The 68,323-nt window shown below is 48.5% G+C and overlaps 5 protein-coding genes across 5 annotated transcripts; 3 read left to right on the forward strand and 2 right to left on the reverse strand.

Moving 5' to 3' along the window:
• Nucleotides 1-5,657: 5,657 nt before the first annotated feature.
• MYL2 (myosin light chain 2) lies at nt 5,658-7,923 on the forward strand. The gene is made up of 6 exons (XM_032199207.1): nt 5,658-5,741; nt 5,922-5,997; nt 6,511-6,615; nt 7,192-7,267; nt 7,350-7,398; nt 7,825-7,923. The coding sequence occupies exons 1-6, from the start codon at nt 5,706-5,708 to the stop codon at nt 7,921-7,923; spliced, it is 441 nt and encodes a 146-aa protein (XP_032055098.1). The 5' UTR covers nt 5,658-5,705.
• Nucleotides 7,924-8,852: 929 nt separating this feature from the next.
• Nucleotides 8,853-14,895, reverse strand: CCDC63 (coiled-coil domain containing 63). The gene is made up of 11 exons (XM_032199063.1): nt 14,830-14,895; nt 14,032-14,195; nt 13,701-13,890; nt 12,521-12,640; nt 11,888-12,069; nt 11,366-11,547; nt 10,687-10,907; nt 10,189-10,263; nt 9,680-9,872; nt 9,161-9,358; nt 8,853-8,968 (listed from the first exon to the last, which is right to left on the reverse strand). Exons 1-11 carry the CDS (start codon nt 14,893-14,895, stop codon nt 8,853-8,855), a joined length of 1,707 nt encoding a protein of 568 aa, XP_032054954.1.
• Nucleotides 14,896-29,281: 14,386 nt separating this feature from the next.
• On the forward strand, nt 29,282-45,271 carry PPP1CC (protein phosphatase 1 catalytic subunit gamma). Its single transcript, XM_032198763.1, has 7 exons — nt 29,282-29,600; nt 38,976-39,107; nt 40,226-40,456; nt 42,062-42,166; nt 42,836-43,059; nt 43,530-43,664; nt 44,076-45,271. The coding sequence occupies exons 1-7, from the start codon at nt 29,546-29,548 to the stop codon at nt 44,163-44,165; spliced, it is 972 nt and encodes a 323-aa protein (XP_032054654.1). The 5' UTR covers nt 29,282-29,545; the 3' UTR covers nt 44,166-45,271.
• A 3,124-nt stretch (nt 45,272-48,395) lies between these two features.
• Nucleotides 48,396-53,193, forward strand: HVCN1 (hydrogen voltage gated channel 1). Its single transcript, XM_032198764.1, has 6 exons — nt 48,396-48,433; nt 49,940-50,172; nt 50,490-50,594; nt 50,751-50,982; nt 52,510-52,622; nt 52,965-53,193. Exons 2-6 carry the CDS (start codon nt 49,975-49,977, stop codon nt 53,028-53,030), a joined length of 714 nt encoding a protein of 237 aa, XP_032054655.1. The 5' UTR covers nt 48,396-48,433; nt 49,940-49,974; the 3' UTR covers nt 53,031-53,193.
• Nucleotides 53,194-53,996: 803 nt separating this feature from the next.
• Nucleotides 53,997-67,311, reverse strand: TCTN1 (tectonic family member 1). Its single transcript, XM_032198762.1, has 15 exons — nt 67,126-67,311; nt 65,734-65,854; nt 63,738-63,868; nt 62,982-63,148; nt 62,498-62,585; nt 61,574-61,683; nt 58,926-58,946; nt 58,331-58,456; nt 57,362-57,487; nt 56,896-56,978; nt 56,460-56,600; nt 56,030-56,186; nt 55,184-55,309; nt 54,695-54,839; nt 53,997-54,057 (listed from the first exon to the last, which is right to left on the reverse strand). Exons 1-14 carry the CDS (start codon nt 67,292-67,294, stop codon nt 54,696-54,698), a joined length of 1,710 nt encoding a protein of 569 aa, XP_032054653.1. The 5' UTR covers nt 67,295-67,311; the 3' UTR covers nt 53,997-54,057; nt 54,695.
• Nucleotides 67,312-68,323: the final 1,012 nt, after the last annotated feature.

Raw genomic sequence — 68,323 nt, forward strand, 5'->3', positions numbered from 1 at the left:
AGCGTGTCCCCAGCCACCTCGGGCACCCCGGGGACAGCGAGGGGACCCGGCCCTGCCGCCCCCCTGCCTCTCCTGGCCCCCCCGGCCCGGGCAGCGCCGCGGGGCGCAGGTTAATAAATCAGTTTGTCTCCAGAACGGCTCGCTTTGTGCGCCTGACAATAGCCCGTTGTAAATGGCAGCCCCTCGCCTCCTCTTCTGAAAGGCTTTTAATTAAAATATGGCAGGAGATTTTCTGCGTACTTAAAAATAATAAAAAAAATGTTGGATTTCAGCACGCTCCCATTTCAGGCGTTAATTTATTCTCGCCTTCCTGTCATTTGTGATCCCCCCGATAAGTCCTTTGTGCGGCGATCCAGCCCCATCAGGCGACGGGGGCAGCGAGTGCTTCATCCCCAGGGCGGGCAGGGGGACGTGGGGACCCGCACCGAGCCAAACCAGTGCTCCCAGTGCTCCCAGTGCCACGTCAAATGATTTAAGCTGTTGCTTGACGGCGTGGCAGCCCGCTGCTGGAGGTGATTCCCTCCGCTTCGTGGCCAGCTGCCCTCTCCCTGCAGCCTGCCCCTCTCCTTCTTACCCCCTTTCCTCCCTACCTCTCCCCTTACTCCCCTCCCTGCCCTTCCCCTTACCGCTCTCCTCCTCATCCTCTCCCTGCCCCTCTCCCTCTCCCTGCCCCTCTCCCTTCCTCCTTGCCTTCTCGCCGTCCCTCTCCTCCTCATCCTCTCCCTGCCCCTCTCCCTTCCTCCCCCCTGTCCCTACCCCTCTCCTTTCCTCCTCACCCTCTCCCTGCCCTTCTCCTCTCCCTCTCCCCATCCCTCTCCCTTCCTCCTCCCCCTCTCCCCATCCCTCTTCCTTCCTCCCCCTCTCCCTGCCCCTCTCCTCTCCCTCTCCCCGTCCCTCTCCCTCCCTCCCTCCCCCGTCCCTGCCCTCTCCCCGTCCCCTCCCCTCCCTCTCCCCGCAGCCCCCTCCCCGCTCCCGTTACACCGGCGACACCTGGCGGCCACCGCGCCCCGCAGCGCGGACAGGGACCGGGACACGGGGAGGGGGACAAGGGGGGGGGACACACGGGGGGGGAGGACACACAGGGGACAGCGGGGGGGACACGGCTGCACAGATTGGGGGTGAGAAGCGACACAGGTAAAGGGTGAAGCTGTGACACCGCTGGGGACACGGGGGGCACGGGGATGGGGACATGGGGGGGACACCAGGGACATGGGGGGGGACACCAGGGACACGGTGGGGGCACTGTGTGGCATGCACTGAGCTGTGCCCGGCCTCAGCCCTCGGTGTCACCGGAGCTCCCATGCCCGGACCCCTCCGCCGCAGCGGGGCCGGCCGCCTTTCAGCCAAGTCTCCTTATTTCCAGGCGCGTTCCCGCTACAATTAGCACATGCTCTTTAATTAATTTCCCTCTTTTATTGCTTCGCCCGAAATTATCTCGACCGTGGCGCCATTCGGCGTGTGCGCGGCGTGTGGTGCTGCTATTTATGGCTTTCCCCTGCCTGTGCCACGGCTTTTGGGGCCGGGGCTGCTGCCTCCTCTTGGGGCCGCATCCTGCTCTCAGAGCAGGGCACATCCCCAAAGAGGGCCAGCAGCAGCGTCCGCCCTTGGCCCCCTCACCTTTGGCTGCTTGGCCCTGCTCCAAAACACGCAGGGAGGTGGCCAAGGGCATGGGGACACTTTGAGGCACACCAACTTGGCTCTGTCACCAGCCAGAACCGGGACACGCAGCCCATTCTCCCCGTCCCCTTTGGTGGCCAGCACCAGGCAAGCGGTGGCCACCACCGTGCTGCAGCACTGGGCTGCACAAAACCCCATCTTTCTACCTTTAATAAGCTCTCCGCCTTTAAAAACAATCATTACCAATAAACAAATATGCCGGGCGGTGTATATAAGCATCAAATTAAGTAGCTACAAGCATTCGTTATATTTGATATAGCCTTGTTAACTGGAAAATCCTGGGTTTGGAATATGTATTGATTTCGGCGAGCATATATTATTTTACTGTAAGTACCAACAGCCATTGTAGTTAATATACAACAGTTTAATTTAAAATGCATTAGTTTAATAAAAATGCATAAAATAGAAGAGAATTGCATTAGCTCCAATGAAAAATTCAATTTCATAAATATTATCCAGTGTTAAAATGCATTGATTTCCCAGGAAAACGTATTGGTCAGAGGTAATTTACATTGGTTTGAATGGGAATGTACCGGTGTGTATACATATGTATTAGGTTAGTCAAATCTATCCGATGGCAGGAACAAAACAGCGCTTGGAGCAAAAGATAGCCACAAGGGAACCGAGATGGCAGGGCATGGGCTGGCTCCGGGGTGCCCTCACCCTTTGGGCACCCCCAAATTGGCTCCCCCGGTGTCGGGGGCTCCCCGTTATCGGCCGCGGGCAGGACTTGGCCGGGGCGCAGGCACCCGTCTCGCTCAGGAGGAGCTCGCACCGTGCGAGGAGCGGGGGTTAATCAAATCCTTTTGACTCCATTTTTTATCGAGCTCAAGAGGGGCCGTCCTGTTAATTAGCAAGGCTTTTTCATGTCAAACACAGGCTCCTTTGCAGATAAGCAGGGACGATGCTTGATTTTGCCATGGCACAGATAGGTGCATTATTCCCCGACACCCATTCGCAGGCTGCAACCACTTTCCCGTAGCTCTTTTGTTCGCTACACCGCTCCGTATGTATAAATGCATGTACATATATATTTAAAAGACTCATTTTTTTCATGGTAAATCCCCCAATACCCACAGCAGGGGAAGGAACAGAGGTGCCCGGAGCCGGCTCCATCCCCAGGCAGGACCCTGCTCCCTGCTGGAGGGGCAGGATGCGGCCCGTGCAGCGCAGAGGAGGACGCTTGGCAGTGAGAAGTGAGCAGCGGAGCAGATGCACCGTCTTACAAATCATGGCAGAAGCATGCCCAGCCATCTGCACCCCGTCCCCAGCCAGGGTTTTTGTGCTGTGCTCAGCCCCTGTGCCTGCAGCATCCCTTCGAAGCCCCCTGCCACCCTTTGGTACCCCCCCCTAGCATGTCCCTTATCTGTCCCAATCAGGTCTGGCCTCTTCCAGGCTGGGCAGGTACAAAAGGTGCTTCCCCCACACACCCCAAATATATTTTGGGATCTCTCCACGGCTCTGGGGCTGACCAGGGATGCCCCAGCAGGGGACAGGGAGCACCCAAGCGGTGCTGGAGGCTCCGCAGGCGAGCAGTCCCATTACACCACTGCGCATCACTTCCCTGATGCTTATGGATTTTTCCTTAATGCCACAAATTAAGGTAATTGGGCTCGGCTGGCCGATGGATTCAGCTCAAGTTGGCAGGGGAGGGAGCGCCTGTGCCGGGATTGATCCCGCTCGTCCCAGCTGTGCCTGCATGCCCTGGGATGCTCCTCACCCAGCTCTGCCCCTCTCCACTCTCTCCTCTGCCTTTTGGTTCAGACAGACCCCAAAAACCCGCCCTGAAATCCATTTCAGCCTCAGCTGAAGCCTCATCCAGCCCAGATGATCGCTGCTGGAGCGGATCGGAAGGGTGAGTGCCAGGGATCAGCGGTGGCATTCACACCCTCTGGGGAACAAGGGCAGCGTCTGGGCAGAGCCCGCAGCTCTGGGATCCTCTTTCACAGTCCCTTTTGTTCCCAGCCATGTCCCAGCCCTCCCACGAGCCTCAGCATGCCTAAAAATACCGAAAGCAAAACATCCCTGCCACCCGGCAAGGCCCCGAGCTGCCAGCGGCTGGGATGGGGAAAGTTAATGGGTTGTGGGATCGGGGCTGAGCAAGTGTTTGGCTTCAGCAAGGGACAGGTGCCCTGGTGGGGAGGACACAGCCAGGAGCCCTGCGCTCCTCCTGCCTGGCTCTGTGGGAGCTCAGCATCCTCCACCAGCCTCATCCTGACCCTTTTGGGATGGGCGCTGCGTCTCGGCTGGCAGGGTGTCAGGGTGATAGGGTCACAGGGTGATAGGGTGGCAGGGTGACAAGGTGGCAGGGTGGCAGGGATGGTCCCCTCCAGCTGGAGACATCGGGTGGCCGGGCAGCTGTTCTTGCTGCTTTTGGGCATCACAAATGATTCGGGCCCCGTTGTTCCTTCTTTAGCTGCCAAGCAGGGTCAGGTTTTGCCATGCAGATGCATTAACGAGGCACAAAACCTCCAATTCTGGCAGAAATATCCCCATCCCATAAGCATGGGGGGGCTGTAGCCAAGGTGGTCCTGCAATTGTGAGCAGCAAGGGGACCTCAGCAGCTTTCCACCCCAAAACAAATGTCCCTCGGAGGGAAGACACAACAACAGGGCACGGGAGCACAGCGCTGAGCCTCGTTCCCTGGGCCAAATCCCCCAAAAGAGCCCAGCAGAGGGGAAAAGCAGAGCCCCTGCCCTCCCCAAATGACAAACACAAGTGGGACAAGTCCCCGTGTGAGCTCCAGCGGGTCAGCATCCCAGGGTGGGAGCTGCTGGGGCCTCCCGGCACCCCGCTAACCTTGAGAGCCTCCGTGTCTTGCATGTCACGCCAGGCAGTGACAACAACAAGCTGCTATTCCAGATTAGAGAAGGAGGCAGAGAGAAAAAGTCAGCGGCAAGAGGGTTGGGGGCGGCTGGTTTACCTATTACAGCCAAAAGTGGGCAGGGGGCTATTTTTAGCCCGGAGCGAGCCGTATTTATTGTTTCGGCCCTGGGGGGAGAGGAGGGACTGCCTCTGAGGTTCCTCCTGCGGCACCGCCAGCGCCCGAAGCGAAGCCATGGTGAGCAGGGGCAAAAACCGCGGTGTTGGCTCAGCACCGGGATGGCCCCAAGGGGCAGGGAGAGGTGGAGGCGGTGGGGATCCGAGGATCCTTTCTGCCCCGTCGAGGGGATGAGCATCGGCAGCATCCTGCGGGGATCAGCGGGGAGAGGAGAGGGCCAAGGGGTGCTTCCCACATCAGCTGCAGCCAGCAGAGTTTTCTCACTGGGGCGGGCTCCTTTGGGGTGCAGCCGACAGCTTTTCTCCTTCCCTTCCTCTAGGCAGCGAGGGGAAGGGCAGCTCTGCCCCCCGAAACCCTCCTGCTCTGTTCCCTCTTGGCAGGGAGGAAATTTGGGGAGGGGGAAAGCCGCAGGGGTGTGCGTGACCACAGGGAGGGGATGCTCGGCAGGCCAGCAGGGTCGGGCAGGGAGCGACTCTGTCCTCATCTCCCTAAAAGACCAGCCAAGGCATTTCTGGTTGTCTCAAACCCCTGCAAAGGAGGAGGTCGATTTTTTTAATAAGCAAACATGTTAATGAGTGCTTTCTTCTTAATGAAAGGCCCAGAGCAGTCAGGAGGCACCTAAAAATTACAGCATGCTCCTGACCCCGCACCTGGGCAGATCCTGGCCAGTTCACCCACTGCTGCCTTTCCTGGGAAAGTGATTTCATCCCAGCTCCTCTTTTCTCTGACCTATTTGGCAAAACTCATCAGGAAAGCAAAGAGGGAGTTGTGCTTGAAGCAGGACTCTTACAGCTCTGCAGCATCTCAAGGCCCCCCAGCTCCTGAGCAATGCAGGGCGAAAAACACCGAGCACCCAGGGATTAAAGCCCGGAGCTACCGTGAAGGATTTGTGGCTAAGCACCGGGTAGTTTCAGGCTTTTACTCCACACCATAAAAAGGCAGCGAGTTCCTGAGACGTGCTTGAACCCCGCAGGCACCCAAGAAAGCCAAGAAGAGGATCGAGGGTGCTAATTCCAACGTCTTCTCCATGTTTGAGCAGGCCCAGATCCAGGAATTCAAAGAGGTAGGTGGATTTGGTGGCAGTGACCGAGGGCCCTCGATGCGATGTGACCTTCAGCTCCTTCCTGCGTGCTCTCAGCTCGGTGACAGCTGGTCCGCAACGAGAGCCATCACCCCAGGGGGCAGGGGACAGGATTGTTCCCTGGCTGGGTGATGACCCCCAGCCCTCCTCCTCTGCTCCCAGGCCTTCACCATCATGGACCAGAACCGGGACGGCTTCATCGATAAGGCAGATCTGAGAGACACGTTTGCTGCGCTCGGTGAGCCCCCTTTAGGAACATCCCCTCCCCAGCAGCTCCAGCAGGAGACCTGAAAAGTGAGAAACCAGCCAGGAGCCCCCATTCAGCCCCCATTAACTGAGAGAACCTGGTCCTGGATGATCCCCAGCCAAATGTTCCCTTTGTTCCCCACTGCCAAGCAGCACCTGGGTGTTGTCAGCCGGCAGCACCCCTGGGTTTTTGGGCATGCGGGGGATTTGCAGAACCTGTGGGGAATCCCAAAGATCACCAGAATCAGGTAAAGGGATGTGGGCTTTCAGTCCCCTTCATTCCCGACAATCAGAGCTGTCTGGGTACAGCTCCCTCTGGCTTGATCATGACACCAGTGACAGGGTCAGCAGGGCCAGGAGGACCCATAGAAACGGTGGCTTTGACCAAAAACCTCTGATGAGGACCCAGACTGATCCGTGGGGCAGTGGGGCGGGGGAATGCCCCGCTTTTTCCCCCAGAAAAAGTCTCCCGTGGGTGTCCTTCACCAGCACCGCTCTCCCCTAGGGCGCCTGAATGTGAAAAACGAGGAGATCGACGAGATGATAAAGGAGGCGCCCGGCCCCATCAACTTCACCGTGTTCCTCACCATGTTCGGGGAGAAACTCAAGGGTGAGAGGGTGCCCAGGGAGCCAGGGGTGGGCTCACACTCAATGTCCTGTCCCACCTGGCACTCTCCGTGCCTCAGTTTCCCTGTCCATTTACAACAAGCACGCAGCTGTGATGTCCTTGTCCCCACAGAAAGAGGGGACAGGTCCTGCAGTGCCTGCAGCACCAAAGGTGGCACCCTGCCCGGCTGCAGCCCCTATAATTTACACCAGCTGAGGCATGCAGCCTTCCCCCAGATCTCCTGGAGGCTCTGCGGCCCCAAGGGCCTCCTCCTGGAGCTCTATAAATACACCCAAAAGATTAGATAAATGCCGGATGCCGGGGCGGAGGCGACGCAGCCTGCTTGGTGGGCACACCGTGACCACGCGTCTGTCTGCTCCTCGCCGTGTCAGGGGATCCTGGCCAACACAAGAGGGCTGGAGGGATTTAGGGGGGCAGGATGTCAGCTTTCCAGCAGAGCTCCCCCGGTTCCCGAATCCCACAGCGTTTCCCAGGGGAAAGCAGGGATTTGGGAAGCAGGAGGCTCCACCTGGCTGCTTCTTCCACTGCTTCCAATGGTCACGGCCGTGTCACCCTCAGGTGCCGACCCGGAGGAGACGATCCTGAACGCATTCAAGGTGTTTGATCCGGAGGGCAAAGGGCTGAAATCCGCCTAGTGAGTGCAGGGGTGCTCAGGGGAGGAATGGAGGGCTCACCCCAAAACCTGCCCAGTGCTCACCTCAATCTCTCATTTGCAGCATCAAAGAAATGCTGATGACGCAGGGTGAGAGGTTTTCCCAGGAAGAGGTACGTGTCCCTGCCACCCCTCTGCCAGCCCCACACACCAAAAAATCCCTGCCTGTTCCCAGGGGGTTGAATTGAGCTGGGCTGGTGCTGGGTCTTCTTCCCTTTCCCTCCTGGGTCCCACTGCCCAATTCGGGATCTGCTCACACCTCAGTTTCCCGTGTGAGAGGTACACGGCTGAAGGGCAGGGCAGGCAAAGTCAAATTTCCATGAAATCCCATTAAAGCAAGCAATGACATCCTGCCAGAAGCCACCTCTCACCCCACAGCAGGGCACGAGAGAGCTGGGGCTTCTTTCCCCCTCTCATCCCCTTGGTCAGCACAGCTGTGGGATGGAGACCGGCCCTGAAGCCACACCACAGCTTGTGCAAACCATCAGCCCCAGCCACAAACCCCTCTCGTGCCGCCTCTCCACCCTTTTTCTTGGCAGGTTGACCAGATGTTCGCTGCCTTCCCTCCAGACGTCTCTGGCAACCTCGATTACAAAAACCTCGTCCATGTCATTACACACGGGGAGGAGAAGGACTAAGCCGTGCTCATGGCCAGTGCTGGGGTCGGCTCTGCGGGATCACCTCTCTCCAGGTCACACCGGGGGTCCCTTCGCCCCTCTCCCTGGTCCTCTCCATGATGGAGATTTGCTCATTGTGGGGAAAAGAGCGCTGAACAGCACCCACAATAAAGTGCGTTTTGGGGTTTGCCTGGATGTACGGTGTGTCTGTGCGGTGTGGCGGGGGTGTGGAGAGAGCTGTAAGGATGCTGTGCCCTCCCAGGACACCCAGCAAGTGGGATCATCCCCCAAGCCCCCTGTACCCTCCCCAGGCTCCTCGGAGCGTGCATGGTGCAGGATAAAGAGCTGCTCTAAGCTCCCCTCTCCTCCCCATGCTCCTGGAATGTCTTGAGTTGGAAAGGACTCACAAGGATCATTGAATCCAACTCCTGGCTCCACACAGGACCACCCAAAAAACAGCCCATTTGTCTGAGAGCATTGTCCAAACACTTCTTGAACCTGGGGAGCCTGTCGAGCACCCGACCACCCTCTTGCTGAAGAACCTTCTCCTAAGATCCACCCTGCCCCTGTCCTTCACAGCTTCACACCGTTCCCTCAGGTCCTATCGCTGGTCACCAGAGATGTCCCTCACCCTTCTAGGAGCCACACGGTGACCCAGAACCCCCCCATGACCGAACCATGTCGGGTTTTGCAGTGAGGAGAACCAGACCCAGCCTCTGCTCCCCCTCAGCACACAATGCCCGCCCTGCCCTGATGCTGCCAGAGCAGTGGGCTGCAGGACAGCAGCTGCTCCCACCCCCAGCCGCGGGTGAAACAGTGCTGAAATATCACCCGCAGAGCTTTGGGAACCCATGGGAGGCATTGGGTTCCTTCCAGAGGGGAAGACAGACACTGCACAGGCACAGAGTTTGGGGACAAGACTCTTTATTTACTCCAGCACCACCGGGCTCTCACGCCTGGAGGTCGTTTCTCGCCCTCTTGCCCGTGCTGCTGGCACTGCCCCGCTTCCTCTCGCAGCTCTGGAGAACCAGCTCGCGCAGCTGCGCGTGGTCCAGCGGCGCCTCAACTGCCCGAGAAAATGGCCGCCACCCTCACGCACCGCCCCGCGGCGCTTATATACCTGCCGGGGCGGAGCGGGCTGGCTGCGATTGGTCAGGCGGCAGAGGCGCCAGCTGGGATTGGCTGGGCCGCCAGGAGGACGTTGCGGATTGGCTAATGGCAAGGCTGTAGTCCCTCCTCCTCTGCCCCGCATACTCACAGGCGTCAGTGGCGTCGGCGGCGCCCTCCATGGTGGGGGGCTGTGGGCAGATGCGGGCTGGGTCCATGCCCTGCAGCAGCTCGGTGCCGCCCAGCAGCGGGTTGGTGAAGGTCTGGGACGTCAGCGAGCCGTCAGCCTCAAGATAAATCAGGATGGACTCCTTCAGCAGGAGCTCGTTGGTCTTCTTCTCCACAAGAGCTGGGAGGGAGTATAGGGAGATGAAGGAGAGTGCCAAGAAATGGGGTTCCCCCATCAAGATTTCCCTCAGGTGGTGTCATCAAATCCCAAGGCTGGATCCCATACCCAGAGACTAGACAAGGTCTTGGGGACCCCTGGCTGCCTTTATGCAGCCAGGTTGGCCCCTGAATTGGCAGGGAATTTGACATCCCAAATTCACCCTCAGCAGGGGACACGCACACGTGAGAGGTCGGGGGGGAAAAAACAGCTGAAAATTGAAAAAAATCAAGGAAAAGTGGACATACAAGGCACACACTGCATGGCGGGGCAGCCCCAACCCACCGAAAAACTGCATCAGGTTCAGGTCCGTGATCTGCCCGTTATCGCCAAGCTGCTCCTTGATCTTCGTGTCATCGCAGTCGATTTCTTTGAACAGGATCTCCATGGCAGATTTGAGCCGGCCCAGGACCTTGCTGCTCTCTTTGCATCTCTCTTCGTACTCGTTGGCTTTCTCGGTCGTGTGGCTTAGCTTGTCCTACCAGCAAAGGCTCTGCTAGGTGTCACGAGAGCCCCCTCCTCTCTCCCACAACCCCAGTATGGACACTGGAGACATCCCAGGAGGGGCTGTGGGATGCTCCATCACTGTAGGGGAAAGGCCCCGTGAAGGGGATCCCAAGCTCCCTATGCCACAGATGAGGCCCCAGGCTTTGAAAGACCGGGTCTGACAGGAGCCCTTTTCTTCCTATGCTTCTCCAGCCGTTTCCCAGAGCAGCATTGACAGGACCAGTCCCCCTAGGACATGTGCCAGGACAGCCTGCTGTCCTCGCAGGGGCAAAACCCAACCGTCCTACCTCCAGCTCCTTCAGGACATGAAGGCTGCTGCTCTCTGCAGTGTCCTGGTCGGTTGTGAAGAGCGTGATTTCGTCCTGTATAAACACAAGCACACGGAGAGGGTAGGGTTAGTGGCCAACTGCCCAACATACTGCACAACAGGGACTGGAGACCATCCTGTGCCCTGGGAGCAGGGACATCCCACAACAAGCAGAATTTCTTGTTCCAGCCAGCCCTGCACACAGCCAAGGCAGCTCTTGGCTCTCCTGGAGCTCTTTTCTTTTGCAATATTTTTGCTGGGTGCACGGTGGCAGCATTGAGACAGTTTTAGCTCCGAGCAGGCAGGTTTCAGCCTGCTGGAGTTGTATTTTTGGCTGCCCTTTGCTTTCTCCTGAGCACACCCTTGTGAGCCAGGCCCTGGTGTGATGCTGGACAAGTAGAGGATGACAAAACCCACCCCAGCCCCAAGTGTTTTCCAAAGCAGCCATGAAGGGCCTCGGAGCAGGACTGGAACAGACCTGCAGGTCCTTGATCCTCTGCTGCAGCTTCTCCATCTCATTGTTCAGCTCGGTGGCGTAGCTGAAGTAGGCAAAGTTCTTCCCTTCCTTTTCAGTGAACCCGTTCACCAGCTGGTCAATGTCCCCGTTCTCTGCCAGCTCCAGCAGCCGCTTGTAAGCCACCTCCCGGCTCTCGAAGCTCTCTCCTTGCCTCTTCTTTGCCTTCTGGGCTGCCTTCAAGGCTGAGGAGGAGACAGAGACGCCGAGCCATGCATGACCCCACCGGCAGGGTTTTTGCCTATGAGTCTGGAGTGGTTTGGCTGGGAGCTTGGGACAAAGGGGGAGCAGTGCTGGAGGGGAACGAGCTCTTCAAATTTCTAATTTCCCCAGGAAATTAAGCAGGGAGCTCACAGTCTGCAAAGGAATGGGGCAAACACAGCACGAACACCCTCTAGGAGGAAAAAAAAAGACCTAAAGCTGGGGAAACCAAGACACACAGTGCTCATATATCACTCTTCATCCTTTTTACCTCGTTTGGGGCTGGGAGCATTCCCCTGAACTTCCCTGCCCTGAGGATGGTGAAGAAGGAGGGGAGATGCCTTTGGGCTGCAGCGCTATGAGCTGCTGCAAGCAGCCCCCTTCCACCCTGCAGACCCCTGGTTTGTGGTTTCAGTCACAGGTGGCTTCTCTCCTGTGCTACCTTCTTTCTTTTTGGCCTCTTCCTCCAGTTCAGAGCGATCCGTGAACTTGGCAAGCACGAAGGTCTTCAGCTTGTTCTCCTGGTCACGGATGCGCTCCCGCTCCTGCATCTCGATGTTGTACTGGACGGTGTCTTTGCTGTGCCTTTCGTTCATGGCTGAAATCCTCGCCAGAGCCTCCACCCTGCACGTGGAGAGCAGCAAGTTACACCGTGAACAGGTGGAAATCACCTGTAAAAGCAGGGGTACAAGGATTTGTATTCCTGACCCAACTTATTGCAGCCAGGTCACTCAGACCGCAGCTGATCGACCTCTGGTTCCCAAGCAGGGGCAGTGCCCCCATCCCAAAAAATGTCTGGCATAGATGGAATAAACAACACCCTGGCAGTAAGAATCTCCCTTCACAGAGACCCCTAGCCCTTAGACAGCTCCCAGTCCTAGAGAAGAGCAGCTGTAACCCGTCTCCTCCCTGACACCAGTCACAGAAATTGCCCGGGCCGCAGAGGGCTCGCGAGGCCGCGCACCGCTGCTCGTATGCCTGCGTGGACTGCTCCACGGCGGCGTCCATCCTGTTCTTCTGCTGGTCCAGATGCTTACGGAGCTTGGCGTAGAAGTTGTCCAGGATGGCTTTCTGGATCCGAAGGTTTTCGATCTCTTCTCGGAGCCTGTTATTGACGGTCAGGATGGTATCAAAACGGACGGTGACCTGGGGAGAGGGAAGAAAAAGGTTTGCGGCTTGCGCAGGGCTGGGTCTGTGCTGAAAGACCTTGACCAGGGCTAGGACAGACAGGGCACAAGAGATCTGAAGCAGGCGCTGCATTGTTCTGCTCCCAAGGATAATCTCAGCAGAGAGCTGGAGCTGGCATTGTCCAAGGCAAAGTGGCTCCGGGCAGCTCGGTTTTATCACTAAACAGGTGCAGACCTTTGGGCTTCTTGGCTGGGAACACGTGCTACATTTGGGTCACCGAGCTTGAAGAAGCCTTTGAGATATTCTGGGATTATTCAGGCCAGGGGAAGGAGCCGAGTCCTTCATATAGTTCATATGAACCAAATGCATCTGTACCATTACCCTTTGTCCTGATCAAGAAGCTTTTTGCACGCAGGCCCCAGCACAGCCCCACACGTCATGTCCAAAGCTTTGCAAAATGTTTGCTTACATTGTTCAGACGCATCTCCAGGGTCTGGATCTGGTTTTGCAGCCACTTGCTACTGTTTGCTTGCTTCACCTTCGTTGCTATCACGTTTTGCCTCACAATCTTTTTTTGCAGCTCCAGGATCTGCACACACACAGAGAAAATAAATCCATAATCTCCACCCCTGCATTCTGGATTCTTGTCAGGACGCTCAGCCAAAGAAAATACCCTCTGCTGACCTGAGCTACAGCAACCATGTCATTAATGAGCTCACAGTTATGGAAGCAGCTACAGTCCCAAAGGATCCCACTCTGCACATGCAGAAACACAGACTGTGACTAGGAACCACTTTCTTCTCATGTCACCAAGGAAATGAAGCTGCCTCCAGAGGGAAATTCAGCGGGTGCTGAACAAGGCACAGCAACACCCCTTGCAGGGTGGAAGAGGCAATGAGGAGAGATTTTTGGTAGTAGTTCCCTTGCTGGTCACGCAGCGATCTGTGCAGTCCTCCCTGGGGAGGAGCGGAGGAAAATGTTTGCCAGAACTGGAGAGCTGCCAGCAGAAATAAATCCCCACGGCGAACGAAGGAGCTGGAGAACAATGAAGCCGGGGACAGGTGGGAGAGCTGTGACTCAGCCACAAAATCCTGAAGTCCCGAACTGAAAGCTAACCCCGTTGTGGAAAGCTCTGCAGCATCTCCAGCAGCTGTAAATCCCCTGAGCGCGTTCCCTGGCTTCTGCCACAGGGAACATGCTCGGGGCAGGGGGCTGCAGCAACCTGTCACTTCTGTAGCACTGTATTTTTCCCTTGCCCCCTACCCAGTGTTGACCAAGCCAAAGCAGGCTGTGCTTCGGAGAAGCTGTAGGGCTTCCCAGATTTTGCTCAACCAACCCATTTTTTTTTTGCCTCTTTTTCAGGGTCAGAAAAAGTCAAGGGCAAAGCACAGGGGTGTTGTGTGACCATCAGAGGGGAGCTGCAGACACCAGAGGGACACCAAGGACTGGAGCTGGACCTCAGCCTCCCACCAGTGCCACTGACTTGAACGGAGCCTGGCTGTATCCACTCGTCCTGTCCTGTCTCCTTTGTGCAGGGGCAGCTTTATATTCCAGGGCCTGAATTAAATGCTTTGTACAGACTGGAGTAAATTCATTCCATGGCTCTGCTCTGCTGTATCGTGCTCGGCCAGGGAGCCATTCACTCTTACCTGGCTGTCCTGCTCGGCTAGCAGGGCTTTTCTGTCTCTGATCAGGCAGTCATACTGATCCTTGGTCTGCAAGAGGCACTTGAGCTCCGTACGATTTCTGTTATCCTGCATCACGTTTCTCAGGGAGTTGATCTGGCTCAGTATTAGCGACATCCCTCTGTGTTCTTCCTTCAGCGACTCTATTTCTTTCCTGCAGAAAAAGGGCGACAAAAGGCATGAAGCACGTCCCTCCTGCAGTGCTGGGGCAGGTCCTCACCCCTCTCAGCCCAGCACCGGGGCCTCCCGGAGATCCCAGCATGAACCCCACGGAGCCCGGTGGGGTTGTGCTCACTCCTGGGCGTGTATTTGCTGCCTCATGTTGGCACCGAAACATTTCCTCTTCTCCGCTGAGATCCGAAACTGCTTCTGCAGTCTGCCGAAGTCTGCCTCGACGCGACATTCCCTCTCCTTCACAGTGAAGTCCGAGAGCGTGTGCCTCAACCCAGACCCCCTCAGCTGTTACAGAAAAAGAAAAAAGAAAAATAAAAATAAAATAAAAAAAAATAAATCTTGGCCACTGCAGCTTGTCTGGACACAGATTAATGCCACCACACCTCCAGCAGTGTGGCACACCCCTGCTGTTTCCTCCTGATGTATTCGTTGCCACCCAGAGCCCTGAGCCAGGCGGGCTGTGTGAGTATTTCTGATCGTCTTCAGGGCTAAGTCCACTGTGCTTCAGTTTTTACCTTTGAGCTCTTCATTTTTCCCGTCTAACTCCACCGTTCACCCTGCAGATTCCTCGGCACGGGACGAGGGAGCCTTCCTGGGGACCAGCCTGGTTTCAAAGGGGGGAAATGAAATCTGGGGACAGGGATGGTTAGGGTTAGGGTCAGGGTTAGGGTTAGGGTTAGGGTTAGGGTTAGGGCTGCAGCAAAGGAGGGCACAAGGTCTCATCCTGCATCCCTCACCCCCTGGCTGTGGCAGACACCCATGGGTGCTCCCCTGTCCCCCCTGATGCTCCACCCGGAGCGGTCGCTGCTCACCGTGCCGCAGGGCTCTGCGGTTCCTCTCCGGGGCTGAGGCAGCAGTTGGGGTTTTCCTGGGGAAAATCCCTCGTTCCCAGTGGGAAGGATGAGACCCAGCACGGAGCGGGGAGGGCCAGCAGCAGGTCCTGGGCCTCCTGGAACCGGTGCTGGCCTGGTTGCCGCGGCGGCATCGCCGTACCGGAGCATGGCTGGGGACCGCACGGGGACCCCAGCAAGGTGGATGGTTTGGAAACCATCCCTGAAAGCAGCCCTGAGGCATGTGCTCTGCTGTCTTCTTGATTATATGACCACAGCAGGCAGAAACTTTCCTTCACCTGTTCTGCTCCCCTCTGCAGCATTTGATTTTGTCCCATAACCTGGGACTTCGAAGCCTTTCGCTTGGACCAGAGAGCAGCACCTGGAGCCTGGCCATCCCCAGCAGTTCCCTGGGCTTTCCTCCTGATTTTCTTTTCCAGTTTTGCTTGGAGAGGCAGCAGCCACCACCTTACCAAGGCAGAGGTACCCCCTGCCAAAAGAGCCCAACAGCTCCCACTGCCAACACACCTGGGGAAGGACCCCGGGGACAGAGCCTTGGGGACAGCCCATGCAGGGGACAAATTCAGTATTCACGCCTGCTCCTCTCCCTTCTGTGGAGGGAAGCACACAGCCTGACTCACAAGAGCCATAAAAATCCCTTCCCTATAAGCTGGAGAGCGTGGTCAGCTCCTTCCCAGGGTGGTTGGGTTGCTTGGTGAGGCTCAGGTCCCCGGGCAGCAGCATGAGATGGCACCGGAGGCTGCAGCCAGGCATTTCTGCCCTTGATCCTGGAAAATTCGATAAGCTAATGAGCCAGCCACCAAGTTCTGGGCTAATTCACCAGCAGGTAGGCTCTGAGGATGCGTTTAACTGGAAATTATTTTTACAGAAGAGAGCAAAACGTGGCATTGGGTAACAAAAATCACTTCCAAGGGCAGAGCAGCCCTGGGAAGGCACCCGAGCCTGCGTAGCCACCCTGGGTCCAGGGAAAGCTCGCTGAGCTTTTTGTGCTGTTTCTACATGACAGACACCTCTGAAGGATGACAAGGACAACCTCTCGGGGATCAGATCCTCACTCACGTGGTCTCGGTGGCTTGGACCACGTAGTACTGCAGCTCCCTTCTCTCCAGCTGGCTTCCCTTCACCCTCAGCAGAGCCAAACCTCTGGTTCAGCACAAAGGCAGAGCTGCAGGGGTAGGCATTATTTTCCCAGAAACAACACCTCTGAGTGCCTCAAAAGCTGTCCTAGAGAGCCTGGTTTCCCTTGGCGTGGCCTTCTCCAGCCTCAAAACACAGCCCCAAAACATCATCCATCCTCGTGGTCCTTCTCGATGGACCACTTCTCAATTGTTTAGCCACGAGCGAGTCAGTAAATTAAACTACCGAGGAGGAATCTGATTTGGTAGAGTCTGTATCTGTCACACTGCTTGCAGAAGTGTTAATTTTACTAAAGGGAACTGTTTTCACCCAAACAATGCTCGCTGTCAGACTCCTCTGAAGGAGCGTGACTTCGTTGTCTGGCCGGACCTCCAGGCTGTGGCTGAGAAGAATGATAATTAGAGCAGGACGAGATCAGCTGTAGCTTCTGAACTCAACGAACCTCTGTCTTCTGGAAGAAGCCAAAGAAAAGTAACTTTTGGAGCAATTTTCCTTTTAACCCACCTTCCCTGACTTAATAGTTGCATTTAGCATTAACTGACGTGGAGAAATTATTCCTTCAGCTGCAGATTTGGTGTCTAATTAAGCCTGCTGGAGCTGTTTCTGGGGCCGTATTCTCACCTGTGCAGCCAGCGTGAATCCTTCCTGATTTCGGTGATATTTACACAGATTTCCCCGTTTCACACGGTCCGGGGAAATGGGGGCTGTGGGGGCTGCCGGGCTGGGTTGGTTCTGGTCTGAGCCCACCTGCCTGCGGGCAGCCCTACAAGGCCAGGGAAAATCTCTGGGGTGAGCTGCAGGATCAGGCCCACATTTTCATGCAAATGTAATATATTCGTGTTACTTAATCCCTATTTATAACAAATCCAGAACTTAATTCTACTTAACCCATCTTCAGTGTTTGACACATGAGATCTGTGAGTCAGAGGGTTATATATGGAACTGTCAAAACTTTCTTATCCCCCCCCCCAAAAAAAAAAGCCTGTATTAAATCATAAACTCCCAGCAGCAGCACTGGGAGGACCAGGAGGATGCTGGCATTGCTAAAGCTGCACGGGATCTTGGCCAGAAGCCCCATGACAAAACCAGGCTGAAAAAGTCCCGAATTCATTCACACAAGGTGAATCCTGCCCAAATGTCACGTAGGTAGCAGGACGGGAGGGAGAGGTCCCTGCGCGGGCACACGGCCCCAGGTTTGGAGAGGAATTGGTGTGAAGTGAGGGGAGAGGAGGCTGCACAGCTGGCATCCCTCTCCGCTCAGAGGAAACGGTCACCAGCATTTCCTGCAGATGGGCTTCTTCCGAAGTGCTGACACCAGGCGAAACGCGGCTTCCAGCAGCGAGCCGACTCCCTCGTGACATTCCTCCGTGCTCTTATAGGGTGGTTTTAGGAGCGATTTCCCCGAGACTTGACTTTGGAAAAGCAAAGCTCTCTCCCCCCCCGCAGGCTCAGCCCCTCCACGAAGCCTAACAGCAGGGATTTGCTTTCGGCGGCCGTGCTGAATTACAGATGTCTCCGGCTGCAGGGGCTGCCGAGCCAAATTGCTGCGCAGGGGCTGCTGCCGCAGGTGGGCAAACACAGAATAAAAACAGCAGTGGACACGCTGCCTGAGCCACCTCTGAAAGCCGTGAAAGCCCTCTGAAAATTTCACTGCCCTTGGGTCAAACCGGCAGCACAGCAAGCGCTCAAACGCTGCAGGAAATTTTAGCTGCAGCAATGGGAGAGGAGAGGCATCAGGGGGCCAAGCACAGGGCGGTTTGCAGAAGCTGCTGTCGCTTGGGATCCTGCCTGCCCAGGCCCCAGGCTCTCTCTGTAGGGATTTTTTTTTTGCTGTGATGTAGGCGAAGCTGTACCAAGCAAGGTTCTCAGCAGGGCTGCTGCTCCCTTAACCGCTTTGGAGGGCCACAGCCGTTTTTGCAGCACAAAACCCAAGCAGGAGGCAGTGCTGCTCGGGGGTGGGATGCTCACTGCAAGAGCTCGGAAATGCCGGTGGGACATTCGGCTACGGCAAACCCTCAGCCTCATAAATTCCCCCCGTGACCTCGCAGGTCTCCCCAGAGAAGTCCATCAGCAGATTTGGAAATCGTCGATGCCAGAACCAGCTGGAGAGCACCAGGAAGATGGGCAGGGCATCGCTGCGGGGTCAGAAAGGGAAGCCCCTTCCCTGCCCGTCCCCGTGGCTCTGTGTCAGCTCAGGGCCAAGCCGGGCAGCCTGGGAGCAGGCAGCGGGTACAGCCTGGTTTAGAAGAGCTATTTCCAATTAATCACTGCTGATTACCATCCCGTGCAGTGCTCCGGATCAGGACTAAGAACACATTATTAGTTGAGCGTGCTCTGGAAGTGGCTTAAGGCGACTGAGGATTGGCCTATATAAGATCACTCAGGGAAACTATTTTGAATTAACATTTAAAGGCAATTAATTAAACTGCTGCTTGGGTGTTCCGCACCATCTGCATTCGGTTTCTCTTATTTTATTGTATTGTATTTTCAAAATCAAATGACGACTGCTCCATTGCTGGGTAGGGTATGGGCATGGGAGGAAAGGATCTTGGGGGACCCCCAAACCCCAGGAAAAGCAGGACACCAGGGTGAACCTGCCTGGAGGAACCACAGCCCTGCTCCTGCCTGGCATGTTTTTTTTTTTGGGACAGTCCCAGACCTTTTTGTCTCCCAGACCTCGGCTTTACGGGAGAGGTTTGAGCATCCCAGGGGGCACTGACTGCTCTCCTTCTGGCTCGGTGACGTTAAAGCCCATGTAAATAGGTGACAGTACGAGGCATTAGCATGGCCAAAAGGTGGCAAATGACAGCCACGGATTACCAGGGCAGCCCCTGCTCAAGCATGGCACGGTGGCTGCATGGCAGGAGCAGAAAACCACAGTAAGAGCAGCAGCAGGTCAGTGCTGGGGCCAGGCAGGGCTCCTTCAGCACGAGCCTGGCTGGAGAGAAACCATCCCGGCAGAGCCTCCTGCAGCCTTCTGCTTTGATTTAGGACGTGTCTCCTAGTAATTACCCTGCCTCGGCCCTGCCATTTTTCTGAGGCGATATTTCAGAGCAGTGCACGCTGCGAATAGCCGCTTCCCCAGCCTGCCGCCGGCACCTCAGCCCTTCCCCGAAGGAGGAACAGATTGTTCTGAACAGTCTGGTCCATTTGCCATTTATACGAGCTGGCTGGGCTTGCTGTTTATTGCCGCTCACTCAGCAGCTGATCTTTTGCAAGACGGGAGCCGTCGGCTGCCTCCCCTCCTGCCAGCCCTTGCTCCGCGCCCCCTGTCGCAAGCCCAAGGCTTTTTGAGGGACATGGGCTGGTTTTGGGAACAGGCGGTTGTTACTTAAGAGCTGGTCTAAATTAAAGCTTTATTAAGCAAATCCCAAGGGGTCGGGCTGAATATTTCTCTTAGTGCAAGTCTGGAGTGGCTCCCAAGGAAATGCAGAGGTGATGCTAATGGAATTTGGGTTACGAGGAGCCCGACTGGGTTCTGCTCTGTTAGCGCACATCGGTGGGGCTGGTTCAGAAGGAACCTGCACAGCTTGGAGTCGGGTTGGAAGACAGGGATGGTTTTTCATCCTGCTGCTGTCAGGTTGGAAGACAGAGCCGGTTTCTCACCCTGCTGCTGACAGGGACCTGCCCACGCCTGTGCTGGGTGTGTGGGACCCTCCAGCCCCGTGTGCACAGGGACACAGGGATGCAGGGACACAGGGACACAGGGACACAAGGACACATTCACCCCAAGCCTGCTCGGGTGGGAGGAGAGGAGCAGGAGGCAGCAGAGCTGCACCAGTTGCTTGGCAACTCCCCTGCAGATCCATCCTGCCAAAAAACCTTTTTTCCATCACCGATGCCCCATCCTTCAGCCGTCCTTCCAGCTGCACCCGGCTTCCTCGAGCCTCCAAAGTCCCTGGTTAAACCTGGCCTGAAAATCCTCCTCGCTCTGCTGGCACTGCCCAGCACCTGCAGTCTTTGAGGGAAGGCTCCACCACCAGGCTTCTCCTTCTTCACATCAGAGCTTCCACTTTCCAAAAAACCTCAGTGCTCCATCAGTGGCCACACAGCTCCATCAGTGGCCACATGGCTCCATCAGGGGCTGAGAACAAGGGAGAAATGGCAACAGGACAAGTGCAGCCCTCAGAAATAGGGGTGTGCAGCATTTCACCCCCCTCTCCCGACCCAAGAGGTGCTGATGCTGGCTCAGGACCTGCCCGCACTGACGCTGGATTTGGGGCTGCTGCACCAGTGCTGGTGTGGAACTGGGGGACCAGGATTTGTTCCTGCTTCTGCTCAGCTTGCCTGTGTGCAGAGAGGAGGAAGAAAGAAGACGGGTCCGGGTGGCCCCTGGCATTTCACAGCCCCAGGAGGCAGCACCCCTCTCGCAGAGCAGGACCACCGGGGTCTGTGCTGGGCAGGATGAGTCTCCCCCAGGAGATGCTCCCGGTTTTATCATCCGTGAGCAGCAGGAGCCACGGTGGCAGCAGGTCCTGCAGGAGCCCAGGGTCACCGTCACCACCAGGGCAGGCTGAGGCATCCAAAAATCTCATCACCCCCCCCACGCCTCGGCGTTAGCTGTCTCGTGTGGGAGCCGATCCTTCTGCTCACAGCTAATGAAAGGATGAGGTTCCTCGAGGAAAACAAAGCGGTCTCAGCCTGACAAAGCTTTGCTCTCCTGGATTTTTTTATTTTATTTTATTTTTTTCCAGTGGCTGGAATTTTCCTCTTGGCAGCGCTGCCACCAGCCCTTCTCCTCCGGGGCGGGAGGGGAACGCGGCCCGCTGATTTTACACGCCGAGTTTAGCTGGGGCTAATGATATGCTGTTTGGGTTTCTATAGATTCGCAGGTCATTTCGCAAACAGGAATTAATCCTGACAACGCAGCTGCAAGGAAAACGGCGATTTTATTGTTCCCGGTTCAGAGAGGGGGAAACCGAGACGCGGGGCGTGAACGCATTTCACAGGGGTGCAGAGAAAGCAGGCGATGAAGGCAGGGAGCAAACCAGGGTGCCGAAAGCCTTTCCGCTTCTCGCAGCACCGCAGAGCATCCTTCCCACACAAAGCCGCTCGCTTGCATCATTTTACACCAGCCCGGAATGTAAGTGGCTTTTTATATTTAGCTACCGGCTCCTGCAAAGGGACATTATATAACAGCCCTCGAGTGTGGCGTTTTATAATTTACCAGCTCAGCTTGTGCTGCTTCTAGAAACCTGCCTGTGCTCCCTGGCTCCGTGCAGAGCCCTCTCCTGCCTCCCTCGGAGCCAAAAAAATGTTCCAGCAGGCTCTCACCTGCGGCTGTAAGGCCACATGGGACACCAGCCCCCAGCCCCACGAGGCTCGTCGTCTCTCCAGCAATTAGCGCTGTCGCCAGCTCCATTTTCATCACCGAATTCTTGCTCCTGCATGGGGAAGAAGGGAGGTAGCTGGATGTATCCGTGCTGGTGGAAAATCCTCTCCGGGTTGCAAAACCGTCTAATGGGCTCTGAAATCCCCAGGGGGGGAGGTTGAGAGCATCCCTACGGGCTCCGCAAGGCATCCTGCAGAGTGCTATGGGAAAAATCAGTGTCCCCAAAGCTGGGCATGTGGGGGTGACCTCCCGGGAAGGAGAGCATCTCCTGTGAGCCCTAGGAAACAGCAGGAAGGGGCTGGCGTGTGACTCAGGGAGGGACGAGGAAATGTCCAGAATGATCAAATCCTGAGCTGGAAACACCTTATTGCTAAAAATACACATCCAGCCGGTTACGGTGCACGGGGCTGCCTCCAGCCCGGGAGGTTAAGTTTCAGTCACATCACTGAGGATCATCGTCAAGCAGGTGAAAAAGAAGAGCATTAATTAATCACACGCCCAATGGTACGGGCTTGAGAGGACCCAGATGCAGCGAGCGAAGGATTTAAGGCTTCACTCCATGCTCCCACAGCCTGAAAGATCCCAGAGCAGGACCACGAAAAGCAGGGAGATGCGTGAGGGACCAGACCCACGGGACAAAACCCACATTAACCAAAGGGCTATAAAAAGAAGAGGAAGAAGAGAAGCAAAGCTTTTTGGCCCGGCGCATGTGGCACACGAGGACCGGCTGCGTTCCCCTCACCCTGGCCGCTTGCACCCCTGCTCTTTCCAATCCTTCCCGGTGCTGCAGGCAGCTCAGCAGAGCCATTTCCCCGAGTGACTCACGGTGCTTCGCCTTTGCACTGGATTTCCTCCCCGTTTCCTCGTGCACGTCTGTGTCTGAGGGGCTGGGGCAGCTCGCTCCGCTGCCTGTGCCTGGGAGGAGGCTGCGGCGCACACCCTGGGTTGTAAACACGCCTAATAAAGATAAATGCACCCCGATGAGGAATGCCAGTGCATTTTCTTTCTGGGAGGCGAGCTCCAGGTGAGCATCTCTTCCCCCGTGGACCGACCCCGAGGACAAGGACATCCAGGGGAGCGCAGGAATGGGGTGGTGGATTTAAGGCTGTGCCTTCGCCTCCTGCTTGGCACCTGCTTCAAGGCACAAAAGGCAGCAGGGGCAGGGCTGTGCATCCTGGTGGTGTGGGGACAGGAGTGAAGATCTTCCACTGAGAAGCTGAAATCCTCCTCCACTGGCTGCCCAGTTTGGCACAAAGCAAATAAATGTGCAAAAAGGGGACAAGGAGGGTGAGCAGCAAGAAGCTTCTTCCTCCATGCACTCCACCAGTGGGGACACGGAGCGGGGCCACCAAGCAGCGTGGCTCACGAGGGAGGAGGACACCCAGGTTGGGAGACGTTCACCTGAGCAACCCGAATTTAAAAGGTCATGGAAAAAAGGAGAACAGAGGGAATGGTGGCTGCCTGCCTTGCTTGAGCCCAAAACACGTGGGGAAAGCTCTCCGGGTCGCCACGTGCTGCGGCTTTCCTTCCTCGGCCGGGGAAGGGCAGTGACCTTGCCGCTGGCTGCGCCTCCGGTGTGCCAAACTGCGGCCACAAAAGGGAGAAAAGTCTGGCTGAGAAACGCGGCTTACCTTTTTAGAGAAGAATAGAATCTGCTATGTTTTAGCTGAAACCCTTCCAAAGGGCCAGGTGGGACTTTTTCTAGAGATACCTAAATAAAACTGCTTATTTCAAGAAAAAAAGAAAAAGAAAGAAAGAAAGGGGAAAAAAAAGCTCTGGCATGAATCCCACACTGAGCAAGACATCTCACTGCAGTCGCACCACAAAAGGCAGTCGGTCCCACCAGCACTGCCCTTCGATTGCCTCCAGAAGGCAGGGATGCGAAGCAAAGGGTGAATTTCAGCTGCCCCGAGGCTCTCCTCTGGCCGATATCTTACCAAGGGACAAACCCTCAGGAGAAGCAACGTTGGAGGCTGCAGCGTGCGGGTGCGTGGGTTTGGCTGACCCCACGAGGGTTTCTCCACCTCTGTTCTTCTCCAGGAGCTCGCCCAGTAGGCCCACAGAAGCTGTGGTGGTTTGAGTGCCTCCCCCGGATGAAACCTGCAGCCCCCATGTGGAATAAACCCAAACCAACCAAACTCAGAGCCCCGGAGAGCATCCCCTGGAGGGATGTGACTTTGGGAACAGGACGCGATGATGCATTTGAACCCTAAATGCGTCCTCAATCAACCAAAGCTGTTCTGGCTGCAGGGTGGGCACTTTTTTCTGCTTTTTTTCCTTCTTTTCAATGCAGGAAACAAACTGCCCATGTCCAGAGCCATTTGTTGTGGGGCAGAAGCAGACCTCCAGCCTTAAGCCTCACCTCACTACAGCCTCAACCTGGCCTTGAGCGCAGCGCTGAGCTCCTGCTGCTCACACACACACAGCATGCCCCTAGTGCAAACAAGGCGTCTATTTTTAAAAGGCAAAAACCACGTGGAGTGTAAAGCACGGAGGGAAAGAAGGGGAAAAGTGAGCTCCTGAAGGGACTGGAACAACAGTGGCAACTTTCCAAGTCCCCCCTTTCTCCACGCATTAATTTTTCCGACTCCCCGGTCTCGCTTGCCGCCCCGCAGCCGACGTCTGCATGGAGGCATTTGCGTAAAAGCCCGATTTATTGGCTAACAACCACCATTGTGTACACGACTGTTCACAGCCCTTGGGTTTATCACCTCACCTGAACCCAAACTCGGGTGATTTAGCACCGGAGGAGCCCGGGGGAGATCCTGGTTCCACCGCTTTGGGTTTGCGCAGCAGTTTGGTGATGGGATCGCAGCTCCCTAGGCTGCAAAGAGAGGTCAAAAATAAGACCATGGCTCAGCTCTACTCCAGTTGAAGATTTCATATGAATGAAATCAGATGAATATCTACTCCCTCAGCCGGATAATTACCATTAATTACCCAGGCTTGAACTGCCCAGGGGTGGGAGATGCTGTGTGGCACCCCAGCGGTCCCCAGGGATTTTGGCAGCAGAAAGGAAGCCCTAGGACGAGGCAGCCGCTTGCAGCGGTGTGTCCGAGTGGTGTGGACAGACCAGAAGGGCATCCAGGGATCAAAGTTGGCTCCAGCCACGCTTTCCTCCAAATCCTTTTGTGCAGGTTTTAGCGCAACCTTACGTAAGAGCAGCCCGGCTCCTGAAAATCTGCCAGCCTCGCTCAAAGCGAGCAGAAAGGAGGAGGTGAGAAGAGAAACAAATAAATAAGCACACGTGGCAGCTGCCTCCCCAGCAGACTCCGCACGTAAGCAGAAAGGCCAGGTGCAGGGCAGCGGGCAGCGGGACTGCTCGGGATGTTCGGGACCGTCGGGGGAAACAAAAATCAGGGCAGAAAATGAAGTCAGGTACCCCGGCTGCCCTCTGAATGACTGTCATTTGTCCTGGGCCTGGGGAGGTTTTGGAGAACCAGCCATTGGGAAGCCTGCAGGCACCTGTCCCGTGTTTTATCTGCATTTCTAAAGCCCCAGGGCAGTCGGGGTACCCGACACAAGAGGTCTCTTCCTTGCTCCTGCCTCTCGTGTTCAGCGATGCGTCGCCCACAGAGGCAAAGCATTTGACCAAGAACAAATCAGCAAAGCCTCTTCTCATTTCCACTTTCCCGCTCCCCTGGCAGCTCTCCTGGTCCTCCTTTCTCATCGGTTTTAATTAGAGAAGCAGCTCATCCATGAAGCCGAGTTCTGCCGGGGTAAAAGCAGGGGAAGCGAAGAGAAAAAGCAAACCGTGCTCACCCCACCACGGACCAGCTGACAAAGGGCTGGGAACCCTTTGCGGGCTGTGCAGCTGGCTGCCACGTACGTTTTTCCCTTTCCCCCTCCACGAACGGCTCAGCTGAACCCCACGGAGACCTGCGAGGGTTTCCCAGCAGCTTATGAAACTCAGGCTCTGGTGGAGCGTGGCGGTTCCTGGCCAGTGAGGGAAGAAGACAGAGGCTCTGCTCCTTGCCAAAGCAGCGTCAAGCGAGCTGCTGCGGCTGCTCTTCGCTAAAAGTAGGACAAATCCTCCTTCAGCCCCGTTTCGGCTCTTTTTCTGAGCGATGGATGGAGCAGACACCTGCCCAGGGGTGCTCAGTGCGGGTAGGACACGCCGATCGGCTGCTTCCCCCAAGTGGTTTTTGTGCCTGGCCCAGGCTGAAATCCAGATTCAGACACAAAACCCCCAGACAGGGTGCGACGTGCTGCGTTGGCTCAATCCAAATGGCTACAGCAGGGAAAATCCTACCGTGGTCTCTGCTACATCAGAATAAAAAGTGACTTAGGACATTTTTATAAGAAAGGGACTTTACTGGCAGCATTTTTGCCACTACGAACCTTCCCAAACTCCCCAGCTGAAGATTTCTCCATCCAACAATGCCTTTCAGCAGAAACCCATGAAGTATGTCAACTTTGACCAAAAAAAAAAAAAAAAAAAAAAGAGACGTAGGAGGGGAAGAATGGCAAATCACATTTTTCTCGTGTCAAAATAGCCTGTCTCGAGATTTTCTGAGCAGAATCCTTTAACATATTTTAACCAAAAAAAAAAGTGATTTTGACGAACTTGCGATGGACTTGTCATTGTTGCTGACAGGTTCCCTGGGTGGGAGGTGCAGATGGAAACCAGCTGTTGGGAGCATGAAACGTTTGGCTGGGTGGAAATCAAGGCCTGGGTCCCACGTGCAGGGTGTAGAGGTGATGAGAAGAGAGCGTGAGGAGCTCTCTGGAAGGCATCCTGCTGCTGCCCCTCCGGGCATGGGGCTTTGCACGTGGTGGAGTCCTTGGAGGAGCAGCAGAAAGCCCCGAGCTCCTCACCACGTCCCGCACGGCGGAGCTGCCTGCCGGCGGTCTGCATGTTTTGGTGCTCAAGGGAGATGGCAGCACTGCATGTTTGGTAAATAAAACATGACACTAAGAAAACACCTGACTCTGCGTCATCGGCTCCCTGCCGAACAGGGCACGTACCCCTGCGTCTCCAGATCCGCCTCGTGGCTTTGCCCATCTGCTCTTTTATCTCACAAATCGCCGCTGCCTCCCCCAGAACTCTGCAGCTTCTGAAATCTGGGGGTCAGCGAAATATTTTAGCCATCGGAGGCAAGAAGCACGCGTACAAAGTTTATCTGGATCGCAACAGCCTGATATCTGGATGCACGCAGTAGGAGTTATGAAAACAGTGAAATCGTGGCTGGGAATCTAGTTAGGAAAAATAACATCTGACCCACGAGTCACACCGCCTTTGTTTTTCCAGTGCTGAACAGTCCGTGTAGATCTTTGTCTGAAATGTACACAAACACAGCAAATTTCACGGACTTAGCAAATATGTAATCTAAGGAAGGGGAAGCGTGGGTGACTTGCATTTCTTAGGATCCACCTACATACAGGAATAAAATAAGGAGCTTTATACATTGGCTGTATATATATACATGTGTATGCGTGTATATATAGGGTATGTCCATGTAATGTTACACACGTAGTATATGTATGTGCATGTATTATGGATAAGTATGTAGGGAATAATAATGAAATGCTCCTTATTTTGCTACTGTATGTAGGTGGGTATTATATATATGATATCTATATTTTTATACATAGCCAGATTATGAGCAACTGTACAATAAACAAAGTGGCATGCGCAAGAGATAGTGAGGACAACTCAGTGGGGAAAGATATTTTACACTGAGGCTTCCAAGGAATGTTACCCAAGCTGTGATTTATTTGTGGAGTTTCAGGGGGGAGGGAGGAAAAGACACAGAGGTCTCAGAGCTGCGAGCAAGATAAATCGTACATCATCATGTATTTAGCAAACTAGAACACAAACTGTGGAGAAACACAGAAAGGGCGGGGATATGCGAACCGGGAGCTTCAGAATTATCGAACGCTTCAAGCCTGTGCACAGAGTTTAAGGACGAAGGGATTTCCCTGATTGTTCCCCTTCTCAAAATAAATCATTATTGTGAGCAACACTGGAGAAGAAAATAGTTTCAGGTTATTTATAACACCTTGGCTGTGTCCCCTTTTCTAATCAGAGAAGCTGCTGTGGGGCAAGGCTTGTTATTTTCAGCAGAGAAAAATTAGCTTATTAAAACGATAACTCTGCGGTGGCATTTTAACATCTCAGCCTTGTCTCGGAGTTTACTGCTGTTAGGTAAGGGCTCTTATTTTTTGTGTCTACATAGCAAAAATGTAAATGCAAAAGACTGCGTGCAAAACCCACAGGCCCCCTCTGAACAGGACACCAAGCACTCGCAGTGAGCACTAGGGCCTGGGCGCGGAGCCGCAGGGAGGAGGGTTGGTTATCGAGGTGATGACAGGGCCTTGACAGATCTGCCTTCATCTGTCACTTCCCTCCTTTCCCCTCGGCTATGCCTCTTTTAACGCGAACTGGCGGTGCTTTGGACCTTGCTTGATTTGGTTTATCAAGTGAGATGCATTCCTTGCCCTGACCAGTTTCGTTTGAAGGGCTGGATCCTTCCTTTCAGAAGTACAATGATCCCATGAGGATCCTATAGGAGCAAATGTCCTGGGTGGCATTCTGGAAGATGCTGAGCTCTCCCCATCCACCCTGTTTCATTACCAGGAGTGAAGGGGACTCAGCACCCCACAAAAGTTGCTCTGGTCCCTGCAGGACTCATCCCCGGAGGGGAACCAGGGGAGAGAGGGCAACAGCTGAAGGTCATGATAAAATGAAGACAAGGAAAAAAAGGACGGGAAGGTTTCTTGGGAAACACAGGACCAATTTCCCTTTTTTGAATAATTCAGTTAAATCCAAGAGAATAACTAGCTCTGCAAAAGTTGAAAGGATTTGCAAGAGAAAGAAAGCAAAAGAGCTGGGAGGCCGTTCCCCGAGAAGGTGCAGCACAAAAATAGATGTAAATCTGCAAGTGCTGTCACGTTGAAGTAAATCTGAAGTAACTCTATTGTCTTCAACGGGGTTACTTCGGGCTTACACCAGCGTGACTGAGATTAGCGTTATCGGCTGGGGCGTGCTCATTACGACAAGCATTGGCTCAGGGAAGTGGAGCATTTTGAAGCTTCATTTTGCGGCGCATAAAACCCCTGAGTTTCAGATAGTGTCTGGCCATATGTCCTCTTATCTCCTTCCTCCCGCCAGACCGAAGGTGTGCTGAGACGGCGACTCCTTCGCGTTATCGCCTTGGGGACCTGAACTCTGCTCCGGCGCCGCCACGGCAGCCAGCGGTTATGGATGTTATACAGCTGTCACCGTGAGGCACCCGGCATGCACGGTGGCAGCAATTGGCACAGGGAGGGGAGAAGAGGTTGACGCAGCCATCCCCGCAATTTAAAGCGGGAGGAAATGAAGCCATTAAATAGTCATCTATCAGAGATGCAACCCAAACAGGGGGAAAGGCCCGCACAGCCCATCTCCTTCCCAGTTGCAATCTGATTTACAAGAGGAGCCTCATTTAATTGCTTGTGGCCAAGCCTGTGCTATACTCAGGACAAAATAATAACAAATAAAATGGCCAGATGTTCTTGAAGGAGCCTGCCAATTTCTCTGGTGAGGCTCCTTATGGATTTCCAGGTGCTATACAGTTGCCCTTTGGAGCTGTATGGGGTGAGGTCTATGTCTGAGGTTACACAGAGCTGTCGGCTGGTACACACACTGGGGGAGATGCCAGCTGCCGGCGTGTTTTGGGTGACATTCGTCCTATTTTAGGGCCGGGAAGCGGCTGGTCTGCGGCAGGCACCTGCACCCCTCATGGGTCACTGGCACGTGGCGCCATGAGGCGGCAGCCCTGACAGGAGACACCCCCCAACCTCCCTCCATCGGGACACACACAGAACAGCCTGCAGCTCCCAAACACGGCCCGGTTCCAACAAACCGAGGCCGGGCCGCTCACGGTGTCCCCCATAACACGGGGGAACCGGCTGCCACCCCGCACTATTTCCCCTCCCGCTCGGCGGAAGGATCCAGCGAAGGTGGCCTCGGAGCCGCAGTGCGCGCGCCCCGCCTCCGCCGCGCTCTTCCCGCCCGGCCTATAAAGGGCTTCCGGTGAGGCGCCGCGCGTTCGCGGTATCCTTGCGCCGGCCGGGCCCGCTGAGGAGACGGCGGCCATTTTGTGGGGGCGCCGGGGCTCAGCCGAGCGCGGCGGCTGAGGAGAGGAGCAAAGAGAGGAGAGAAAGGGGGGGGAAGGAGGCGGCGGCAGCGGGCTCGGAGCTGAGAGGAAGGAAGAAAGCAGGGAGCGGGCAGGGGCCGGCGGCACGGGGCGAGCGGAGGAGCCGGGCCCTGCCGAGCGGCGAGCTGAGGGAGGGGAGCGGCGGGGAGGGGTCCGCCGGGCCGCTGCGAGGCGATGGCGGATATAGACAAGCTCAACATCGACAGCATCATCCAACGGCTGCTGGAGGGTGAGGGGCGGCGGCGGTGTGTGTGTGGGGGGACGCAGGAGGTTGGGGGGGGTGCAGCCGGCGCCCACCCGGCAGCGGCCTCCGGCGAGGTCCCCTCAGGTCGGAGGGCCGCGGGCCCGGTTTGGGGGGCCCAAAATTAGGGGGTGAGGGGCTCTGAGGCCTCTCGGGGGTCCCTACAGGTCCCGGAGCAGCTCTGCCCCCGGTCCCCGAGCAGCTCGGGGTCCGGCCGGCCTCCCCCTGCAGCTCATTGTCATGGGGAAGCGTTTCAGGGTGCTCCCGGCCTTGCTTTTGGGGTTTTTCCCCCCGTTTTTGGCTTGCACGCACGCACGTGGGGGCTCCTCTTGGCTGGGCGGCCGTGGGGCTCTGGAAGTCGGAGCTGGGGCGTTTAAAGAGCCGCTCGGGGCAGCGCTGCAGGGAGCCGGGAGGGGATTTCCACGGGCTTTAGGGCAGCGTGGCTTCAGCGTTGATTTGCTGCTGCATTAACACCACCATTCGGCTCTGAATTGTAACATATGGGAGCTTGTTTAGGTGTCAGTTGAGGGTTGGGTTATGCTGTTCCAGACCTTACGTGGAAGGACTCATTGTCTTGTGTTGTTAGCACCTAGGGTTGAAAAACGCTGCATGGGAGCCCCTAAATCAAAGGGGAACCTGGAAATCGCAGGGGGTGTCTTCAGCATCTTCCTTTTGCTTGCAGGGGTCAGCACCAGGCTGCAGTTGTCATCTGAGCCGTAGCTAGTGACACATTTTCTGAAGGCATCAAGGAAGGAATTATTTAGGGAAGGAAGCTAGCCTGATCCAGCCAAATTTTATCTGTGTTGGGGCAGGCATCTCATCAGCACTTGTGCTTGAAGAGCTTGATCGGGGTGTAATGTTTTTTCCACTTGGCACAAAGTCATCTAAAATGCTGAAGCAAACAGGGAGGAAATGTCTTTTATCTATGTTACACTTTTTCCTTCTTAAATTTTGCTCGGTGTAATGGCCTGGATAGCAAAAGGACAGGCAGAGGGACAACAGTGCTACCACAGAAATTACTTGGAATTAAAAATCTAGTAGGTGTATTATGGGATTACTGAGCTAGAATAAGTAAAAGTAAGTAGGGCTTTTTCTCTGATCCGTTTTGCTTTGCCTGTCACCAATTTAAACTACCCTGGCTTAAATTATTTAAAGGCTTCCCTTCATAAATTTAGACCAGGATTTTCCTGAAACTCTAGTAGCACACTTTGTAGGTGTCAGGTCCTGTATGTCATAAGTCTGGTGCCTTATTAATACACGCTCAGTTTTACTGCAGATAATATATTTCATACCTGATTACATCTAGTGCAACTCATGTGGTTTTCTCAGCGTAAGTTGCTAATATTAAAGGCATGGAACAGCGTAAGCATAGAAATAAATCAGTGATTTTGAATGATGATTATTGTTTAAAGTTTCAGAAAGTAATAAGATGTACTATGTAGATATGTTATGGTCTTACCCAGCTTATAGCAGTATTACACGTCTGGAGGAGATGGGAGCTCGTAAATCAGGCTCCAGGAGGCTTACTGACAAGATCTTTTAAGAGATGGCCATGTAGCTAAAGATGCTATTACTTCAGGTTGCATCAGCTGCCAGAGCTGAAATTAATTTTTTTATTGACATTTCAGCTGGGATTTCGGATTTCTTGAGGCAATGATCGTCTTTCAGTTTTTAAAATGATAAGCAATGTTAGTAGCCTGTGCTGGTGTGTATTTTGTTTATTGCTTATTAAATGTCTTTTTTAAGCTTCTTTTTCAGTCAGTGATGATTGACCTTTGTGGTAGTCTTTTTACTTTTTTTTTTTTTTTTTTTTTTGCAGAAAGGGCAAAGCAATGCTGCATTTCTGCAAGCACTGCATTTTGCATAGGGTGATAAATTGTGTGAATTACTGTGCAGGCACCGTTCTCTGGTGGTTTAAAATTTGACTCATCCTTTCCCTGGAATTATTAAGGTGCAGCTAGGTAGATGGTAACACTGAACTTCTGAAGTGCAGATCTGCATGGTATTAAACTGGGAGGCAGAATCTGAAGTGTGTGCGAGGTTTCTCATCCAATTTGGAACAAGCAAAGAAATTTAAGATGCATTTCTGCATTGTGCCATTCTTTTTCAATGCAGTGCTGGTAGAACAACTGCAGGATGTTGGTTACATGGTGCCTGAAGCGTCTCTACCAGAATTGTTTCGAGTGATAACCTTTTCAGGCAAGGTTGTACACAGATTATAATCGTAGTCAAGCATTACAACACAGCACAATCTGCTTTAATATCAGCTTATTAACAAACTGAGTTGCCCAAATCTTTGTACAAGTTTTAATTTTCAGAGCAATTTGGTATTTTGTTACAAATACCTTTAAAATGTATACTGATTTTTTTAAAACAGTTAATTTTAGGTGATTTATCTATTATAATGCAAAGGATATAAACTGGTATTATGGCTTTTATGCCTTCTTAAAGGATAAAAAAAAAAAAGATATTATGGAGATGGTTTTAAATGTATTCTCACACTAATTTATTTCATAAACTGTGTTTTGTACTGGCCTTAGCATTGCACAGTTGGAGGAGACCAAGCGAGCTGTGCTGGCAGTGAAACTAGTTTAATGGTCTAGGTGAGGTGAAGTGGTAAATAATAAATTGTTCTCCCTTTTGCTCTTAATGCAGGGTATCAGTACAGTATTTGTGATTGAGTTGTACTTGCTCTGTCTTGACATCTTTTATGACAGCTGAGGTAATTGCTCTGATCAAATTACGTTATTTGTACTGTTTCCCTCAAGGAGTTGATGCAATCCAACCCACATTAAGCTGGTTAGCTGAAATGATTAGAGTATTCTTTAAAGGCCTAGAAGTATATGTTTAGCTTCTTGTTCTTAAGTAAATATTTGGAGAGTCTCTCTTGCTCTGAGTGTTTATAGTACAGAGCCATTTGGCTTTGAAATGTCACAAACCCCATTTTTCAGTAACATTGTTCTCCACCTTGGGGAGCAGTTCGATGAAAACATTGAGCATACCATTTTTTTTGCTGTAACTTATGTTTTGCTTGACTTCTTTGCTAATGAGGGTTGTGCATTTTCATGAGAACAGGTTGCCTAATTTTGTTGCTTTTATAGTAATTTTCCTAACAACAATTTTCTCAAGAATAAGGCTTTTAAAGTATACTAAACAACAGTATCCTGCAGTGAGTATTGAGATGTTTCCTGAGGGTATTTGATAGCAGGTAAAAGCCCAAATATTTACAGAACTAACTTGACTGAGGAATAAGTAGGGGTAAATTTAGGGGCAAGCTGTTCTTCTGGAAGGGATTTTGTGGGCAATAACTTCATCTTCTGGGCTTTGTATCTGCTGAATAAAACCTGCTGCTAGATGAGATGCCGGAAAAGCTCCCTGTAAGATGAAAATCAGTGTCATCTGCGTAGTTGTGGAAAGGCTCCCAGGAAATGGCACAATTCCTGCTCAGCTCCAGAAGGATCGTTGAGGAGAAATCCCGAGGTTCCCAGGTGTGAGCGTGGCTTCATTTCTGTGTCACCTCAGATGATGTTCCTGTAACTAGAGCCTCGTATCCGTTTCCTTCACCTACTGTGTTGGCAGCTCTTTGTGTATAATGTAAATAGGGTCTGATTTGAGAACGGAGCGCATAGTAATGTCTCTGGAAAAGCAGATTGAAATGCCCCAGCCTTGCCATGGTAACAAATAACAGGGGAAAATAACAGCTAACATATGTTAGTGGAGCCCAAGCTGAAGTAAGTTTCTGAAAATCTCTTCTGTATCCAGCCTCTGCAATTGCTATTAAAGGAAAACAAGTAATGAAGAGAGGCTTCTTTGGATAAAGCCATGCAAGGCCAGAATGGTGGTAGCCTTTTTGAAAGCTGAAATCCTGGTTAGTGTGCTAAAATCAGCAAAAAGACTCTAAATTCTCAAACTTCCCTGTTTATACACCCACAGATTTCTATTCCCAGTAAAGCTTGTTGTATGGCTGATGAGGAGATACTCTCTAATTTGCATTAAATGGTGAAAGAAGATCATCCAGTTATCAAAAATAGTTAAGCCAAGGAGTACAGATAACTGCTGGAAAAAGGAAAAAGTATTTCATAAAATTGAGCTTTTACTCCTTTCTGCTTAATACAACATTGATTGGATCTGGAAGATTGCTTTCCATTTAGCTGGTTCTCACAAATGCTAATTTGAAATTTCAGATTTCGCTTTCTGATGAGTTAGGATGCTGTGATAGTTTCTAATAAACAAGTAGCACTCGTTGACCTCAAACCACATACGTTTGCGTAGCTCAGTGTTACTTAGTGTAGCTGAGGAGTTGCTTTTCGGTTTTGATTTTGAATTTGAAATGAGCTGATCAAAGTTGATGCTGCCTGAAGTAAACTAAAACCTTTTTGACATCAGCCACTTCCAAGTTATTTATTCCCTTTGTGTCTGTGGTGTAAAATGGAATGTGAAACTGTCATCAGGAGCTGCCTAAACAAGATAAAAACAACCTGCAGTATTTTTGGAAACTCCTCTAGGATTGCAGGCATCTTAACGTAAAATACGGTAAAATTGGAAAGCTTGTTTAATAAGCTGGGCGCCAACCAAGCTGCTCGTGGACTATTTTCTTTAAAACATTTTCTGTGTAAGATCTCAATTCTAGGACTTCAGCTGACAGCATTTGTAAGGTAGTACTGAAGGGAAGACGCATGGATCACTGGAATTTCTGCCATGTTGAATATTCTCCTCCTCAATATCCTTGTGGAAGGATTGCTCCCTTTAGCAGGTAACATACTGCTTTTGGTAAGAGCCTTTCCCTTTGTGAAAGGACTGCATGGCACCAGACTGAACGCTGGGAGATGCTGGAGATGGAGCGTGCTGTACAGCCTGTACGTTCTGGATCCCGCAGCTCTGACCCATCTGTCCTTCAGGCAGAACTGAATTAAAGTTCCCCTAAATGTCAGGCTGTGTTGGAAGCCCTGGCAGCTGCAGCGAGGCTTTGTCCTGGCTCTTTGCTTGCACCAAAATGACGGGTGGTGAGTTCTTGCTCTTCCTTGTGCACTTCTTCTCCCTCTGCTGGGCGGCCGTCGTACTGCGCTCGCGTCCTCCTTTGGGGTTGGTGCTTTCTAGCAGTTCTCCTTGTCTTGGAAAGTGCAGCATTTAATTTTAATAGTTGAAACCTATCGATTTGTGTTTTGGACAGGCTGTAAAGGATCTGTGTTGAAGCTTGTAACCCTCAGAAATAAGATCTGGAATAGCACGCACTGAAGAGATAAGAGCACGCAGTTGTCACTGCCCCAGAGCTGTGGCTTGGCCCCGTGCTCAGCGTATTTGAAAAACAAAAAGCTCTGTCAATACTGGCTAAAGGCTTTATGCTTTTGACTGGACAACAGATGGATTGCTCTCCCTTCAAGGTTTCCTGAGCTGGTTTTACAGAGCATAACTGTAGAAGTTGGGATATTTTCTAGCTCGGTCATTGTGACTTGGAAGAGTACCTCCTCAGAGATCATCCAGGCCTCGGGGAGATCTTTTCTCTAGCCTTTTCCAGCCAGTGGAAATCTTTTTCCCCAAACTTTTTATACTTGCCCACTGGAAAAGGTTTTACTTGTTAGAAGACTGCCCAGGCTGGACGTTGAAATTCAAGCTCTCAAAATGATTAAGAACAAGAGCAGCTCTGCCTAAAGGAGAAAAGGAATATATTACTGTCTGGAAATAGTGCAGCAGTATGTTGAGACGAGATATAAATAAAATATTATTTGAAATGGGCTGACTTCTTCCCTCAGCTGATTAATCTTTAGCTTGTTTCGCTGTCAGTTCCAGCCTGTCATTTCTGAGAGGTTATTTTTTATGCACCGAAAGAACAAATGTGCAGTACGGTGCTATCGAGCTGCTCTTTTGACTTTGACCAAGCTGCCAATTAGTATTGTACTGTCTGATCTCTACAAGCTGCCTTGTTTCTGTCCAAAGCAGAGAAAAGGAACTGTAAACACCGCGTTTTTCATAGTATCTTTGCCCTTCTTAGTGGAACTAAGTCATTTGGAGACTCAGAGAAACCTCCTAAGCGTTCATTCAGACTGAGTATCCTGCATTTCCGTGCCAGCTCTTCCGTTGTGGATGAGAAAATCCTTGCACTAAAAATACAGACCTCTCAAACCACCGTGCACTTCTGCGTATTTGATTCTTCTGAAGCCAAAAATATTTTTTGCAGCTTTTCAGGGTACGTTAGAAGAAATTGAGCACACATTTTTCCTGCACTGGTTCCATGTTAGATGGAAGTGGTCAAAATGTCACTGGCAGGCAGCACAGTGAACCAAATTTTCCTGTTTTTCTGCCATCTTTCTGACATCCCTGCTAGCGAGTTTATGTAAACTGCAACAAGGCATCATTTCATCATGTCAAGGTTTTCTGCAACTAAACGACTAAAACTGCATGAAGATTATCCTGGTTCAATGAAAACATATCAGCAACCTAGGAAACTTGAATCTGAAGCAGTCACTTCTCAGATATTCATTTAATCTTCAGCAGAAATGAATGCTATGCTTTATTCATGAGCTCGAGTGACTCAGTGCATTGCTTACATTCCCTATACTTTTTATACTTTTTAATTTCTGGATGTGAGATGCAGGGTTTGATTTTTAGCAATTTCCAACAAGACCAAATCACGGAAAGTTGAATTTCTGCTATCTGAGAAGGTTAAACACAAGTATAGTACCTCTTTTTTTTAAAAAAAAAAAAAAAAAGTTAATTCTCATATTTGAGAGGAGAAATTGATCTTTATAATTCAACCAGCTGATCCCTTTTTCTCTAAATTTGTTCTTTACTGCTGGATATTTGGCGTGTTCAGTAACTCATTGCCTGCAAGCGCGAGGAGAATTACCGGATGGCTGAAAAAATTACTGCAGAGATGAAAAGACTGGAGCGTGATAAACTGCTGTGACAGAGATTTAACTTCCATTTATGTGCTTCATTACTTCTAATATTTTAATGGAATACTTGAAGTTTCGTGGTAATTTCTGTGTCACCACAGAACTGATGCCGGGGTGAGCGGTAATACATGGCTGTGAGTATGGCCCGAGAGACACCGGTGTTACAGCTGGGGCTTCTGACCTACACACCTCCCTGGTGCTGCAGGTTGTAATTAGAACTAAAACTTGCTTTGGAAGCTTGTTTGAAGGAAGGCTGCGTGTTTTGTGGCACTGTCAGTGTGGTTCTGCAGTACAGACAGTGCCAGCATGGCTCAGGTCTCGGATAGGAGTTGTGGTGCAGCAGAGAACTGGGTCGGTAACAACACCAAGTGCTAGCAGAGCTGGAGTCCAGTGGCACGTGGTTTTATGGCTGGATATTACATGATTGCTGTTTATTCTTGGCTACAGAACACCCTGAACAATGCCTTCTGCTCTTGATCAAAGGCTTGCTCAAAAACACTTAAGTGCTAATAAGAAATTGGGAGCCCTCTGCAGCACGATTGTTTTTGTTCTCCTCCCAAGCCGCCTTCCCTACTGGAATTCTCACTTCTTGATTTCATGAACTGCAGGGCCTGCAGTGACAGTAACAGCGCAATGGTTTTTCCATTTAGTCTTAACCTACCCCTCACAAATGCTGCTGTGTGCAATTTAGCTATAGTAACAGAATTGCTGCCAGAGAAATGTCCCTTGCATTTTCTGGGCAACAGAAATTGGGGGTGAGGAGTTGTTAGGGTCTGATAAATGGAGGAAAAAGTCTTCTGATGAAGATTTTTCTAGAAACTTGTTTGGGCCAAGCTGGTGTCCTTGTTTCATGTCCAAGCTTTGACAGGATGTAAAGGGAACCAAACATTGAGAATTCTTGCAGTGGAGGCGGTAGAAAAAGAGAAGGATTGAAAAAAGGTGGTCTGAGCTGGGAGATAAATCTCCTACCAGCTTGTCTTCTGCTGTGTTTTGGGGGGGAATGACAAGGAGTGGAGAAGAGACCCAGAAAAAGTGATGCATGGTTTAGTAAGGTGAATTTCTTGAGGCTCTGTCTCAAGACAAAAAGCTAGAATCTCTTTTTCTGAAAAACAGGAGTGATTTCCTTCCCGATTAAATCCTTTGCAGCTTTGAGACAGTTCTCCCTCTGTAAAGGGCATCTAAAAGGAACCTGGAGAGCGGCTTTTTACAAGTGATAGGACAAGGGTTAATGGGTTTAAAAAAAAAAAAAAGAACAAGGGGAGATTTAAATTAGACACTAGATGTGCTTTGTTGTAAAATTCATCAATATGGTGGCTTCAGTTTTAATGCATTTAGAAGATTATTCCCAAGAAGAGCCCTAGTAATGAGGCTTTGAGTTTTGTTTACATACGTGACAAAGAAGAGCCTGGTGTTATGTGGGCCTTCTCCTGAATTCCTTCTGGAGTCCTCCTTCTAACTTGGGATCCCGATTCTGCTGTGCAAGCACAACTGGTGCGGGAGGAGGTTCTGTCACGGTTCCAGCCCCCTTTTTCTTCACTCCTTTTCTCGTGTCATTTCCCACCACCTCTTACCCTCGTTGGCACCATGAGCATCAGTTTCTCATAGCTAAGAGGTGGGAAAGCCTGGGGATGGGTTTTACAGGAACCGTCTAAAATAAATGCAGTCGCAGTCCTGATCCATATGGAATAGAAAGTATATTTGGAGGGTTCCCACCTCTCCCTCTGGTTGTCAAATGTTTAAAGTGTTCAGCTGTTCCTGTGGCTCTGGTGTTCCTGAGGAACTGAAACTTGTCGGGGAGGGGTAAAAGGTGTTAAAAAGAGTAGTAAAAAGGTAAAAGTACAGGCTTGAGATGTTGATGATTGTCTTGTAGTACTAATTACTGCTTCAGCATGCTTTGTAACTTGGAGGCAGTTTTTAGGAATGCAGTTATTTGTCTGACTGTCCTATTAAGGCTGTAAAACAGCCATTAGATGTGCTGGGCCATTAGATTTTGACAGGTCCTGCTTTGTGGAGGCACCTTCTGATCGGGGACTGCAGATGCTGTGCTGCCTTCAGATTCATTGCAACTGAGAACTTCTCAACTAGATGAACAGGGATTTTTTTGATGAATTCTGGGGCTCAAGCTGTTTTACTTTTCAGCCTGATCTGTGCACTGAGCACTTTAGCATGGCAATATAATTAGCTTAACCTCTGGTTGGTGGCGGTGAGGTGATGACAAGCGTCTTTATGTCTGACATTCCCATGCACGCTTATCCTGCTTTACTTCAAACTTATTTTGAGAGTTCAGATTCATTTGGAGGAGACAGCAAATGGGGCAGTTTAACAGCTCAGCATAAACAGAATAGTTTATTCAATCCTAATAGCACAATTGTTATAGTTTAATTCTTTGTTAATGGCACTTAGTCATTCTCTTCAGTAACAGTAGGAATATTGTTGACATGGATAACTGACTTCTAACTTCTTCCAACAGTGAGAGGATCAAAACCAGGTAAAAATGTCCAACTTCAAGAGAATGAAATTAGAGGACTGTGCTTGAAATCCAGAGAGATCTTTCTCAGTCAGCCTATTCTACTAGAACTTGAAGCTCCACTGAAAATATGTGGTAAGTACGGTGTGGGGGGACGTTTTGGATGGATTTGCTTCTGCCACTTACTATGAAACTGGTAAATGCTTGTAGTGAAAGGGAAAAAAATAAGCCTGTGCTGAATGCTTCGGGTGGAGGAATGGGGAGGGGGTAATGAACATGGGAACTGGAGTGGGGACAAAAAAATCCCAAACATAAAAGTAACTGGTCCAGTTTCATCAGGTTTCTTGACCTGGGTTCAGAAGTTTTGGAACGGAATTTTTGTATCATTGAAGTGTTCAGCCTGATCAAGGAGAATCAAAGAACCACAATAGCTTTTTGTAGCTGCTATTCAGAATTGCACCATGGTTTGACACCATTTTAAAATCTTGCTGGAAACTTAAATTTCTGTACCATTGCCAGGACTGACTTTCTGGTTTGGTTTCACCATACTTAGTGGTGCTGATTTTGCATGCATGTGCATGTCTAGTTGTGCTAAAAGAATGAAGAATGTCAAAATACACCCCTCAAATCCTGCTCCAACACTGAGGATTTACTTCAGACCAAAGTAGTTTGTTCAATATTTATAACATGTGGTAGACGAAAAGCAAGATTGTGTTCTGCGTGCCAGAAACAAAACTGTGATTTAAACTAAAGGCAGAAATACCAATTTATTTTGGTACAACTTCACTGTTAGAATTTAAAATACTGGGTGTGGCAAGAAAATACCAGAGATGGTGCAGAGGAAAGTAATTTCCCTGGTTTTCAGTCAGTGTCACTACTGATCTGTGAAGGTATTGAGAATGAAGTAAAGGTCCCAAATGTCACAGCCATGAGTCAAAGAAAGGAATTAACTGGATGCCAAATCGTTGTGTGAGCACAGAGCTGACCTCTTGGAATCTTAGATTTGTTTCACGTGTAGGAATATTTTTGGGGTAGATGGATACTTGTCTTAATGCATAATTAGTCATTAGCACAGAGATGAAAATTTAGAGTGATAATTTGATATGCATTAAAACTATGTAATCTTCAAGAATGTTGCAGGCAATTTCTATCTGCAGTTTTTTTCTGATGGTTCACTTATTTGCTGTTTCTCTAGAATTAATCAAAAGCTGTTGTGAAATGTCACTTGTGTTGTTTCTGAATACTCTCTGCAGGTGACATCCATGGACAGTACTATGACTTGCTTCGACTCTTTGAATACGGAGGCTTTCCACCAGAGAGCAACTACCTGTTCCTCGGTGATTATGTTGACAGAGGGAAGCAGTCCTTAGAAACAATCTGTCTTCTACTGGCCTACAAAATTAAATATCCAGAGAATTTTTTCCTTCTCCGAGGGAACCATGAATGTGCCAGCATTAATAGAATTTATGGGTTTTATGATGAATGTAAGTAATTACGGACAAATGTGAGTATCTTTTGGCTTGGGAAAGCAGGATAGGAGATGTTTATCGTCTAGTCTTCTAGCATTGGATCACTCTTTCCTAACTTGTCATTATTTCTGCACACTTCAGTTGGCCCTGTGGCCAAATTTTGCAAGGGGAAAGTTTTCATTTATTATAGTCTGATCCTCACAGAACAGAATGCAAATGGATATTTTTATTTACTGGCCACTAAGTTAAGTTCTTATTGGTATGCATTTGTGAAGTTCTTACGGTTCTTAGCAGGTGAGAATTTTACTTTGCTTTACAGTTTGCATGTTTCTTTCATCTGTGCATGTTTCTTTCATCTGTAACAGTGTGCACCTCTGTTATAATTTTGGGTTGTTAACTAAGATTGTGCTGGTCTTTATTGTGGTTGTTACAGTGCTTGCAGTGTAGCTCATACTAAGGCCTGTAACTTTGTAATGTTCAAAAAAAAAAAAAAAGTAAATGCTTGTCCTTCTCTGGAACTGAATGCAGTCCTACAGTATTTTGCTCTGCTGCTTCGGCCAAAACCAGAATTTCCTTTCTTCCTTTAATAAATGGAGCAAAGCATGTGTGAAGCCTTCAGTATGATGCACGATTGGATTAAATACCAGACACTTGCTCTTTCAGTAGGTGGCTTCAGCTGTAACCGTTACTTGAACCACTGCATCAGCCTTTTAATGAAGAAATAGGCTTGTGTTTATTGGGCATCACAAGCGCTCCTTTTGAACAAATGTGACGTTGCTATGCACTTAATGTACTACCTCTGTCACTGCAGGGTGCATTAAGATCTGTGATGGAAGCTATACGTAGACCTTACTGTATCATAATAAGTAGTTCTGCTGTAAAGTGGATGTGTAATGTTCGTATGCTTCAAAGGATGTGAGCTAACCCAGATAGCGTGGAGGAGATTAAGCTGTTATGTTGATTGTGCACTGAAGCATCCTCCCAGGTTCTGTTGTGGGACATGCTTGGCTTGTACCTTACAAAATGTACTCTGTCTCATTCTCCTTTTTCAACAAGGAAACAAAGATGTGCGGTATTTGACTTGACTCCTCAAAGATTAATCACAGGCTTAGTCACATAGCGCAAATATGTTCAGGGCTCGTATCTGTTGGGAGAGTTGCTTGGAAAGTGAAACCAGCAGCTTCATTTTTTCAGTCCTGTTTCTGTGCCTAGAGAGACTTCATGCAGTAAAGTACTTGCAGAAATTTAAGGAAAATCTGCATTCCAGGAAATGCTGGCTATCCCTGAAGAAAACAGCAAATGGCATAATTTTCTGAAATGGATCACATTCTCCAAGGGGGTTGAGACTGGAGGGTCTGGCTGCCAAGAGTAGAATGTCATTCTCTTGAACAGATGGGTGCTATCCTCAGAGCCATTTCGAAGCTGCGTCTGTCACATGGAAAAAGACCTTGCAACTTTTCTTATCAGCAGTAAAGTACATCAGTGGGTATTAGGGAAGATAAAACTTGTCTAGCCCTTACTGCTGACTTCTTGCAAGTCTTACTTCAAAGCAGCCATGGTAGACTGTAGTTGTGTTAGAGAAGTATACTGACTGTTCTCTTCTCCCCAAATCTTTTCTAGGTAAGAGAAGATATAATATTAAGCTGTGGAAGACTTTCACAGACTGTTTTAACTGTTTACCAATTGCAGCTATTGTGGATGAGAAAATATTCTGCTGTCATGGAGGTAAGTTCTTTAGTTGATACTTTAAGAAAATGTAATACTCTGGTATAAATATTGGCAATTTCATGTCTATCTTGCATGCTTTTCAGTTGCTGAAAAATACTGATTTTTTTTTGTCTTGCACTTCATTACCAAAGCTTTGAAACTTTAGGGATTTTCGCCTGCCTTGGTTCATGTATGAGTTAGGGTTGAGAGCTCGATCAACATCAGTTCTGTGAACTGTTGAGCTGGCAGCTTGGTGACTGCAGACAGTTGTCTGCATTTAGTATGCAGACAGTTGGAGAAATGCAGAAAATGGTATGAGATCTATGTGATTATTTCATCTTACTAGGCCTGATCTTTAAAATAAACATGTTCTGTTATTTCTAGCATTAACGCCTCTTTCACTTGATAGCTCTTTTAAAAGACACTTGCAAATTCTTGAGATTGTAATCCTCTAAAAAGGGGAAATGTCTTTGCTGATATTGCTCCCGGTAAACCTTCTAAAAAGTCTTTTATACAAGCTTTAAAATGCTGGATTAAAAAATATCAGTTAACGTTGCCATTGTACTACATAAAATTGCAATGGTGCATGTGTTTGCATAAAAGTTTTTTTGTCTTGAGTTAATGTGTCAGTCCTACAGTGCGGAGTTGGACTGAAATGTGAGCTGTGTGTGTCTTAATTCTGACCAGGTTTGTCACCAGACCTTCAGTCAATGGAACAGATACGACGAATTATGCGCCCCACTGATGTACCTGATCAAGGTCTTCTTTGTGATCTCCTGTGGTCTGACCCTGACAAAGATGTCTTAGGATGGGGTGAAAATGACAGAGGAGTGTCCTTCACATTTGGCGCTGAAGTGGTTGCTAAGTTTCTCCACAAACATGATTTGGATCTCATATGTAGAGCTCATCAGGTATTTTAATTCTGTGCATTGAACCAAGGAATACTTTAAGTTGAAAGGGACCTGAAGTGGTCATCTGGTCTCTACACACATACTCAACACAGGGCAAACCAGTGTAAGACCAAATCACTTAGGATTTTGTCCAGACAAGCTTTAAATATCCACAAGGACAGAGATTCCATCATTTCTGGGCAGCCTGTCCCACTGTTTAAAAGCCCTTGTATGCTTTTGTTTAATACGTGCAAACCATGGGTCTGATAACTTAAACAAGGTTATCTTGAACTTAGCGTAATCCTGTTTTATTGCTAATGGACCTTGTTGCCAAAATGGATCCTGTAATGTTCTTCCTGTTTTGGGGGTAAAAGTTTGGAGCTGCTGTTCCTTAGCTGTAAGCAGTTTTTCAGCTGCTGATTCAATTAAAGCTGCTTTGTACCTTGTCTGGAAGAAATTGCCCAGTGTAATTTCTGCTTTTCTCTCCAAAGGTTGTTGAAGATGGATATGAGTTTTTCGCAAAAAGGCAATTGGTAACTCTCTTTTCTGCCCCAAATTACTGTGGAGAATTTGATAATGCAGGTGCCATGATGAGTGTGGATGAAACTTTAATGTGCTCTTTTCAGGTATTGTATCTGGCAACTTTATCTCCTAGTTAGTGCAGTTACACTTTAGAGTTCCTGTTCTCGATTTATACTGTACAGTTACAAACCATAATGCTTGCTTCAAATAGATCTTCACAGCTATTAAATGTAGACAGAGCTGTTTGCATTCAGGTGTTTAAAAATGTGATAAGCCCTTACTGATGTGAATAGATGAATTGTTTCACCTTGGAATTATCCAAGCAAAGTTCTCGGTGGTTTTCCTGCTTCTGTTGGCATGGGCTCTCAGATCAGGTGCTTTGAGCAGGAAAATAATTTGTCTTGGCTTCCTTGTGACCTGTCCAGCTGGTCTGTGTCATGCCTTACACTAGTGAATGGATTGTTGAGGGTAAGAAAATTAAATCATTTGCTTAATGACTGAATTATCTCTTTCAGATTTTGAAACCTGCAGAGAAAAAGAAGCCCAACGCTAGCAGACCTGTAACGCCTCCCAGGGGTATGATCACAAAACAAGCAAAGAAATAGTCAATGTGGCACTGCCTTGTTCGGACTTGTATTATAGTATATAACCTCCATTTTTAAAACTGTAATGTGTACTGTTCAGCTTGCTCAAAATAGATAATGTGTTTGTGGTTTCCCTTTTGATTTGATGAATGGCATTTGCTGGTTGTAACAGCAAATGAAAGATTTTTCTCCCTCCCAGAAAAGGTTTTAAACTTTCCTTTTGTTGGTGTTACAGCTGTACACTCCGCAGCATCTTATCCTGTCATTATGGGTAATTGTACAACTGACTTTCTGAATCTGTACAATGAGTAGTGTAAATGCTTGTTTTCTTTAGGATCTAAAGAGGGCACTAGTGTGCTGTGAGAGTAGAAATTTGTTACTGTTGGAGATGACATACTGTTTATACAAACCACTGTGAACTTTTTTTACGTTGAAATTTGTTTTAAAGGGATTGCTCTTCTTTTAATGTCTTGTCATGTACACGTCAGTTTTATTGCTGTCAACATTAGGAATAACCTTCAACCTTCCCAGCATCTCTGGTATGATGTATATTTAATGAAAACACGCCTCCCTCTCCATATACTTTCAATGTCAATTAAAGCCATTATTTTAAGTTTCTTTCCTGAAGCCAAAGTTCGCTTAGAAAACTGTACGTACACAACCCACCACCCTGAGCTGGGAGTTAGCAGGGCTCTCCATTCATGCCTTCCTCTTGGAGGAAAAAAAGGAAGTCTCGACTTGAAATAGCAAGTAGAAATGCTGTGCTGTTAGTTCCGTTCATGGCAAAAGTAAACACATTTTTGTACAGTTTCTGTATGTTCTATCAAGTGGACCTTTTTACAGTTGCATCAGTCCTGTGGCAGCCAGGGTCAGAAGGCTGGAAGTTAAGGAAAATGGTTCTAAGATCTGCCCGAATGGTTTTGTGAATTTTGGCCTAGAGACTTTGTTTTACAAAGAAGCCTAGAAAATAGCTTGATGAGCCAACCAGAGGCATTGATCTTGAGCACCAGTTTATACAAATCTCTCACGGTATCTTGTTTTTTAAAAACTGTTAATCTTTTTTGAACAGATGACAGTGTACAATACCATGTAGTGAAAATCACTTATTAAATGAAGAAATTGTTAAATCTTCTCCGTGTCGGTTTATCACAACTATCACTCCTGCTATCAGAGGACCTGACTGAGAGAAATAAATCGGTCTGGAAATCCACACATTCTTGGTTTGGATTTGTCTGAGCTGCAAGCACTCGAGGTGTGCTTTTAAATGGTGTTGATTCGGTTCCAAAGCTTTGATGTGCGTGCTGCCCTGAGACACCAGCACCCTTCCACCAGAGGGAGGTGAGGGCACAGGCACTCAGCTCCCAGACTGCTTCGAGCACTGCCGTGGGTCTGAAGAACTGTAGCAGACAAGCCAGAGCTCTGCATCTCAGCATCTGGTATATACTGATCCTGGTGTCTGAGCTTGTGGTTTTGGGGTTTTTGCAGCCTCTGATCAGGGCAGCTGCAGGTCAAGGCTTCTGAGAAGCGCCCAGGCGCTGGTTCCCAGAGATGCGTGCGTGGGAGCACTCGCTCAGCTTGGCTAACATTTATCATCCTGCTGTGTGTTCCGAGTGAGCTGTGCCTGGAACAAAAGTACCGTTTTGTTGAGACCATTGACTTGACGAAGGCTGTAGTTAAGGACAAGACCAATTTCCTCTGGTTCTTGAGTTCAAGAAGTGTAAATTCTTGGAAGGTCAGTAAACTTCACTGCTCTTCTTACTTTAGCTTGTATGTATAACGAAGTCTTGCTAAAGCAACTTGCAATTGGAGGGAATACATGGGTATAATGGCAGCTGTGGGCATGGCTGTCCTGCTCTGGACAGGAATACGCTGCTGGTATACGTTCCTTCATCTGTCACCTCCTCTTGTGTACCTTGTGGGAGTACTGCCAAGATTTTTAGAAGGTGAGTGGCTTATTTGCTATCACCAGGCTGCTCTAAAACTGCTGCGGTAATGAGCTGCAAGGTGCTCGGGGTCTGGTTAGTGTTCAGTTTGTCACTGAAATGTCCGGCCCAGATAAACCAGCTCTCTTCTGGGACTTCAGTTAGCAGACGAGTTTCTGCTCCCTTCTCCTGGAGCAAGCTGATTTTTACATTTTCTAATGTATTTCTCTGCTAAACCCAAACCTTTTTTCTACTCTGAAGATCTTTTCCTTCTACAACATTAATCAAACCATGTCATGGTAGCTTCTGATGAGCTCATTAGATCAGGCGTCAGATTGCCTGGTACATGGCTTTCTCACAGATATACTTTCACACTCCTAAATCACACTTGTGGTATCCTTTATAGCTTTATATTCTTCTGCCACCTTATAAAATAGTCACCCAATCTTTTATTGATCTAGTTAATAGAACTGGTCTCATGGTCTCTTACTAACTTGTAGCTAAAGGAACTCACTAACCCAGCTCTGCAATAGCTGTCATTAGCCACTCTTCGTGTCACTGCGTCACACCTTTTTCCTCTGCCTTTCTGCCCTCAGATGTGGTTTTAGTAACACAGCTGCCTATTCTGGGCTCCGTTTTCTGCTTGACTGCATTCCTCCGTGCTGCTTCACGCACCTTGGGCTCAGCAGCTGCTCGGAGCAAAGGAAGTCCCACGGCACGATAGTGGAGGTGGGGAGAGGTTCCTGTACCGCTGCCGTGAGGCATGGAGGAGAGAATGTGCTGGTCTTGTGTCAGGCTGAGATCAAAACTTCACAGGCAGGGGGTGTTTTGTGCCCATTGCTCTGGGCCTGCTGTTCGGGCTGGGCTTCTTGATCATTGGAGGGAGAGAATGAGCAGCAGCTGCTGATATCCCATTGTTTTTTTGTAATGATACCTGTATGAACATCTAGTTTGCACACCAAATTTAACAGAGCAGAACGTCAGCTTCCTGTGAGACCCTTTCCTCTGGAGCAAGTTGCAAGGGGGGAGCTGTAACAGATACCGGACCTTGCTGAAGATCACAGGAGGCAGCAGGAAAGTTGTAATAAACCCAGGTTCTCTTGAATCCTCATCTTGTACCTTTCGCAGTAGGCCAGTGTAGTTTAATTTAAATGCGTTAATTAATAATCTGGAGAAGAGGGGTAGTCAGTAACATCTCAGGCACTACTGGTGTGGATGGGGTTCTAGACAGCAGGGTGGATGTTTCTCTCATTTTTCCGAGGTGGTGCAGGAGCTCTCCGTGCGCTGCACCGTTGGCTCACGAGGCGCCATGTAAAGCAGCTCGTATTCAAAGCAGGGCCTTGCAAAGCATGAATGACCCTAAGCGTGTTCTCCTTGGGGACCTGGGGCAGCTGTTCAGTTCACAAGGTGATGCTTGAGCTCTTCGCAAGTGCTCTGGTTGGAAAAAAAAAAAAAAGCAAAAAAAAAAAAAGCCCACCCCATTTCTGTTGTAAAGAGAGACTTGCACCTCATCCTCAGAAAATATTTTCAAGCAGCTTTCTGGAATCATATTTTCATGTGCATTTGCTTTTAAGTTTAAGAAAGCTTTTTCCTTTTAAGATGCAGTCCAACCGCTTCCTCATTCCCCTGGCTGCTTTCTATCCCCCTTCCCTTTGCAAGTGGCCGGGGCTGACACCCAGCTGCAGGGCCCTGGAGGTGCTGGGACGCAGCTGCCCTGGGGCTGGTACCAGCCTCCTGCCTCGGGGCATGGCCTTGGGCTTTCTGTAGCAGGGGCACAGCGCCCTGACACCAGCAATCCCAGCACTGAGAGGCTCATAACTGCGATTAACCTCCCGAAAAGTCATTCTGTTACTCTAAGAGGAGGCGTGAGAAACAGTAAAGAAGCTCAACATTTATTCAAGTGACTGCCTTCAGCAAAAGCCACTGCGCATGGGCACCAGCTGGGTCCTTGCCTCAGCTTCCACCAGCAGCATCTCCTCCGGCATCGACGGGCCTCCAGTGCAGCCCCCGGAGCTCTTTGTAAGCATACCAATTTCTGGGTTATTTATTTATTTAAGCTCTGGCTTCAGGTCTGTGATCACCCCTGTAGTTGCTTCAGCTCGTGGGGAGCAGCAGCTGGCTGTGTGCTCCTTAAAAAATACGCTTGGGCCCGCCGAGCTCTCGGGAGGGAGGTCTGCAGTTTGTAATTCCAGGCCGGAGCCGTTGCCTTTTCCCACTAGCTGATGGTGTTGGTGTTTTCGGGAGTCAGCTGAGGCCAAAACGCCTAAATGAGCTGGAAACTCCCAGCACAAAGCTCCTCCTCCCTGCCCTGCTGCAGCCTTGCTCCTCTGCTGTCCTGCGCTGCCCGCGTCCGGCTGAGCTCTGCAAGTAGGTGCTTGGGGGAAGGTTTTGGGGTCAGGGCTCGTGGGCTCCGTGTGGGCATTGCCCACGCACATCCCCCGGGAGGAGCACGTGGGTGGGATTCAGTGCTGGAAGCGAGAAAACTTTCCTGTTCCAGGAAAAGTTTTAGGTAGTTTTCCAGGAGAAAATCCCTTCCAAGGTATGGGGATCTTTAGGCTTTAAAAGTGTAAAAACAAAGAGCCAGCCCTTTGGGAGGGAAGGACTGGAAAGGTTTCAGGAAATGTTTCAGGCTTCTCGCAGCACAGAGCTCCCCGATCCTTTTTTCAGCCGAGTTTTCTCAGCGCACTTCCCAAAACAGCTCGTGTCTGAAAGAAGGAGGGGATCCCTAAATAGGAAGCCCTGTGCTGGAACACGAACCTGTTAACAGGGACGGGTTAATCGTGGCCTAATTTCTCAGCCTTCCACCTCTGTAATCCTTCCGATGCCGGGACCTTCACCGCTGGCTGAGCTCTGCTCCCAGGCTCCCCTTCCACGCCCGCCCTGAACGGCGGCTTCTCGCAAAACCAGTGCGGGACTGACCAAACCCAGATTTTTTCCTTTAAAAAAATAACGAAGCTGCCATCCAGCCGGCGTCTCCTGTTCTGGCAGCTCCCGCTAACGGACACGTTGGAGCCCAGCTGGGGAAAAAGCTGCGCAAACAGCAAAATGTCGGCACGGGGGGAGCGGGGCCCGGGCAGGGGGCGGCGGGGGCCCGGGAAGGAGCAGTGAGGAGCGGGGGCGGCCTCGGCTCAGCGGTGCTGGGAGAGCCGGGATGGGGCCGTGGTTCTCTGCTGGCATCAGGAGTGGTTTTGGGGCAGGTTTTGTGGCCGGGTTGCCCAGAAGAGGAAGGGAGAAGGCAGCGGGGCTGTGGAAGGGGAGCGTGGGTGCAGATGGAGCCTCGCCCGCAGCCGTTCTCAGCACCGAGCTGCAGCTGAATCGTCTGCGGGTTTGGGGTGGGGGCTGCGACGTTAAGGAAGGGAAATGGAAGCTGCTTGGTGCGGGGTGGTGGCTCTGGGTTTGTTTGCCGTGGGGCTGCTGCAAACAGCAGCGCGGGGGCTGAGGAAGCAAACGGAGGCCAGGAAACCTCCAGCCTCCGTCCTCCAGCCTCTGTCGATCCACGTCTAACACAAACGCGCCGGCTCCTTCCGACAGAAAATCGGCAGCCGCCTCCTCTCGCATCACGAGACGCGAGCTCAGGGCCAGCGTTTTTGTCCTGCAATTGATGTTTTTGGGGATGTTTGCAAATAGCTGCTGAGGAAGCGCTGCAGCGCTCGGCACCCCGGGGAGGGCGGCGGAGGCTCGCGCCGTGGGAGGTGATGCAAAGCGAGCACCGTGTAGCAACTTCCCGTCAGCAGGGCTGGTCCACGGACTTCGTCTTCTCAGCCAAGTGTCACACTGTCTTGTCACGCACACTGCGGTGGCGCGGGGGACATCTCGTGTCCCCTGCCAGCCCCACTGTCCCCAGGGAGCTGAGGCTCCGCTCTCGTCCTGCAGGTGCCGGCAGGGGGATGCCCGCTTGAGCCCGAGCCATGTCCAGGTACCTGAAGCACTTCACGGTGGTGGGGGACGACCCCGTGCAGTGGAGCAACGACTATCAGAAATGGGAGGAGGAGGAAGAGGAGCATGGGGGGAAGCAGACGGACTCGGAGATCAAACTGGAGCCCTCCCGGAGCCAGGTCTCCTTCCAGGATGTGATGAAGAAGCTCTTCAGCTCTCACAGGTTTCAGGTGAGGCAGAACAAGCCCAGGGAAAAGGGAAATGAGGGTGAGGCTTGGCCCAAAGGTGCCCATGAGAGCAGAACCGATACAGCGTGAGGCCAAGGGCTGGGAATGGTGCTGAGCTCATGAGTGCCATGCACTGGAGTGAGTGCAGATGTCCCCTGAGCGGCAACAAGCCTCGTGGCGGCACAGGGACACAGGGCAGGGTCCAGCCAGGTCCCCTGGGCAGACACATGCAGGGCGAGGGGGGTCTTTTGGGGATGTTTTGCTGGAGGCAGTTGGCTCATCGTTGCCAGGAGGGATTCATGTCAGTTCTTTGCCAACAGATCGTTATTGTCTGCTTGGTCATTGTGGACGCCTTGCTGGTCCTCGGGGAATTGCTTATGGACTTGAAGGTCATCCACCCGGACAAACATCACATAGCCCCAAGGGTAAAGTGCAAGGAAGAGCCGATGGGAGCTGTTATTTCCCTCTTTTTGGTGGTCCAAAGCCTGCTGGGGGGCCCTGGAGAGGTGCTTCCAGCCTGCCCTGCTCACAGGCAGGTGGGAAGGGGTTCCTAGCCCTAAACCTGTGCTCTCTTTTCCCAGGTCTTTCACTACCTCTCCCTTTCCATTTTAACCATCTTCCTGGTTGAGGTGGGCTTTAAAATCTTCGTCTACGGCCGGGAGTTCTTCCACCACAAGTTCGAAGTGCTGGACGGCGTCGTCGTCATCGTGTCGTTCATCCTCGACATCGTCCTCCTCTTCCGGGAGCACGAGTTTGAAGCTGTCGGGCTCCTGATCCTGCTGCGGCTGTGGCGCGTGGCCAGGATCATCAACGGTAGGCACGCGGCGGCGGCTGGGGCGCGTGGGCTGGGTCTGTCTGAATTACCTGGGCTCACCTTTCCATTCCCCTCTCAAAAGAAGAGAGCAGGGCTCAGTTCTCCCAGCGAACTCCGGGTTTTCCTTGTGTGTTTTTCATTGCTGGAGCATGGCCTCGGTGGGGCTGTGACTTCTCCGGAGCAGCAGCAACCTGCTGCTTGCGTGGGCGTGATGCCTCGGTGACGGGCTCGCGGAGAGCCCCTGCTCGAACCCAGCAGTACGTTCCCCTACGAGCACCCAGACGCCGTTCCTGCATCGCTCCCTCCGGAAGGGGGATGACGCACACCGTGCCTTTGCGTCGTAGGAGCCTCTTGGCTGTGTTTGAACGGGGAGCAAGGTGAACTTCTGTGGCAGAGCGTGGGTTGGAGCGCTCTGACGTTCTGCTGCGGCTGTCATCCCCCCCAGGGATGCTGGAGGGAACGTCCTGATCTTACTCCGGGTCTTCCTCGCTTGGATTCAAAGAGCTCTGTAATGATAGGAATACAAAATGTCCCCAAATCAGGCTTTGCTGTTGTAATTGGGAATGGTTGTGGATAGTTGTGAATTCAGACACTTCTGAATTTACTGTAGCTGGAACCGTGCCTTACCTTCTATGAAAAGTTGCTTGGGGGGGTTAAAAAAATAATGTGGCTATGAGATTATCCCTAATTCCTGCATAAAAGCGCAGCCCAAGTATAGCCCTGAGCCCTTTCTTTGGAGAAATGAGCCCCCAACCTGCAGGCCTGCTGCCTGTGGCACTGGAAACCCAGGCAGGTGTTTCCTTCTGGTGCCCGCTTTAACGCGTGTTGTTCTGTAAACAGCCAGAGGAGAGCTGTCAGGTAGGAGGAACGCGCTGTTCTTGATGCTCTTTCCAAGTGATTTTTTTTTTCCCCCCCTCAGAAAAGGGTGGGAAGAAATTGCTTTCACTGTGGGAGTCGAGTTCACGTGTCATAACCTAGCAGTAAGGCGGGAGAGAAAGTGACACCTCCACCGCAGTGAAGCTGCATTGCCCTTGCTGCAGAGCTGCACAAGGTGAAGCCAAAGCCGTAGGGGCCCGGTGAGGAGCGGGTTGGAGGGGTGCGATGTCCCCGTGCCCCCCGTGGAGCCTCAGCCCTTCGCTGAGCCGTGCTCTGCTGTTGGAGCAGGTCCCCGCTACGTGAAACCTGCCAAAACGCGGCCCCTTGCTGCAACAAAGCCGCCGGTTACATCCCCCCTGGCTCTACCAAGGGAGAAAATTCAGATTCAGGGTTTGAATGACAGTTTGAGTGATTAATTCAGCTCTGAGGCCAGACTGCCTCTTCCCAGCAGGGTATCGGTATCCGAATCCCTGGGGTGGCTAATTTAAAAACCTCCTCATTAAGGAAAGCACTTGGGAAAGGTGATTTAAAGAAAACAGAATGAGAGCTCGAAAGGAACAAGGTTAACTCCTTGAGCACAGACCCTGTGTACCGCTAACCTCCTGCTAGTTCTACATTGTAAAATGAATCCTCTGGGAATTGTCTCACAGGTATAATTTTATCCGTAAAGACCCGCTCTGAACAACAAGTGTCCAAGCTAAAGCAAGCAAACCTGAAACTTGTGACAAAGGTGGAACAACTGGAGCACAGCTGTGCAGAGAAGGTAAGAAAACGCTTTTAATTTAACCACAATTTACCTGCCAGCTGCTCTTAAGGACAAGCTGACCTGAGATCCTTTTGCAAGCTTGTTGCTCTCAGCTTGGTTTCCTCATCAGCAAGTTGTGGGGTAAGCCAGGCCGAGGAACCGCAGCCTTGCCTGGCCTGCCTGTGCTTCCCTCAGCTGCTTCTGTTGCAAAGGAATGACGGCTACCTCTGTCCTACTTTAGCCAGGTTGTCCTGTTTTGCTGCAGTGAAACACGCTTCAGCAATGCGAAGATCTGTGGGAACTTGGGAAACGATTTTAAGGTCAGAACTATATTAATGTTAAAACTTTTGTCTCCAACAGGAGCGAGAAATCGAGAGGCTTAACAAGATACTAAAACAGCACGGACTCACCAGTGCACAAAAATAGGCCGGTTTTCCAAGGCAGGGAAGTCTGCGAGTGCAGTGTTGAAACAGAAACATACCAGTTTGACCTGAAAGGTTTTCCTATCTGCTTGCTTTCTCTTGTACAGCACTGTCTATAAATGTTTTCTATCTGACCACGCTTTGATTAGATGTTGGGATTGCAAAAACAGCTTTACTGGAAAATTAAACACACACACTCCCAGTAAACAGTGATTTCATAAGACCTTTTTTTGTACAGTTGTACAGTAAAAAATGCAAAATAATTTAATAAAGACACATCTTTACAAGCTATACATCTAGGAAGTACCACTCATTTCAAGTAGTTCCTTTTTTGTGTGTGCGTGTGATAAGGTTCTTTGTAACATCTTGTAGAAACTTGTAGTACACATGATATGAATCCGGACTTAAAAGGTCGCTTCTCCACCAGCTGCCTGTTCATCGCTACATCTCTTCTTTGCCAGCCATTCGTTTCATGTTGTTGGTAGTTTCCTCATTTCTGTTGATGCTTCTGCCACTTCATTATTTATAAAACGTTCATTTCCAAAAATACCAACAGACCACTCCTTTAGCTGACAGTCAAATCAGCACCAAAATAGAGGCAAACGCATGCCATCTTACGTCAAACAATGCTTGATTCTCAACAGCAGATCTGAATTTTGATACTGTATTATTTCTTTTTCCATTTGTGTGTTCATCTGCAGCCTGCTGAGCTACAAAGTCATCTCCTTCCACAGCTCATAAATCAACACATTAAAAGAATTAGAATATGTAAGAACAGATGTAGGTAAGTAGACTGCTGGGAACAGTTAAGATTCCAGACAAAAAAATAAATTAGGAAACAAATTCTAAAGGACTGGGCTGATATTTGAACACAATGTGAACTTTTCCAGGTACTAGAAAGTTTTAGAGTTGAAGAGTGAGATTCAGTGAGTGGGGATTTCAAAAGGTGTTGACTGTAGCAGGCAGCTCCAATTGATTCCAGCCAGTGCCAGCTGGAAGGGTCACTGAGCTCTTCTGAAAGCATCACTTAACTGTTCAGATTTTTAAAAGAAAGGCAATTAATTAGTGGTTTGGGGAAAATAGCTAGAAATATGTGGCTTATTCATCTATGGAAATAGATAAAGCGGAGGCCTTATCTAATAGCACATGATTACTTTAATTAACAATTTAGCTGTGCTGTTTGCAGAATAATGAAGCCTCGCTTCCTACGGAGCTGTGCTGTGTCCCTGCGCTCTTCCCCCTTCTGCCTGCGTGCAGGTAGCTTGGACTGGCACTAGGTCAGAGCACCCAGCGTGATGGGAGGCTGACGGCTGTATGTGCACCGACTGGCCAGCCTGCAGCCACCATCAGGTCATCCTGCAACCTTCTTCCTCTCAGCAGAAGCATAATTTGGGAACTTTCTACTAATTCCTTCTTTTTGTTGTTGTTGTCCTCCCCTCTTCTCCCCTCCCCAGAAGCTTTTGAGAACCCTTGCAAGTTCTTACCCTTTCTCTCTTGGCCATTTTTGACCCAGCGTGCCTATAATTTGGAAGAAACTGATGGGCCAACACAGTGACTGGATAAACCTTGCTTCTTTAAAAAACGGATTAAAAATCAGAAAAAGCAGAAATGCAGCTTTTTTTGGTTTTGTTTTTTTTTTTTTTTTTTTTTTTCTTCATGGACACTTACCTTAGACAAATGGAAAGAAAAAATCAAAAGGTAATTTGGCATTAATGGTGGGCCAAGCTTTATAGCCTGGCTCTGCAGGTGAAGAAATATCCGTGAAGACAACAGAGCTTAGTATAGGAATAGTCCTTTCCCTTCCTGAGGGAAGCTGCAATGAAAACAGAAATGGGCATTAGCTTCACTCTTCTTTTTGTGTGACTGCTTTGTTGAAACTGGGTCATATTTTATTTGTTGTTATTGGTAATAAGATTTTTTTAATGTATAGTTCCACATTTCTTTTCACAAGTGATATATAAATTTTATTGAGAATTATGTTTTGGCTAACAGCCCACAGTTGTGTTCGAATTGCAACAGAAACTGTTAGGTACAATCTATTCTAATATGAAGTGTTACTTTTAGATAAAGAGATTAACTGGGTCACGGTTGCACAGCTGATAGCTCAGCAAAACAAGCCATTCTTTTTATCTTGAATCTTGTAATTTATTTACATACCTGCTTCAGTGTGGTGGTAGTGGTTGTTGCTGTAACGTTTACTATTCTGGCTTGTGGATTGACGAGGGATCCGTATTTAGTCCACTTCACTTCTATTTCAAGTGATACTGGTATTTGGCAGGAGCTCTGAAAAGTGTTATAAATTCTCTCATTGTCTGACTTGTACAGGAGTAACCGCATTACTTATTCATCTTATTAAATTGGCAGAATGCCCCCAGAAAGCCTACTCCAGGAGGTTACCAGAGCTCCTAAGCCACTGCCTCTGAAGGCAGCGCACGCGTTTACAGCCTTGGCCCTGGGGTGTCCCTGAAGTTTCACCATAGGCGACCAACTGACTGTAACTGCACGTGAGGCAGGATTGTTCTACACTAGGAGCTCAGGACTTTGGCTCTTAGTGACGGGGCTGAGCTGGCTCGTTTTAGCAGGAAGGCTTCTCTAAAAGAGATGAATTTCAGTAATGCCGTTGGGACAGGAGAATACCTTTAACTCCGCCAAGACAATCTTGAAGCCTACAACCTTAAATATGTTTAGATACTTCTTTTTGAACTGTCAACTTTCTGTTTACAGAAATCATTTGCTGTTTAGCTGCAAAAACATGCAGGAAACCTCTACGCAAGCTGTCATGTAAGGGGTATTCAGCTTACTCTAACCAGCACTTCAACTCTCCCTCTACAGCAATAGTAAAATTCCTCACTTTTGATTACTGCAGGAGGATTGTCCCCCAGTTTGTTTCTACATTTTTTTCCTGTAGGTCTGAGAAGCCCAAGCTGATCGTGCAGTAGATGTACAGATCCTAGGAGAGAGGACAGTAAGAGTGATGGAGAGGGGAGGAGAGTTAACATTCACCTGTTCTGAGTTTTGGAGGTGAATTATTGGCACCCAGTCATGCACATTCTCAGCTTGAGAATTTCCAAATGAGGCCACGTATTCAGGAAAGCTTTGTCCCTTCAGTAAATCTAGGAGGGCCTGAGTCAAGGGCTGGCATTTCACAGCTGCTGTAATTCTTCCAGGAGGAAAAAAAAAAAAAAAAAAGTTAAAGCAAAATCCATTGGTTTGGCACAGTAGTAATTCCTCCTTGCTGTCACGCACTGTTCAGACTTTCTGGCTACAGTTGCTAATGTACACAATCTTTTCAAGAGAAAGAACACTGTTAATTAAATGACGTTTCTTATAATTAAGTACTCCTACAGCTGTATGAATGTCCCAGGATCTGAACAGATCCTAATGGGGCTAAAAGCACTGAATCAAGAGAAGAAAAAAAAAAAAGTCCTCTTACCGTAACTTACAGCCTGATATCATGTTGTAACCAAACAGCACCGGGGTTCTGCCCCCCTGTGCTGTGAGGCAGTCCTGGTTGGATGTACTTTGCAGAATGGTGAGTTGACCATATGCGTTGGTACTCTGAATGATGCCAGATGTAACGCACAGTTAAAGGGAAATTCACTACTTGATGTGTATCATGAAGAAAGAATCCATAGTCAGATCCTTAAAATATATCTGAAAATGTATCTGAAAATGCTATAATAGCTGAGGGCTCCTCTTACAATGTGAAGAAGCACTAGAGTGCATAATGAAGGTCAAAATCTACTTCACAGCCAAAAAGCTTTTTTTGTAAAGAACAGATAAAATTTATAGATGTCCATGCTAGAAAGTCTTTGTGAAGATAGACCACAACAAGTGATGAAAGCAAAACTGCAATGGGGAAAGGATATTTCTGTGGCTTGAAACCTGCTCTTACAGGCAGTCCAGCAACATAACCAGGGTTGCCACTGAGAGGAACTGGCTTTGTATTTACCTGCAACACAGATTTACAGTATTAGTTCTTATCCTGTACTGAAACGCTTGGAAAACACAGAAATATCACAGTTATCTTAGGGTTATTAACTGTCTTGAATAATGACAGGAGGAAAACCTCTGTAAGATTGCAGCAGTTCTCTAATACTGGGGCAGGCTTTGCTTTTACTGGATGCACTTGTGCAGAATCACAAGATGACTCTTCTAAAAGTGTAAAAATAACTTTGGAGGCCTTTAATGCCCAGTTCTGAAATGCTGCCTCATTGATGTAGCCAAGGCAAGTTACATTTTACCTTGCTGCTAACAATTGTTCTGATTCAAGTTTAATAAGTTTTGTAATTAAATGTCTTTCAACAAGTCATCCATAACATCTCTAGCAGTTACCTGAGTAAAGCTGATTTCAAAGCTCTGTTGTACTGAAAGTGCTTCTTTGTTAATTGCCCCCAAGACAAAAGAAGCAGCTGCTTCTATTATTTCTCCTGCATCTGTGTATGTAATATGATAACTCACCTGAAAATTAAACATTTTAGATATTAATTAGAACAAGTAGATAAGAGTATGAAACTAGAATAAAGGAATTTAAAACTATGTAAGTATTGTTTTCTTTCTTCCTTGCTTGAGAGACACTCGAAGGCATTGTAGAGATGTACTGTATCCTCAGCTGCAATAAGGATGGGCCCAGAAAACCAGAGGAATTGAACAGGAGGAGCTTTAAGAAGCATGGATTGGAAATACTGTTTATTTACTCTATTTTGCAAGTCATTGCCTGCCTGCGGAGGGAGACAGTTTCAAGACCACAAAAAAAGCTGTGGTCTGATCATGACAACACTTGCACAGAAGTTAGTAGCCGTGTTGGCACATTTACGTGTAGAGGACATGACTGTTACCAAATCAAGCTGCAGATTAGCAGTGGTCAAAAGCAGATCTAAGGTTGGAGCCTCTTCAAAACTGACTTCTTCCAGGTAGAATCCTAACGTTCATCTACTTAAGATAAAAGATGAGATACTTTGCACTGTGTTCTCCTCTGTCTCTGCCACCTCTGTGCCTTGTCATCTTCTCCCAAGCATAATGTAGATTCTAACTCATTGTCTGTTATGTCATATCCATAGAGCAGTAATAGTAAAGGATTTCATCCTCTGCACATTATGTTGTATATAGTTATTATTTGGTTGCAAAACACATTCTTTTATCCCAAAGTCAGTGTTTCCCCTGTGAATGTTTGCTTTGGAGATGTCACAATATATGGAAACTGCAAGGCCTCTCTCATGTCTTTGAAATTTGTGAATCAGAAGTGATTTGATGCACACATGCTTTCCATTAAACAAAAGGGAGAAAAAGAAATGTTGTACCCACCCCAAGAACGACATTCATGCACAGTTCATCCAAAATCATGGGGTGCCTGAGGACATCCTTACTGTTAAGTAAAGTCCGCATTCCATTCAGAGACTGAATGACTACAGACTGCACAGTAATATTAACCTGAAAAACAAATTCATGTAATTTCTGAGTATTATGTTTAATTATTTTTGTCTTTTCCTGTATCATTTTATTTGTGACTGTTCTGCAGGGACAGCAGTTAAAAATCCTTTGAGCAACTGCTATGTTACATGTATCGCTGAAGTTTCTACAACAAAAGATTCTATTTTTAAGCAACTAAAATTAGCTAATAGAGTTGTATATGGGGGCAATGCGTCAGGCTTAAGTGTCTGCAGATAGCATATTATCTTGCTGGTAGCATATTATCTTGGAGTTGCTCAGTATCATTACTGATTTGAAAATGCAGCAATTGTGCCCTAAGACCTGTATAGGGGATTTTCACTTTATTTTTTGATGTAAAGATTAAGGCTAAGGTCACTGTTCCGATGAAGTCAGTGAAAAACTCCCACTGACTATAATAGAACAAGAATTTTACCCCCAGCTGTTCCAACTAAGTTAGACAGATACTTACCATCTGACTTGATTTGGGCACCTAGAGGACAATAAAAGAACAATTTCAAACAATAGCAAAGGTATGAACTATTACAAGTAGCAGTTAAGGCTTAATTACTTTGCCTGTTTAACTCTCTACCATTACAATGAGTTTTGCATAGTGAAAGTCACTGGATATACACTACAGTATTCAGACAGTGTGAAAATAACTGCTATTTGGGGCTATCATGCAAAATCTTAACAGTCCAAACTTCTTCCCCTCACAGTAATGGGAAAATTTTGTAGTGACTGCCATCAGTTTTGTACCAGGCCTAGCTTTGATACACTCCCAACAAATATGCAGGGCATTCAGTAAGTACAAGACAAATCTAGTAATTCCCCTTGACACTCTGCAACTCAGAACTAAGAAATACTAGAAAAGTTTGCTTGCATCAGGAAGGAGAAAGGCAACTCAGTTTGGCATGACTGCTGCTGTGTATCATTTTGTTTGGCCTATTGAGGACGTCAGAGAACACTGTTCCTATTAAAGATCTGTGCAAAAACACTTGTAACTATTCATAGACTGCCAATTTAGGAAATCTGCCAGGCTGTTCATACCCAAAGAAATGAAGAGCTTTTGTTGTCTCATTCTGATGGTAATGAGTCCATAATTTCATGGTCTCTAAGGAGAGAAATGAGAAGCAAGTCCTCCCATGTTGTTATATAGTGCGTGGTTATGCGCAGTTGCCCTGTTGGAAAATTTCCACCAAATTTTCATGGAAAGGCAGAAATGTCAGACCCAGGTCACCAATCAGGGTTACAAAATACCAACAGAGAGCACCATTTTGTTAAAGGTTTTACTTTAGTGGCTTCCCAGTGAGTGCTTGATTTCCACGTTTGGGAAGAGACCAAAAATTGCACTTTGACCATGCTATCCACAGCATGAAGCATCACAAGGTTATGAGTATTTTGCTAGAGGTTTCCAACCACCTGAAATGCCTCTTGGGTCTGTTGGACACGCCAGGGAAGAGAACACGAATGAACTGCAACAACTGCTGAGACCTTCATATCATTCAAGTTGGCCTGGCAGTGAGCATGGGTTCATAATTATGTTTTTTTTTTTTTCCTGAAAGGAACACCTGTATGAGTCCTCTCACCAGGGGCTCAAACCAGCAAGCCTCCCTGGGCTGAAATACTTCGCCATTTCTTTTGCCAGCAGCTCCACCTGCTGGCACTGGAAAGGCTCCCTGCTCTGCCCTGTGACCATCCTGCCCCCAAAATTAAATCACTTTTCTATTGACATCTTCAGCTCCTTTTCAGAAGGGGAGATGCCTTCAGAAAAGCTTTAGTGTCTCTTCGACCTTCTCCAGTTCTTGCACTTGATCCTTCAATGTCCAATGTATTTCAGACATAAATCTGCACTATATTAAGCTAGGACAGTAATTGGCAATCAGCAAGTGGGTAACACGTCATGTACTGCTCTAGTCAGGAAGGGAAATTAATCTTTTAATTAAAAACATTCAACTGCCTGGAGCTTATCCTGATGGATGTTCTTTTCTTTTCTGGTTCTGCAGCCACCAAAAACTCTTATGTTGGGTGCATATAGAAATTTTCAACACCCTTCTGAAGCAGGGTTTTATGCACCTCTTCCACAGCAGAATGATCAAAAGCTAAGATTTGTGAGCAACCGTTTGCTGTTTTCAATCATGTACTCAAATATGGGGAGAATGGTCCCACCTGTGAGAGTGTGAACTACTTAGTGGGCTTTACCTTACTATCAATAGCTTGGGAACCTGTGAAGAGACTGGAAGCTTATATAAGGTACTAATTAAATGAACGTAAATAATTGCATACATTAAAAACATTTTAATGGCAGAAAGTATGCTGTTTCTTTGTGACCTTCAGCTTCTGGAACTATCTGGAGCTACATGTATTAAGTTAAGGTATTATATAGCTCAATTTCAATTTTGCATACGTGTTTGTTGTGGGGTTTTTTGTTTGTTTGTTTTTGTCTTCCTCAACATCTGCATAGGGGACTTATGTATAAATAAGATATCATCCCCCAGTTCAAAAAAGAATGAAAAAGTAGGCTTAGCTTTGAAAAACAGCCAGAGACTGGATTTGGTAGTAAGTTGGATAAGAATAAGTCTGCTCTCAGAGGGATATAAGGTGAAAGTCCTTGAGAAGTGTAGGGGAGACCTATCACATATGTGCGATACCTCTGTGCTAAGGCCACTATTAAAAACTGAGGTGTGTAAGAAAGCTGTATCTGCAGAGGATTCAGCCTTACAGGTTAAGTACAAAGGTTTAAAACCCAGACTTGCTAGAATGACAAACCCTTGTAATAGGCTTCTTAGAAAAACTCAAACATGCATAAATGCATAAAACTGCTGCCATTGCACTCTTAACTCAGTGACACAAGCTTGCATCTACAAGGCCGTTATTTTTGTTGGCTAAGCAAAGAAGAGCAAATGTTTCTGTTACCTCAGCATGAAGTAAAAACGTTTCCAAAGATTTTCTGTATAAAAATTTGTTGCATAGAAAGATATTTTTTTCCTAATACCCAATTTACACATCCAGATGAAACATTGTTATCATTTAGGAAATATAAATTATGTAATTCTGGAGATGCAAAATACTATGCAATATTGACAGTCAAGTTATATGATTGTTTCTAAAAATACTTACTGCTAAAATGCTGGAGTTGATATAAAACAGCATACTGACTGCTTGAATATTGCCACATTTTCCCACACTTACTGATCTAATGCATTTTGTAGCCTGGTTTACTAAAAACCCTGGAAAAGAGTCACAAAATATTCATGAAGGGAAGTAAAGAGCAATTATGGAAAACACAAATAAAAAGTGATGTAAGAACATCAAATGAATGCAATAGTGAGAGGAAATGTAATTTCTATTGCAGATAAGGTTTTAGAGGAGCGATAAAGAATGACATTCAGGTTCTCCTGAAATACTGAGACAAACTATTACTTCTTAAAAGCTTAATAATAGCTGCAAGATTTATGATATCATTTCTGAGATATTAAGATCTTTTCTTTCAAAAGACTTCAGTTTTCCTACGCTCATTATCATTATTATACTATATTTAATAGTAACAGTGGGACTTGGAAAATGCAGTCTTTTCTTTTTGTTGTTATTTTTTTCCTCTACAGATTTTTCAAGAAACTGTAGAGTTTAAGTCTGACTTGAGTTGCATTCAGGCTGTGAAAGGAACGCCATTTTACCAAAGGGACATCTTACAAAGGTTGTCCAGTTAGGTCGTGCTTTGTGCGATACCCTCATGGTGTCACCCTTGTACTATTTTATTAAATCAATTAAGCCAAATAGGATGTTTTATTGTTGGATAAACAATCCATCAACAAGAGGTAACAACCAGGGATTTACGTATCTAACTGTGAATGTTTAATTTAGATGCAACACAACTTCCAATCGATGTCTAAGAAACCATCCATAGACACAGCAGCTATTTGAATAATATTAATTCACAAATCTTTATCTGACTTACACTCATGTGACTGTTCACTGACTACGCTCAAGTCAGAACAGAATATTCTAGAGCAAATAAACTGGAATTCAAATGCATTTTCCAACCTGCAGGGTTCGCATCAGAGCACCAAGAGGAGACAACAGGACTAGGCAGTCTTAGGAATCCATCCACTGTCTGTATAGGAATGCCATACTGCCAAATAAAATGACATGTTTAATAGTTGTATTTCAGTTCTTTGACTATTGCAGAGCATTTAGACGAATGACAAATCTGTATAACAGAAGTCCTTATTTCCACTGCATCTGTCAACATCATGTAACACTGTGCATCAATTCTTAAGCCACCAACAGCTTTTTGTTTACAATAGCAAAACAGCCATTTATTTTTCACAGATCTTAAAAATCTAGCTCACTTGTGAAGTAAGCCAAGACAAAATGTTACATTTATTTTTAATTTTCTGTATTTAAAGACCAAAATACAGTTTTTCTTTTTCAGAAGAACTGCAACTTTTTACAAGCAAATGCAAATAATGCTCACTTGGTCTTTTACGAAGCAGTTTAATACTAATTGAACCAGATAGTTACGTACCTCATATCTGTAAGTTTCATTTGCATCAGAAGGATTTAGAGCATCTGAGTCCAGAGTCCAGCTCTCAGGTTCAGCACTGAAAGCAGCACTTCCAAACTTTTTAAACAGTTCATCAAAATTTTCAGGAGTAGGTATTTCAGGGGAAGGAAAGTACAGTGCTTGTTTATCTGCCAAAGCATGTTAAAGATTGTGAAGACTTTTAGGGTAAAAGATACAGAACAGTATTTAGTAACAATTTTTCTCTCGGGAGTTGGTACAAAACCAGTGACAGAAAAATAAAAACACAGCTTTTCTTTAAGAGAAAAGCTAGGAAGTGTCTTAATTCATCACTTCATCCTGATCATGACAGCACAAACTTAAACTAAAGGAAAGAGTAAGTTCCTTTCTTTCAAAATCACAGTTTTTAAGAGATTTATTGGGGTTGGTAAATTTTCTCAGCAAAACAAAACAGTAATTTTTAATTTTATTTTTTAAGGAAAATGTCACTTCTCAACCTCTGAATTGTCAAAAGAAAAACTAGATGAAAAATTTTAACTAAGCTTCATTAGAGGCAGAAAACTTCCAACAGAAAACACAAAGAATCAGAGCATGAGACAGTTTCACAAAAAAAAAAGTACTACAACACAAGGACTGCAAGCACAGAATAATCAATTTTCTGACAGGTTTAGTTACTTTTAATTTTTGTCTATTTCTGGTACTTAAAGAAATTATAGAAATAAATGCTTAAGGCTTAACATTGGCAACAACACTACTTACAGTTTGTAGCATGAATGCAGAAAACACTGGGATTGACGTGGTCAATTAATTGAAATACCCTTTCAGGTGGATTTGCTTTAACATCAAGTGAATATACGGCAGCTTTCTGGCTACAAAGGCGGCTATCACCTCTGCAAACAGCAATAAAAAAATCCGTGATACATTTGGAGTTGGTATTGACCGTATTTTAAAGCTATCTTTGTGTATTGAGGAAGCATCAAAAAAGCATTAATTTTTTAACACCATTTTTATAGCAGTTGTGTCTCCTTAGAAGGCTTATTTTATATGGAGTCGTTAGTGATTATTAAATAATAAAGAATTATGCGACATGTTTTATCTAGCAGAGGAAACTGAGCAGCAACAAGAAATAAGGTAAGAGACATACTGAGGGAAGAGAATAGCCTGACAGCAATAATATTAGAGCTACGATGGCAGGTTGGATGGGATCCAGATACCACAAATGAAGGGTGCACCATGGGCTAGGCAGCTCAGAAGCGCTTTTATTTACACAGTGCAAGCAGGAAGGATGATCTTTAAGGTAGAATGATGGCATGTAGGCCAGAAAAAGGTAAGTTTCATGACTATTAGAATAATGTGCACCTTTGGGGTGAGGTCCTACTTGACATGCACATATGAGAAGCAGCAGTGTGAGAAGCAGGAAGGTGAAGGAACCAGTTCAGTCCAGGAAAAGTATTTGTGGATGTGCAGTGGGTTCAACAACATCCCAGAACTGCAATAGGCTGTACAATGAATGTGCCAGTTCATGCCCTGAAGTGTACTACGTGTTAAAAAAACACGGCATTTCATGGGAAACGGGTACTTAGGCAGAGTCAGAGCAGTTAAGGGCAGACACTGAGAAATAAATGACTTTTAGAAATGAGCTTTTAAGCACAGAGTTAAGTTTTTCTATGAGGCAAACCCTGGTTAGCAGAATCACATCCTACAACAAATGACCGTTTTCCACAGTGTTTCAGATACCAGATAACCTCTGACTTGTGATCGGCCAAAATCCTTTCAGTGACTACCACAATTATGCAAATAAATCTAGATGTAAATACGGAGGTCGCAATACTTGCAGTCACTGGAAATTTTCATGCAAAATGAACATTTTACAGAAAAGACTTTTTGGGGGAAAACCACAACTTCATTTCATGCCTTTCTAGCTGACAAAGACGGAACAGTCACCTAAGACAATTAAACTGTCATTCAGGGAGGCGTTGATTAGACCTTTCTGATATATATAAATGTCTATAAATGGGTAGAAGTAGTCATTGTGTGCGAGAACAATAAGAAATGGCAGTCTGCGATGACTGCTAATTCAAATTTCAAAGCACCGAGAATAAACCCCAGCACTCAGATTGGCATAATTTATGCCGAAGGTGGGTTGAAGAGCTGCACTTATTGTTCTGAGAAGTCGCCAAGAGATTTCACGTTAAGATTTTAAAGTGAGCTTTCTTCGTTCCTTTTTGAGAAGATGGAGTTGGGTTAAGGTGTTTTCAAATAAATTGTAAATAGCAAGGAAAGCATCGTGAGCATTACTTTATTGATATAATGTCACCTACATTTTACTGGTTTTAAAGATCAGCAGTGAGGCAGCAAGCTGGGACACTGGTCGCATGGCATCAGCTTTCCCAACTTCCAGACATCATATCGACAAAAGGCTGATGATGCATCATTCATTCCCTAACAGAAGGCTTTAACAGCTAAGCAACCCCCCCACAACAATAGGACAGTGCAAGAAAAAAGCAAGAAGCATGAATTTAGGAAAAAAAGGGAATGAGAAACTGGGCTGGGAGGCCAATTTGCTGCTCTGCCTGGCAGGGAACCAAAAGTTTATGGGTTTAGTGCTGCAGGGACTGGTGAAGGGTAGGTATGGGTTAGGATGGTGGGGCGTAGAGGGGCTGGGAATGTATAAGAGGAGAAGACAAAGCCTGTACAAATGCATGCAGCAAATAAAACAGGATTTTGGATTTCAGATAGCTGCTTATTCACTTACGTGACGATAGGAACTGAACACGTAGTAAAAAGACTGAAATCTGCTGCACTGCAGTCAGGGTCACAACAGCAATTTACATCACACTGTGCCACCAACAGATCACAAGTACACAGCTTGGCAACTGGAGGAAAGACTTAAATTAGAATTAGGACTGGAACTTTGCACACTACAGCACGTTCCCTAACACTTCCATTTGTCATCTTGCTTTATTTGGGACAACAGTCAAAAGTCTACATCTAAATTCATCTGATTTTCTTAAGTCATTTTTAAAAATCCTTTTCTGCCACTTAGCAAATCTATTAAGAGCAAAGTAAAATAAAAATAATAATGAAGAGCATACCAAAATCCGATGCTCTGAATTTTGTATTTGTATTTTACTTTTACTGAACTTTTTCGAGACTTGCTGTTGCATAATAAATCTAGATTTAATACCAGAGAACATAGAAAACTGAGACCAGCACTCCACAGACTTTAAAAGAACGCTCATTTTCAAAATTACAGCTTCTATTTTAGCTTGACTATTGCCCATTTCTCTACAGCCTCCTGGATGCTCTCTGACCGTCTGAACAGTATCCAGGCAGTTCCTGGAATCTCTGAGGCTCTGACTGTTCTGTCAGCTGAGTTTAGCGCTGGAATTGTTGTATCACCTTGTAAACAAGAGAAGTTTAAACATGGATTAGATTGTGAGGCTGTATCTCTGAGATCAGGGATATAAGTCTCATTTCCCTAAGGAGGCATGCACTGGGACATGTTTAATTTGGCAAGTAATCTAGGGAAATTGAGCTGATGACAACACCACCGGGAAATCAGAAGTTAAATAAAAGTACACCTGCCAATCAGAAAACAGTGAGCAACACTTTCTGATGAGAAAAAAAAAAAAAAAAAAAAAAAAAAAGTGATTTATATTGTCACAGCACTACATATCTGCAGAGCCAGGACTGAATTTGGAGTCTTAGTGCAAACTGCTTGGTGCACGCAGCTTGGTGTGTGTGCAGAGCTCTCCACACACACGTGGGGTGAGCTTGGGGCTCCTCTGCGAGGTCAGGCTCTGCCCTGGAGGCTCTGAGCAGGGTGCCAGGCAGGCAGGCAAACCCACTGAGCCCTCAGTGTCAGCTTGTGGGACTGTGTGTGCCGTGATGAGCGTGCCCAGCACCCGAAAAGTGTGCAGGGGGTTGGCGATGCTGCCTTCCTGAGGGGGTTCTGAGGCACGGCAGGAACGGAGTGCTGCTGACAGGGATGCGGAGCAAACATCGGGAAGCTGCCGGGCAGGCTTCTCCCAGCCCCCTGAGGCTGCAGTGGGGACCGGAGGGGAGCCGAGGGACCAGGCCACGAGTGGGGCTTCCCTCAGGCCCAGGCCGGTGCTGAGCGGCCCCCGCCCCGCCGCGCACCCACCGTCCGTGACCGGGGCCGGCCTCCTGCGGAGCCGCTCCCCGGCGGCAGCGCGGTCCTCCGGTGGTGCCGGGGGCTCGGGGCTGGGCTCCTCTGCCCGGAGCGGCGGAGGCAGGAGGAGGAAGAAGAGGAGAAGGAGGAGGAAGGCCCCGGGCCTCAGCGCCACCATCATGGCGGCCGCCGCTAGGCCGCCCCTAGCAACGGCGCGGTTGCTAGGGAGCGCGGGGCATCATGGGAGCGGCGCGGCATGGCGGAGCCAGCGCCCCGGGGCATGGCGGGAGGGGGCGCCATGGCGGGCGGCGACGGGGGCAGGCCCTGAGGGGAGCCCGCTAGAACCAAGCCGAGGGCAGTGGTGTAAAGTAAAGGAACTAAACGTAAACTAAGTATATAATTTGTGCAGAAATGTCACCGGAAGGCTGTATGAAAAAACAAACAAACAAACAAACAACAAAAGTAGGGAATGGCCCCTTGTGAACTGTAAAATCCTACGGTTAGTATATTTTTGCAACTTTCTTTCTAATAATCTGCTTTCCTTTAACTTCTGAAGTATTTATTTTTGAAAATGCCGTGGGTCCTTTCAATTCGTAATGCTCAGCGTGCACGTTCATTAATTAGTCCTGTTAGTAACCGTGTAACATACACAGGCATTTTTATACTGATTTAATGGTAGGACAGACTGAATCAGAGTGATTAAATGACCAAAGTTTCTTCCAGTTACCTTACAGGTGTTAACATCCAGGCTTTGTTTCCAACTGGGAGAACTTTTTAAAACTTTCTGAAGTTTGTTATCCACATTATCTGATCAAAACCGTCTACAACACTTGTTCTTGCAGCAGGCTGACCGTTATACATCATTAGTGTTTCCTATTTTTCTGGCCACGTTTATTCTTTTTTCTTCACGTTTATGAAGGTGAGAATCCAGTGTGCTCCATTGTACCTGAGACCTCAGTGTGTCTTCTATGAAATAACAGCCTCACCTGGGTCTCCAATCTGCACTCCTTCTCTTAAACAAGGATATTCCAACATTACTATGTTTGCCTCATTCCTTGGGAAGATCTGATGTGTTTAGCCTCTTTGTTCCTTTGCTGATTTTGAGATTAGTTTTATTAAACTAAGCATTCAAGCATTTCCCTTTCAGTGAGGTCTCCTAAATCATGTTACTTGTATGTTTGTTGTTGTTCTGTTTGCTTGTTTTTCGTTG

Source organism: Aythya fuligula, chromosome 17 (genome assembly GCF_009819795.1).
Source record: "Aythya fuligula isolate bAytFul2 chromosome 17, bAytFul2.pri, whole genome shotgun sequence".
NCBI lineage: Eukaryota > Metazoa > Chordata > Aves > Anseriformes > Anatidae > Aythya > Aythya fuligula.

Excerpts from the sequence above, each read along its gene's own strand:
- MYL2 (XM_032199207.1), top strand. The coding sequence starts at position 5,706 with ATGTTTGAGCAGGCCCAGATCCAGGAATTCAAAGAG. Across the intron at positions 7,268-7,349 it reads AAAGGGCTGAAATCCGCCTA|CATCAAAGAAATGCTGATGA; the intron begins GTGAGTGCAGGG and ends TCTCATTTGCAG. Across the intron at positions 7,399-7,824 it reads AGAGGTTTTCCCAGGAAGAG|GTTGACCAGATGTTCGCTGC; the intron begins GTACGTGTCCCT and ends TTTTCTTGGCAG.
- CCDC63 (XM_032199063.1), bottom strand. The coding sequence starts at position 14,895 with ATGCCGCCGCGGCAACCAGGCCAGCACCGGTTCCAGGAGGCCCAGGAC. Across the intron at positions 12,641-13,700 it reads TAGCCGAGCAGGACAGCCAG|ATCCTGGAGCTGCAAAAAAA; the intron begins GTAAGAGTGAAT and ends GTGTGTGTGCAG. Across the intron at positions 9,873-10,188 it reads ATGTCCTGAAGGAGCTGGAG|GACAAGCTAAGCCACACGAC; the intron begins GTAGGACGGTTG and ends CTTTGCTGGTAG.
- PPP1CC (XM_032198763.1), top strand. The coding sequence starts at position 29,546 with ATGGCGGATATAGACAAGCTCAACATCGACAGCATCATCCAACGGCTG. Across the intron at positions 29,601-38,975 it reads CATCCAACGGCTGCTGGAGG|TGAGAGGATCAAAACCAGGT; the intron begins GTGAGGGGCGGC and ends TTCTTCCAACAG. Across the intron at positions 39,108-40,225 it reads AGCTCCACTGAAAATATGTG|GTGACATCCATGGACAGTAC; the intron begins GTAAGTACGGTG and ends TACTCTCTGCAG.
- HVCN1 (XM_032198764.1), top strand. The coding sequence starts at position 49,975 with ATGTCCAGGTACCTGAAGCACTTCACGGTGGTGGGGGACGACCCCGTG. Across the intron at positions 50,173-50,489 it reads TCAGCTCTCACAGGTTTCAG|ATCGTTATTGTCTGCTTGGT; the intron begins GTGAGGCAGAAC and ends CTTTGCCAACAG. Across the intron at positions 52,623-52,964 it reads AGCACAGCTGTGCAGAGAAG|GAGCGAGAAATCGAGAGGCT; the intron begins GTAAGAAAACGC and ends TGTCTCCAACAG.
- TCTN1 (XM_032198762.1), bottom strand. The coding sequence starts at position 67,294 with ATGATGGTGGCGCTGAGGCCCGGGGCCTTCCTCCTCCTTCTCCTCTTC. Across the intron at positions 58,947-61,573 it reads TCAACTCCAGCATTTTAGCA|GTGCCCAAATCAAGTCAGAT; the intron begins GTAAGTATTTTT and ends ATTGTCCTCTAG. Across the intron at positions 55,310-56,029 it reads ACCTCCAAAACTCAGAACAG|AGCTCCTGCCAAATACCAGT; the intron begins GTGAATGTTAAC and ends AACACTTTTCAG.